Source organism: Zingiber officinale, chromosome 8A (assembly GCF_018446385.1).
Source record: "Zingiber officinale cultivar Zhangliang chromosome 8A, Zo_v1.1, whole genome shotgun sequence".
NCBI classification, from domain to species: Eukaryota; Viridiplantae; Streptophyta; class Magnoliopsida; order Zingiberales; family Zingiberaceae; genus Zingiber; species Zingiber officinale.
The window spans coordinates 28,301,397-28,373,485 of record NC_056000.1 but is presented as its reverse complement, the minus strand read 5'-3'; the positions used below and the strand labels follow the sequence as shown (position 1 = coordinate 28,373,485).

Sequence of the window (72,089 nt, the reverse complement as noted above, 5' to 3'; positions counted from 1 at the left end):
ACCCTGCTGATGATTAGATTTTGTTGAGGTATGTTTAACTATAACTTGATTTTTTTTAGATTTTTTTAGAAATTCATTAAGTCAAATATATTTATTGTATTGAGATATTATTAGAGGTTTATCTTAAAGTGTTTTACATTTTTCAGGAGTTTATACTGATACATTCACCATCACCACTAATATTGGTTATCCAAAATATAATCCAGGTATTTTTTTTACAAGTAAAATTAGTTATATATAACAATGTTTGAGTTATATTATATTTGCATCGATTTATTCTAATCATAATCTATTGTATTTGACTTTTACAGGATTATATTCGGATATATGTATAAGTGATGTATCATGGTATGTATTTTGGATATTTTGTATTTGTTGTTCACTTGTATATTTTTAGATATTTTTGATTGTGAGAACTTGATACTTAGATTTTATTATAGTTTGGAGATTTTCTATTTGTCGTTCAGTTATGTTTATATATTTGTTGTGTGTTGTATTTTGGAGATTGTGGATTGATTTATATTGTGATCTTGTTGTTGTATGTTGTGAATATATTGTGTGGATTGTGTTTGTCATACCATCGCCTGTGATGGTTTGTATTTGTATTAAATTTGTATATGGGAAACTAGCAAAACAGGGGCAGGATTATTTTACCGACGGAAACTAAAATTCCGTCGGTATATTATCGAAAAGTACAGTGGTTTTTTCGATATATTACCGACGGAATTATAGTTTCCGTCGGTAAACCCCGACGGAATTACGGATTCCGTCGGAGAACACCGACGGAAACAAGTATTCCGTCGGGGTATACCGACGGAATCTTTTATTCCGTCGGTGTTTGCCGACGGAATCCGTAATTCCGTCGGGAGTTTGCCGACGGAAACTATAATTCCGTCGGTAATCCCCGACGGAATAAAAGATTCCGTCGGTAAGTTCCGTTTAGCGCCGTTTGACTTTTTACCGACGGGTAAGAAAGTCAGTCGGTAATATACCGACTGAATAGATAATTCCGTCGGTAACTACCGACGGATTTACTTTTCCGTCGGTAAAGTGAATGCCGACCAAAATACTTCCAATATCATAAATTCCGTCGGTATTCCGTCGGTAATGTCATATACCGACGGAATACCGACGGAAAATTCAGTCGGTAATAATGGTATTTTTTGTAGTGTAGAATTGTAATTTCTTATTTATGGTCTTATCCATCTATAATGAAATAATGGGGTAGGTTTTAAAAAATTAATGGAATGAGACCTAAAAAATTTTCACGTGATGTATCAACACGTTGGAATTCAACATACCAATTATTATAAGATTTATTTCAATATAAAGAATTATTATGTTCATTTTTCACACAAAATACTAATACTAATATATATTTATTTTCACTACAATGGAATATTTGTAGTAGTATTTGTGAAATTTTAAAAGTATTTAATGATATAACCAACAACTTTCCCGTGTTTATTATCTCACTCCTCAATTAGTTCTAGAAAAATTTTCTAATATAGCATTAGTTTTAAATGAAGATATTAATAATGAATCTTTATCTCCCTGCATCTTAGCTAAATGGAAAAAATATTTTTATTTTATTCCTGAAATTTATTTAATTGCATTTGTTTTAGATCTTAGTTTTAAATTAAACGTTTTAATTTCAATTAAAGATGATTCTTTTCTTGATCCAGTTAATATTATATATAATGTTAGAATTTATTTATATGATATTTATAATCAATATTATGTAAAATATGGAATACAAATTAATGTTTCTGAAATACAACAAACTACTACTAGTAATTTAAAACTTATAAAAGCACAACTTTTATTAAAATAACCGACAAAACGTCCATGATGATCCTCAAGTTTTACACAGGAACTTGAAAATAATTTTATGACTTTTTTATTTTAATGAAGCAGATAGTGAAAATTTAGATATCTTAAAGTGGTGGTCACAGAAGGCTCAAAGATTTCCCGTCCTCTCCATGATCGCCAAAGAAACTTTAGCTTGTCTTGTGTCAACTGTTGCTGTGGAGTAGATGTTCGATGCCAGCGGTAATACATTAGATGAATGACAATCAACTTTATCTCCCGACTCATTGGAAGCCCAAGCATTACTGGATGATTAGACCAGAGTGGAGAAAAGAATCCAAGGAATGCAACTTTCAGATAATGAGGTTGAAGATTTTGATATTGAAGGAACGAATATGACAGGAACGAGAAATGGAAGTGAGTAACAATGTAAAGGATAAAAATATAAAAGAACTACGTGGGCTTTGATTCTCCTTTACCCTAAGAGGATACGTAGGCAACTTAAATAAGTACAAGCTCTTTTTTATAATAAATTTTAATTTTTAATTTTTTTTAACATAATAATCTTGAACTATGGCGAACCGTGAACCGGCGATTCCGAACCATGAACCGTAAACGTGTTGGGCAGTTAAGGTTAATGGTCGACCTGCCTAGAACCGTCGAATCGGTGGTTTCGAACCGTCGAACCATCAATTCCGAACCGTGGTCAAGTCTACTTCAGATGCAATCGCCATAAGCAAATAACTTTAATAATTTGATGTGTGGATGTAATAGTTTTTCCTATATATAAAGATAAATGAATATTTTATATAATTTTTGAAAGTGGATGATACATTTAGGTTAGAACTTTTTAATAAATTACAATATGTTTTAGATGTTAGGATACTCCAGCGAGTTAGAGGGGGAGGGGGTGATTAGCTCTAATTGCTTCGTCAATGATTTATTGTATCAAAAAGTTAGAAGCAAATGTTAACCCCCTTAATTTTACTTGGACTAACCTTGTTTTGCATATTATTGTCTGGACTAACTTTGTTTTGCAGAAAAAGAAGTTCACAAAAATGGTGGTCCGGACCCCCGGACTGGCTTCATCAACATGAAAGGTGCCTGGCCAGGCGCTCTCACGGTTCAAGCACCCAGAGGTGCTCCAAGCACTCAGACGACTTAAAATCAATTTGCACGACGAGCTAGAGCATGATGATTGGCGGACCTACATCATGGTCCAAGTACCCGGGGGTGGTCCGGGTGCCTAGAGGTGGATAAATTTTGTCGGATCGAGTTTTGATGAGAGCATGCCACATTAGCCCTATGGGGGCGCCCGAGAGAGGTTCTAAGCACTCGGAGGAGGCTATAAAAAGAGAATTCGACCAACACTTTAAACACAACATTCTGAATAAGTTTCTCTCCTACGCGTTGCTCCAGAAATGACTCGACGATGTCCAAACGCTGCTCCAACAATTGAAGTTAAGAATCTTCGGATCTGTAGTTGTCAGTAACTTTTAATATTTGCATCTATATTATAATTCAAATATTCTTGTAATATTTCAAACTGATAGTAGATTTCTCAATGAAAGCGATCAACGATCGCGGGCCTTAGAGTAGGAGTCATCACATGCTCCGAACTAAATAAAATCAACTGTGTCAACTATTTTTCTTTTACTCTTTCTTTCCGTTACATTTTACTTCGATTGATTTTAAATGAGCGTGAAAACCACGAGCGCTACTTACCCTCCTCTAGTGCAACGATCCTACAAGCCATTTGACTGTGTTATAAGCGAGTAAAGCCCTTGCGCCCAAGTGTCAAAGACTCATACGTCGCTCGGCCTTGATATAAGCAAGCTAGGCATTCACACTAAGTGCTCAAGAGGCATGAGCCGCTCGGCCAAGCTGCAATTTCATTCAACATACTACACTGACAAATATAAAGAGCCAAGTATACTATGTAAAGAATAAGCTAAGGGATCACAAGGCTCCATAACAAAGAACTTAAAAGCGCCAAATAGGAGCGCATGGATTCATACTTAGAAAGTTTTTTTACAAAGCGCGTTTTGTGGGTATAAAAAACTGCTGATAAACTTATAAAAAAAACTAAGCGAGGTAGTTGATGATATTGTCGGGGAGCAAATTGGAGATCTTCTGCCTTTTTAGAATCTTGCTCGGCGGATCGGGGGAAAGATAACCGTCATCCTTCAATTGTTGAAGGGCCCCATCGATACTTTGTCAAAAAGGCGGAGAGTCCGGTCGGTGAATATTTCGTTAAATTCAAGGGAGCGAAGGTACTTCACTATGAAAGATTCTTGCAAATTGGGTTCCTCCCCCTTGAACTTGTCATATGCAGCTTTTGACGCCTCTAACTCAGCCTTCAACGCAATCAAGTGGCGACTATAAACTCTTAAACAGTGAATATTACAGCCAATCAGCGGCTATAAACCCTTGAGTAGTAAGGTCACAACCGAGTGACGGCTATAAACCCTTGAGCATAGAAGCAAAGCCGAGTGACGGCTATAAACCCTTGTATTAGTGAGCATTACAGCCGAGCAATGACTATAAATAACCCTTGAACATAGAAGCAAAGCTGAGCGACAACTCTAAATCCTAGAACACCTGGTCGGGAAGAAATACTTCCAGCATACACTAACTGTCCAGTTAGTCAGACTTGCAGCCTCTATCGACTAGACTTGAGGGGAAGACTTGTAATGCGGTGATAAAGAGGGGCCCCACCAAAGATAGGTCAAAGTAAGGAAGGCCAGCTGATGTAGAGGTCAAATTCAAGGAAGGTAAAGGGACACTGCCCACAGATCAGGCAAAGTCGGTCGTTCGACCTAGTCATCACTGGACGAGCAGCATGTCCGAGCGAATGAGCAAGGCCAAATAGATAACTCAAGGTTAAGAGATACAGGCAGTGCATCCCTTGACTGTCGTCACCGCTGAGCGGGAGGCATGCCCGTCCGGATGAGAGGCATCCCTCCGACAATGGAAAACCTAAGTGAAGGGAGATTGTTCAGTGCAGCACAGCCGAGTGGGGCATGTCCCGACCGAGCAGCCACTGGTCGACCTACAGCGGGACCCACCCATGTATCTCATCATACTCTTTTGGAGGCTTGTGTCACTGACAACAGAGCATATTCCACAGGCAAATCGTACGATAGAAGCTTCCAGCCTGTTACATCAGAGGTATGTATATTCGCTTAAGGAAATGTGTCAGAGACACTTTTTGACTTCTCTTTTCAGATGATGTTTGGGAAAACATGCGCATGCTTTGAGATCCATGGGTAGACACTACAGTGATATTATAAAATGGGGTTCCCATCTATAGGAAGAAGCATGCACAACTTTGTTATTCTATATATACGCTATTTGCTACAACATTTGTGTTATTCTCTACATCACTGGAAACTAACTTGAGCGTTAGACGGCAAACACCGAAAATCCCTTCCCAGCTCGACATTGATGCTTTGTGTTACAGGACCACGTGGAGTCTTCGCCCTGTCAAACTTCGAGCCATATCCCCAGCGTATCATCTTCTCCACTTTCAGACAGGAACATACAACATTTATAAAAGTATAGGTATATTTTTAAAATAATAAAAATAGAAATTATAATAGACTAGAGAATTTTGATAATACTTAGAAAGGGAAAGTTACAATTTAAAAATACAATTAGCGCATAAGACCACTAAGAACATTATCATGGTCGCTTTTTTTGTTCTTGTTTTTTTTTTTGCCACATGCTAGGAAGTTGGCAGCGTTTGATGGTATTATCATCATGAAATCTAAAGGTTAAATCTCGGCTAATAGTCAGGTACTTTTTATTTTTCATGTGTTATTTAATTGCCTAAGGCTAGTAGCCACTCGTGATTTACCTCTTCTGTGTTGGCCTAGGACGGACTAACGATGATGCTGTGTGCGAGTGAATCATTTTTTACCACCATGGTAGTAGAAAATGGAAGTGCTTATCTATTTTAATGATATGATTTGAGCAACTAATCAATATGATCTATATTAAGGGAATAGTTTATTAGCATTATTATTAACAAACTCCTTTTTATGGTAAAAGGTTATATGCTTATCGTAAAAGGTTATATGCTTACCTCGGGCGTCTTGATTGATTCCATAATTATTTATAGAGAGATAAATCACATGTGATTATCTTTGAATAGTGACCATTATATGAGAGAACAAGAACCTGACAAATATTTTACTATTAAAAATTGACCTCTATATGTCTTAATAGCAACACTCATATAATAACCATTTGTCTACCCACTATCGGGTTATGCTTGATGTTGGTAAGTTTTCAAGATGGTACAATAATTTCTTCAACAATCATGCTAGTGGTGAAAGTGATGTTGATGTTTAGCCACTACACATGATATGTGGAAAAAGGAATACAAGAATAAGGCTTTCAAGTATTAACATGTATGGAAGATTATAATAAAGTGAGAGAAATGGGCTCCCTAATCACTTGATCGTCATGTTGACAAGAAGGATAGAACTTTCGAATCAGGGGCATATACTTCTTCAGCCAATCTGGATACTGATGGTGACTCTAAAATTCACTCACGTCCAAGAGGGTAATAGAAGGCTAAAAGAAAGACAGAAGACAGACTTCAACGTGAAATGGAAACAAATGCAACAATATAAAAAAGAAAAAGTAGTGCTTAAGGAACTCGTGCTAAAGCAAAAGGACTATGATATGGTTATGAAAGATATCAGTGGAATGACGGAGGCACAATTTCATTGGCATATGAAAATAGTTGAAGAAATTACAAAGAGACGTGACTTACAGTAGATTTGTCATTTGTGGACATTTATATTTTTTAATTTATGTTGGTCTTTGTCATTTGTTGAAGTTTATATATTTTTTTTCTAATTTACGTTGTCCTTTATGTTTCATTGATTTGTCAGTTTTTTTTTTTAATTTATGTTGGCCTTTATGAGTTTTTAAAATAAAAAAGTGTCTTTATGTTGTATTACCGATACAAACTGGCCGTTATAAAATAACCATTATAAAATAGCCGTTATAAAAATGTCCTTTGTAAAATAGTTGTAATAAAGTAGTCATTGTAAAATTACCGTTATAAATTAGTCGCTATAAAATAGTTATTATAAAATAGTCGTGATAAAAAATTACCGTTGTAAAATAGCTGTTATAAACTAGTTGTTGCAAATTAGTCTATATATATTGTGGAAGTTATGATTTTCAATTCCATTATATTTCTGATTTAAACTACTTAAAACTTTAATTATATTCAAAATGTCTTAACATTTCCATCGCTCTAGGAAAAATAACATTCATGAATTTTGGAGAAATGAGATGTGGGAAGATGCGAAAGATGATGCTGATCGAATGATGATTATGCTACTTGAGCGGGAAGAACAGAGACGTCAAGAAACTCAAAGTTCTTCAAGAGCTACAAATCGGAGATATGTGGACTGTGATCGTGAAAACGGGCATGTTTGCCTTGTCCGAGATTACTTCTCGAATATTCTAACATTTCAAGCTAAAGTCATTCGACGATGATTTCGAATGTGAAGAGATTTATTTGTTCGCATAGTCAATGCATTGACAGATCATTTAGAGTATTTTCAATGGAGAAGAGACGCAATTGGAAGGAAGGGTTTGTCGCCACTTCAAAAATACACGGCGACTATTCGTCAATTGGCATATGTAGCCTCCACTGACTCTCTGGATGAGTATGTACGGATGGGTGAGAGAATTGCCCTTGATTGCCTGATCAACTTTTGTCGATGTATGATTGATGTGTTTGGGGCATAATACTTGTGAAGACCCAATGTTGTTGATACTCAACGCTTGCTTCAAATGCATGAGCAAAGACACGACTTTCCTGGAATGTTGGGCAACCTTTATTGCATGCATTGGGAGTGTGGGAATTGCCTCATCGCTTGGACATGCCAGTTTACTAGAGGCGATTACGGCGTCCCAACAATAATTCTTGAAGCAGTCAAGTCTGCAGACTTGTGGATATGACATGCTTTTTTGGCATCGCATGGTCGCGTAATGATATAAATGTTCTTAATGAATCACTGTTATTCAACGCCATCTTACAAGGAAATGCTCTGGATGTTAATTTCACGGTAAATAGCACATCATATACAAAAGGATACTATCTGACATATGGTATATACCCGGAATGTGCTACATTAGTGAAGAGCTTTTCGTGTCCCGAGGATCCCAAGAGGAAAAAATTCAAGGAGAGACAAGATGCTGCAAGAAAGTATGTGGAGCGAGCATTTGGAGTGCTCCAAACTAGTTGGGCAATAGTTAGAGGTCCTGCGCGATCTTGGTACAAAAATGACTTAAGGGATATCATGTATACATGCATTATTTTGCATAATATGATTATTGAGGATGAAAGAGATGCATCAGTCAATTAGTTAGATGAAGACTCTTCTCCATCGGTACGAATAGTTATGAGTTCTATTCAAAAATTCCGATAGTACTTCCAGAATTATAGCGATCTACGTGATAGAAAAGTACATCATCAACTTTAAGTCAACGTGTTTGAATACGTCTGGACACTTTATGAATACGATTAGTAGGGAATAAGTTAATTATTAATTAATTCTATTTTAATTCTATTATATTTTATTTTATGACCTTAATACTTTATTTTTTAATATGGTAAATTAATAAATTTTAAATAATATTTTGATGAAATTATTGTTCTTATAAACAAATTTACATATGAAGTGAAAATTAAAATTAGAATTTATTATTATATGTTAATTATTAATTAATAATTTATTAATAAATTAATTAATATGTATGTTATAAATATATATTTATGATAATACACAAATAAAAAATATAGAGAATAATGTGATGGAATTTAATAGAAAATTGCTTTTAAAATTTACAATTGTGGGAAGTAATTTATAAAAATAGTGGGTTTTTTTTTTTTTACTTTTTTTGATGTGATACAGTAAATCCTATAACGAAGTTGAATTTATCAAAATTACGTTACCAACTCAAACCATAACAAAAGATCACGAAAATGATTTTAAAACAGAACGCATTTATAATTTTTCCCCCGAGATGGATTGAAAGATGTTATACATTAATAATTAATCTATTTTTTAGCCTCCGTTTTTTTGCTCCACTCGTGGATTACATCACAGAGCAAGCATTTGGGTCCTCGTCGCTGAAGATCTGAGGGGGATATCCCACGTATCCGCCGGAGGGGTACCTCGGGTAGCACTGGTAGAAATCGTTTCTCATCGGCTGTTCCATCGCCTTGGGAGGCTGCGGCGCCCCTTCCTCCGCCGCTCCGCCGCCTTCCTTCTTTTCCTTCTCGTCCCCGACTGATGCTCCGCCCCCACCACCGTCTTTCTCTTCTTTCTTCTCTGCATTGTCTCCCCCGGCATTGATTTCGGCCTTCTCCTCTTTGGTCGCGTCCTTACCGCCGCCGCCGCCGCCCTTTTCGCCTTCCGCTTTCTTCTCCTCCTCCTCCTCTTGCTGCGCCACCGCCACGTGCTTGCCGGTCCTCTTGCAGACGTACTCCACCAGCTTCGCCTGGTCGAACGCACCCTTCACGGTTACTTGGGAAGATTTCAGATTCGGCTCCACCATTTCTACCCCTGCTCCGTTCCACGAAACACGGAGAAAACGAACAAAAAGTTTGAATCTTTTGTCGTCACATCAACGAAAGGAGGGATCTGTGATCGCAATCTCATAGATAAAGAACATTAGAGGAGGCAGAGAAGCAGGAAACCTTTCATCCTAAGGATTCGCTTCTTGATCTCTTGCGCGCAGGCATCGCAATGCATGTGGACTTTGAGCACCACTTCGATCACTTGGGGCTGCCGGAGGAGGAAAGAAGTAGAATGAGGTAAAGATTCAAAGCATATGTTCAAGAAAAAGGATCGCATTGAGAGAGATTTGAAGAGAAAAGAGTAGACCTCTTCCTTCTTCTCCTCCGCCTTTGGCTTCTCCTCTTCCTTTTGTTCATCCTCTTTCTTCTCCGGCTTTGCCGGAGGCAGCGGCGTCAGCAGCTCCACCTTCCTCCCGGTCTTCTTCTGAACTCTCTGCACCACCTTCATGGGGTCCTCCGCCGCCTTCTTCCCCTTCACGACCACCTTGTGGGTTCTGCAGTCCGCCGTCACATCCTCCACGCCTGCAAGAACACAAAACCAAGGCCCTTTTTACTCAAATCTGGCACACAAAACAAGCAGAAGGCGAGGTTTTTGGCGGCCGGAATTACCGTCGAATCCCTTCAAGCTGCGCTTTACCTTCCTCGCGCACCCCTCGCAGTGCATGAATACGCGCATCTCGATCTCCTCCGGTGGCGGCGGCGGCGGCGCCGCCTCTGCCTTTTTTTCCTCCTTGCCTCCTTCCTTCTTCTCCCCCTCGCCACCACCTCCGTCCTTCTTCCCCTCGCGTTTATCTTCTTCCTCCTTCTTCTTCCCCTCGCCTTTCGCCTTTTCCTCCTTCGCCTTCGGCTTCTCCTCCTCCCCCGCTGCCGCCACCTTCGCCTGCTCCACCTTTTTCTCTTCCTGCCATCAAAGCAACCATCGTTAGGCCAAAAGCGTCCCCTAAATCACACCAACACAACAAAACAGAGCAAAAATATTCTTAAAAAACACACACAAAGAAAGAATCAACTTTCTACCTCTCCCATTCCTTCCTCCTTGCGCACTCGCCGCTCGGATCTCAACGCCAGCGATGGAAAGCGACCAAAGTTATTTATTTCTTCTCCACGGTGCGAATCCCAGCCTCCCTCCCTCCTCGTTCTATCACTCAACAGTGAGCCAGTGGCCCAGTGCGTATTAAGCGAGAAGCCGGCAGTGCAGCAGGCTGAGCAGCGAACGTGGCAATCACGGAGACGCGAAGGCACGGGAGACAGGGATTGTTAATGCCACGCATTGGTTCGGACGCACGTGCCGGAAGCTCTATGGACGGCGCTGGTATGACTATGAAGCCATTCATGTAAGAACGGGCTCTCTCTGACGAGACGTAAATTTTAGGAATAATTTTTAACGAGCTTAAAATATTTTGTTGGGTATTTAATCTTTTTCATAAAAACGTCACGAGTAAAAAAAATTCTCATAATATATTTATCTTTATCTCATGGTAAGACGGCTTAAAATGACCGAATACATCTTTTACTCTACTAAGAAAATGTAAGAACAAAATACATACAGACTAGTATTTTCCTAGAGCAAAACAGATTTTCTTTACAAATACAATCTACTACTCGGCAGAAATTAATACATAAGTAAATTACATATATCGTAATCGTTAATAAGATGATTTAATGTGATTTGAAACTCTTGTTCCTCTATAGCTTATGATTCATAATTGAGAACTTAAGAGAACAACAGAAAAGGTAAATAAATTACAATGCCCCCTTTATATAGCTTTTAAGTATTTTAAGCTTTTGTTATTTTGATAATTTATTATTGATGGATCGACTGGATCCACCATTAGTTAACTATGTCTTTCTAATTGCTTCAGCCTATAGTCTATCAAGGACTACTTGAGCCGATTAGATTTCATCATTAGTCGACACACTAAACTTTAGGTCAATAGTTGTGTGCATCTTTATAAGATTAACGACTTCTTTTAACTTTTCTCAACTGTCTAATCGATTCGACTATAAATTAGCTTATAATCCTGAAGTGACTCCTTAGTTGATTGGAATTAGCTATAATCAACTGAAATTATGATTATAATCTTCCTACTAGCCTAAATGGAGATTTATCCTCTCTTAAGAATATCCAACTAAGGCATGCAAGAACGCTATTAATTGGTGGAGCGGTTGTGTAAAGCGACACACAGTTCGATTACACAATTAACAAGCATACGCAGGATTATCACGAGCATTTCCGAATTTACTCAATAGATAAATAAGGGGAAGGGTTGTCTGTAGGATCGTAAATACGCTAGGAGTTAATAGAATAATAAAAAAGGAAGCTAGAATGAAGAAGACAAACACATACTAACATAAGTATTTTTTTTACTTGATTCGGAACCTTTAACGACTTTGATCCTACTCCAAGGTCCACACTCGTCGAGTGCTTTCGTTGGATAATCCACTAATAGTTCGAATGATTACAAAATTCAAGTACAAGAACTATAAAAAAATGTTACCGACAACAGAGAAACTAAATAGATCTTGATCGCCGGTTGTCAGAGGAATTTTATAGCATCGTAGGAGCTTTTTTGGAACACCGGACAGGAATGAAAGTCGGAGCAGATTGTGTTATGAAGATGCTGGTCGAAGACCCTTATATAAGCCTATGTCGGGCGCCTGGAACCCCTTCGGATGCTTGAACCGCTGCCGACGTGGCAATCTCTGGTTGAAACTTCATCCACAAAGTTTGTTCACTTTTGGGCGCCTAGACTGTTGACGTGGGCTTGTCTAGTCGACGCACTCTAACTCAGCTTTGGGATAATTTTTTTTGATTCGGATGCCTCGACCAACTCTAAGCACTCGGACCACTCGGGTGCCTACGGCACCCGCTAGGGTGACACTAGTCTGGGTGCTCAGACTAGCTCTGGGCACTTGGACTCCGGGCGCCTGGATCCCTTCTGGGCGCCCGGACTCCTCTTTGTTCAGCCTATGAATTCCTAAAAAAAAGAGTTAGTTCAGATAAATAAAAATATATTTATCCTGCAAAATAAATTTAGCACAACATTAATAAAATAATAATAATTAGATCTTGTCTTCCCGAGATCAGGATTTAATCAAGGTCTCAACTTAGATTTTCCAAATGGATCTAAGTTGGATCGACGCCTACAGTTCTTTTAATCGGGAACGCACCCTCACTGGTGTTGGTTGCTATGCGGAATATCATATCGGTTCCTCTATACAACAATTTTGTACAAGTTCTGAACATTTACTAACAACCTATTGTGTTATTTAGAAATTAAATTAGGAATCGCAAATGGAACTTAACATTATTGATTCCAAATTTAACTTATCTGTTCTTAGTGGTTTAGACTTGGATCGCAAACGATGCTTAACATTATTGATCCAAATCCACCCACGTTGTAAATTCAATTAACTATTAATTTCAGAAATCGACTTCCAGGTTAAACATGGCGAGACACTGGGTCTTCTTGGGTATGGGAGCATCCACCACTTCCTAGACAAAATTTTTTAATGAAATCTAATATTTAATTTCCTTATATAACCCTAGATTTAACCAAAAGGAACAATCGAATGACAAATTCGAAAAACAAAGAAAACACAAATTCGAAACAAATCCGAAACCTAGAATCACATGCCTCTTGTGTTTGGTATTTCAAAAACTATACAAAGAAAACTAGTACGATGCAGAAAACAATTACTAGTTATACCTTTCTTTGTATGCAACAACCTCTTGATCTTCTACCGTATTCCTCTTCTTATCTCGTACATCGTGTGGGCGACGATCTTCCAAGACGAAAACCACCCAAGCCCTTCTTCTTCCTTCTTCCAAGTTTCGGCCAAGCAACTTCTCCAAGAAATTGTAAGTCTCAGCCACCAACCAAGCTCCAAGGGATGTAAGAGCAAAGCCTCCTTTCTCTTCTTCTCCAAGCAAAATCTGGCCACTACAAAAGCTCCAAGAGATGTTGAGGTTCAGCCACAAGAAGAAGAAAAGAGAAAAGAATAGGTCCGGCCACACCAAGGAAGAAAACAGAGAGGAACCAATAGAATATGTGCTATGAGGTGAGACACCTCTACTCTCTCTTTTATAATACTTGGTCTTGGCAAATAAGGAAATTAAAATTCCCTTATGTTCCTTGCCATTGGCTAATAAGGAAATTTTAATTAAAAATTCCTTTTAACCCTTATCATGGCCGACCACCTCATGTGCTCCAAATAAGGCAAGTTTTAAACACAAAATTAAAATTTCCTTATTTGTTTCCAGAAATTTTTAAAATAAAAATTTCTCTAATAATTTTTCCCTTTATGGTTGGTTATAAAAGGAAATTTTATAAATTAAAATCTCTCTATTAAAACATGTGGATGATTTCCAAATAGAAAATTATCTTTAAAATTAAAATTTTCCTCACAATCTATAAATAAATAAAGATATTAAATCTTTATATTAAACTATAATAGGAAAGATTTAATTTTAAAACCCTCTTTTAAATCATTAACATGGTTACAAAAAATGAAAGTTTTATCAAAAATTAAAATCTTTCTTTTAACTACAAATAAGGAAAGATTTCAAACCTTTCTCTTAATCTTTTGTAGCAAGTTATAAAAGGAAAGATTTAAATTTTAAACTCTCTTTTAAAACCATGGCTTCCACATAAGAAAGATTTTAAAAAATAAAATCCTTTTATTATGATGTGGCCGGCCACCTAAGCTTGGGCTCCAAGCTAGGGCCGGCCACTACTTGAACCATCTAATGCTTAATGTGGTTGGCCCTTGCTTGGGCTCCAAGCTAAGCTTGGCCGGCCACCATAAGATGGGTAAGAAGGTGGGTATGAGTGGGTATAATACTTTATAAATAAGAGGTTGTGATAGGGACCGAGAGGAGGAATTGGTTTTGGTCTCCCAATGAAATTAAACTTCTCGTGTTCGCCCCGAACACCCAACTTAATTTCATCAATAATAATTCATACCACTAAAGAATTATTATTGAACTACCACACCAATCCCAAATTACATTTTGGGCTCCTTCTTATCATGAGTGTGTTAGTCTCCCTGTGTTTAAGATATAGAATGCCCACTAATTAAATGAGTTACTGACAACTCACTTAATTAATATCTAGCTCCAAGAGGAGTACCACTCAACCTTATCGTCATGTCGGACTAAGTCCACCTAAAGGGTTTACATGACAATCCTTATGAGCTCCTCTTGGGGACATCATCAACTTAGATTATTAGGACACAGTTTCCTTCTATAATCAACAACACACACTATAAATAATATCATTTCCCAACTTATCGGGCCTTTTGATTTATCGAACTAAATCACACCCTTTGATAAGTCAAAGAAATAAATACTAGATATATGTGTTTGTTATTATATCAGGATTAAGAGCACACACTTTCATAATAACAAAGGTCTTGTTCTTTTATTAAGTCAGTATAAAAAGAACTTACCTTAAATGGTCCTACTCAATACACTCATAGTGTACTAGTGTAATATATCAATCAAAATAAACTAATACCAAATTACACTATGACTATTCCAATAATTTGTTCCTTTCCATCTTAGTCGTGAGTAACTGTTTATAATTTATAAGGAATTGATAACATGATCTTCTGTGTGTAACACCACACACCATATTATCTACAATATAAATTAATTGAATAACTACACTTAGCATTTAAATGTAGACATTTGACCAATGTGATTCTTTATTTCAAAATAAAATATTTACAAAAGGCTAGACTTTCAGTATACACTCTAACAACTGGATCTCTCCTTCAATTGCTTATCTCCACTTACCAACTATAGTCGCTTGACTTGTCTTTGATCCAATAGGTATTCCCGCCAGTTGTCAAGTCACCCCAACTGGACTTCGACCGGTTGTCAGGTCCCGTGGACCCAACTAAACTTCCCGTCGGATATCGGGTCCTGCGGACATATTTGAACTTCCCACCAGCTATCGGGTCCCGCAGACCTAGCTAGATTTCAGTCTGATGTCAGGTCTTTCAGACCGTCAACTCCTGCACACTTGGTAAAGTAATTAGATCACAAAATACTCTAACTTTAATCCACTTATCATTCAGCAAAACTTAAATTAGATCATTAATGTAAATTATACCAACACTACCCACCTCCAAGAATAGTTTGATTTGTAAGGATCTGGATACCTATATTATAAAAAAAAAAATCAACCAACAATAGCTCAATAGAGGCTAATTTAAGGTTAATAGCTTATGAAGTACTCAAAACTTACTTTGATCGTCTCACTATTTACTTTATTATTTCAATTGATTATAAAGTTAATTTAAAACATTAAAGTTGATCTTATCCCTACCTTTATTAAACAAACTAGTCATAATTATGGTGTATGTTAGTAGTTGTATTTTACCTAAAGTGTATGTTGATGGATGCGCTTTTATCTTGAGTGTGTATTGAGAGTTGAACTTTATTTACTACATGTTTAGGGTCTAAAAAGTTTTAATTGTGGTGTGTGGCTAGTTATATTTTATCTTTAGTGTGTATTAAGAGTTCTCTTGTCTTGAAACTCTATTTGTTGCATGTTTTCCTATTCTTGGAGGAACGTTCCAAGTATAACACTTAGAGGGGCCAAATTTTGTAACATCTCTCAGGTTCTTATCTCATAGGAGAATTTCTTCAAGTGACGAGTTAAACTAAAGTTCTTAACTTAAAGGTAGTGGATTTGTTTCTATCATTCTGTTTCAAATTATTGGACCAATATCATCCAAAAAAAACTATATTTATCTTTTAGTTTCTTATCTTTTAGGAGGATTCCTTTAATTAGTGAGCTAAATCAGAACTCTCAACCTTTTCTCCTCATGAAATCTTGTGAGGTAGAGACTTTAGGAGCTAGAGAGACCTTTATAAAGCACTATAACAACAATAATCGAACAATAAAATAAACACAAGATGATAAACAAGACTGACAATCTTTTCATATGAACAAAAGGAAAAACGGAGTTGCTTAAAAACTTTAAGATAAGAATCGAAGGTTGAAACTTATCCAAACTCTTGGAATATCAGGAAATAAAACTCTGATGAGTGCTAAATGTTCTTCTAGAATACTTATAAACCATTATACAACATTCACTTGAAAAGTTATAAAGAACAAGTTGATTTCTAATCTGGTCAAGCCAATTGGGCATTCAAAATTTTAAATTTTGAATTCAATAGTAATATTGTTGCCAACTAAAAAGGGTTCCTGAATAACTAGAGTTATCTTTCAATCAATTAGCAAACTCATCCAAATGACTGAAGCTCAAAATATAATTTGTTATTCACTAAGTGGTCTGACAAACATATAACTTGATAAACTCATAATCAAGTGTCAGAAGGTGACATGATCTTTGACATTGCAGACTTGAGATTGGAAGAATAATCAAGCTTTTTCCAGCATTTTTGTATCATGCCACAAAGTGTTAGACCTGAGCACCAACTGCAGTCTGTAGTAGCACATGCCTGATGGACCATGAGCAGCAGAACAGAACAGACATGAGACATGAGACATGAGACATGAGACAAGTAATTGAAAAAGGAAAAAAGTTAAAACCTTTAGAAACGCCAACATCAATTTTTGCCCTACCCTATCACATGCACCAACTTCATTGCTTGTCCTATTTATTGTCTTCACTGCGCTCATTTGTTCATCTAATTTAATAAATTGTTTAAATCATTCATTTAATGGAAGTGGAACTCCCTGTTTTGGTTACTTCATTCATTCTGAGAGCTTTAACAAATTTAACTGCAAATCAAGTTTACTGCTGCACTTGTTAACGAGAGCAGTGAGCAGGGAGTCCAGACGCCATTGCCGTTGCTCTGGCCATCGCCTGGTCCAGTCAATTGCTTAGTAATTTGGACAGCTTTACCAGGTAAGAAATGCCAATGCTTCCGCTGACGCTCTCAGGCCTGCGCCGTCTACCATTTGTTTCTGCTCTTTCTCATTTTTTTATACTTTAAATTTTATCGAAACAAATTATTTTTTAAAACCAACTTGTGATCCCATTCGATTTGAGGGAAATGTGGAAAGGAAATACTTTTCAAAACAATATTTTTAAATGTTAATTACATTTATTTGACATAATTGACTATAGAGACTGCCTTTTTTTAATAAAACAAAATATGGAGAAATTATAAGGATTTCCTCATAGATGCCTACCAGAAGAAAAATAAGGAAAAGTGTGTTGATCCGGTAGTAAGAGCGCCCCCCCCTCCCTTTCTTGTAAAGTCAACGTCAAGTGAAAGTCACCGGAGCAGCCGCCCATCCGAGTAGAGTGTGGTCCGACCGGACGGACGACCGTAGACGGCCGGCCCGACCGGACTGCCGGCCGGCCGATGGAATCGAATACCCGGATGGGTCCGGCCGGCTCGCACTTATGGTTGGAGGACACCCTGTCAAATCGGGGTTCCGACGCTCAGTTAAAAAGGTCACGGACCGAGCTGACTTTTTGACCGGCCACAGTCATAAAGCGCCCCTGTTTATTAGTCTCCACAAAGCACAGGTAAACTACTGTGTATATCCGGTCGGATGTTGAGGGATCTGTCCGCTCGGACGACAAGTTTGGAGCAAGGAAAAAGACCCGAGGATTTCTCCTCTGACAACCGGTAGGTTTCACGTGTGTGTCATGCTCCAAATCTTGTGACAGGGGATTCTGCTGTCCCATCGAGGGCATGCTTTGACTGTAGCGATATGGGTCAGGTAAGTTTTCTGACAGCCACATACCTAGGAAAGGACAGGTGAGCTTTCTGACAGCCGCATACCTAGGAAAGGACAGAAGACACGTATGCACCTAGGTACGCGTGCCCAGACCCTTCATAGCTCTATATAAAGAACCTCAGGTTTCGCCGGTGAGGTACGTATTCTGAGATTTTAGAAGCCACTTTGTTCATCGTAGCTTACCTGACTTGAGCGTCGGAGGGCCGTCGCCGGGACACCCCTCCCGGCTCGGTTTTGCTGCAGGTTCACCGGAGCACTCGAGGATCCAGCAGGGAGCGCCGCATCCCCAGCGTTCGTTGACTCTTGGTTCGAACAGGATCAATTTGGCGCCGTCTGTGGGAACGCTCTTGCATTCGAACAAGAACAATGGACGAGGCTGGACGACAACACACGGTGGCGCTTTCAACAGAAGAACTCGACGCTCTGGTCGAGATGAGGGCCGCCAAACTTGTGGAGCAGAAACAGAAAGAGGCAGCCGAGCGGCAGGAGCAACAAGCAACATCTGCGTCAAGTGGCCGAGCGGAAGCACCTCAAGCCACCGTGGCGTTCCATCGGGCCTTATTTCGCACCCCTGAAACCGTACCAGCTCGGAAAGATAGAGGATCTTCTTCCGACAAAATGCCCAGGCGAGACGCCAGAAAGGGGAAAGCTCCCCGAGCAGATTCATCTCCCGAGCGGATCAATCGCCAATTCTTGGAGGTCATTCTACGAGACCCTTTGCCCAAGCATTACGTGCCTCCGACGATCGGAGAGTACAACGGAACAACGGACCCGGATGATCATCTGGGTAAGTTTGATAACACAGCTACACTCCACCAGTATACAGATGGAGTAAAGTGCCGCGTCTTCCTTACAACTCTCTCGGGATCGGCTCAACGGTGGTTTCGGAGGCTGCCGGACGGATCCATCACTAGCTTCAAGGACTTCCGAACGGCCTTCCTCCACCACTTCGCTAGCAGTCGGCGTTATCAGAAGACCAGTGTCAGCTTGTTTGCCATCAAGCAAGAGTCGAGAGAACCGCTTCGAGCCTACATCCAGCGATTCAACCAAGTGGCGATGGATATCCCAACGGCCACATCGGAGACGATGATGAATGCCTTCACGCAGGGCCTTGTGGATGGGGACATCTTCCGGTCGCTTATCCGAAAGCCGCCCCGAGATTATGATCATATGCTACATCGGGCTAACGAATACATAAACGTGGAAGAAGCACAAGCCGCCCGGAAAAAGGAAACTCCTACCGAGCGGGCACCTATTCATGCCGAGCGGAAACAACACGCCGCTCAGCAGCCACCTAGAGGACCGAGAGCTGAAGCAATCCGATCTCCCCACGCCAGGTCGCACGTACAAGAAGTGGCCGGCCGATGGAATCGAATACCCGGATGGGTCCGGCCGGCTCGCACTTATGGTTGGAGGACACCCTGTCAAATCGGGGTTCCGACGCTCAGTTAAAAAGGTCACGGACCGAGCTGACCTTTTGACCGGCCACAGTCATAAAGCGCCCCTGTTTATTAGTCTCCACAAAGCACAGGTAAACTACTGTGTATGTCCGGTCGGATGTTGAGGGATCTGTCCGCTCGGACGACAAGTTTGGAGCAAGGAAAAAGACCCGAGGATTTCTCCTCTGACAACCGGTAGGTTTCACGTGTGTGTCATGCTCCAAATCTTGTGACAGGGGATTCTGCTGTCCCATCGAGAGCATGCTTTGACTGTAGCGATATGGGTCAGGTAAGTTTTCTGACAGCCACATACCTAGGAAAGGACAGGTGAGTTTTCTGACAGCCGCATACCTAGGAAAGGACAGAAGACACGTATGCACCTAGGTACGCGTGCCCAGACCCTTCATAGCTCTATATAAAGAACCTCAGGTTTCGCCGGTGAGGTACGTATTCTGAGATTTTAGAAGCCACTTTGTTCATCGTAGCTTACCTGACTTGAGCGTCGGAGGGCCGTCGCCGGGACACCCCTCCCGGCTCGGTTTTGCTGCAGGTTCACCGGAGCACTCGAGGATCCAGCAGGGAGCGCCACATCTCCAGTGTTCGTTGACTCTTGGTTTGAACAGGATCATGTGTGTTATCTCATAAATGGAAATGTGAGAATTAGTGATGTAAGAGATGAGAGGACTTGTTAAAATTGAACCACACTGTTTTTTATAATTCAAATATCTAGGTTTTGGACTAAATTAGTCGTGACGGCAGACCACCTTTCCATGGTTCGTCTGTTAGGTAAATTTGGAAAATCAATGTCTTAGATTTTTTCTTATTGAAAGAAAATATTATGCGGTAGGTCGTAGTTTGTTGAATGCCGTGAACCAAACTTCCTATGCGGTTTCTCTATTGTCATAAATTTTACAAAGTCAATGAGCCAACCTTAGAAATGGTTGGCTTGTTTCTTTATCACTGTTGTTTCCTTCTCTGTTTTTTTTTTCATTAAAATTAGACAATATATGATACACAATAATCCACATGATTAGGTTGATAATCTGTCTCATTATAGTTAACATGCAGCCCCCACATAATTGATATCTACATAGTTGTTTATTTTAAGAAATTTTAAGGTTACTTTTCCGCTAATACAAAATATTTTATTGGGTGTCTGATGTTTTGATTCTTTTATATACAAAAATTACTGTGTTAGGATAAAATTACTCTAAAATTTATTTATCTATATCTTATTATAGGACCGATGATATTATAAGTGATATCACTAATAATTAACAACCTCCATTCTTCTACCATCCAATTAAGACCACTTGATCAAAATATTTGAATTTATAAATCTAAATCTGATTTCAAATAAGGACCCAAAATAGAAAAAACTACGACAAAAATTAAAAGACCTTTTTTCTATTGGTAGAGTTTGCATCATTTGTATTTATTATTAAAAGATATCCTATTTTACTAGGGTGAAACTGTTTTTTTTTTTATTTTGTTATTATATCAAATTCTTAGTTAATGTAGTATTATAGTTTAGGGTTTAGGATTCAGACGTAGGGTTCAGAGTTTAGTTCATAAATACTATAATATATGCTAGTTATGCTTTTCGATATATTTAGAGTAGTTGGTGAATTTTTTTTTTAAGATTGGATCGGTCCTCAAGATGAGTTGATACGAGCGAACTAAAAAAGTACTAATTAGTATTATATTATAGCAATGCTTTGAATTAACATTAATAAAATTTATTGTAACAATTACCATTCAAAATACCAAATCGAAATCACAAGTGTTATAATTGTATAGCAGGATCACTTTGAAAAATAAAATGTATAAAAATGAATGGACTGTTTCCTTTTGATTTATTATAAAAAAAATATTCTTTTCAGGAATCTAATAAAAAGAATAATAAAAAAAACCGTCGCATTCCGTTTGTAGTATCGTTGACCAATGATGATCAAAATCGTCCAGAAAATTTATACCAGTTTTGACTCTTGATCTCATAACGGCCGCCAACAAAAGAATCAACAACGTGTTTCATTCGCCAACGCCAACGTAGGGTGAGGACGACAACGACATCTGGCCCTACCCAGAGTTTTAAGCGAGCAAATCCCTACCTTCAATTTGGACATTCAAACGGCAGATCATACAAATTCCTATGGATTCCCATACAAGTATGGAAACACTTTTTTTTTTTCGACAGATGCCTTAATGGTAAAAAAAGACGTCGTTTACACGTAATAAGAGAACAAAGGAATCATAATCTCAAGCTAGCATGGATGCGGATCTTAACGATCCTAATCCGACCCCTTAAGCGATCGGCAAGGTGGCAAGTGGCAACTCTATAATTCTACCTTCAAAGCTAACATCCGAATAGAGGTGTAAATGAGTCAAGTCGCTCGTGAGCTATTTGAAGTTCGATTCGATAAAAGCATATTTGAACTCGTTTAATTAGGCTCGTTAAGATAAATAAATCAAGATCAAGCTTCACAATATTCGGCTCGTTAGCTCGTGAACATATTCGTTAAACTCATAAATCAATTTTTAAATAAAAAAATTAATAATTTTAATATTAAATTTATAGATTTTACATTCTACTTATGAAAAACATAGACAAATATATTAAATTTATTTATTATAATAAAATTATAAATTTTAACAAGAATATTAAAATTTTTTTAAAATATATAATTTAGTTTTTAATGAATATTTAAATTTATAATTTATATTTTTTAAGTTCGTATAGGCTCGATAAAAGTTCGAATAAGTTCGTGAGCCATGAATGTATTCGTTAAATAAAGCTCGAGCTCGACTCGATTATAAACGAGACAAACTCAAACATCCAAGAGTTCGACTCGACTCGGCTCGATTACACCCCTACATCCTCCTACATCCGAACCGTTAATAAAACTGAGGCAGAAGCGGTACGATTACCGTCGCGGAATAGAAGAGCGTCACGCCTTTCTTATTTCTATCGTCACGCATTTCTTTGCTAAATACGCGAGCGAAGCCATTCGAATCCACGTTTCCGTCTCCCTCGCCGCCTGCATGGAAGCTCGCCTGGTACGCCTCCGGGCCGAGGCCAACGCCGCACTTGCGCAGTACGAGCCACTTGCCCTCGTCGTCGTTCCGATCGTAACCTTATTCCTCGCCCGCGCCCTTCACGTGACCTTCCGCGCCCTGCGGGAAAAGGGGATCAAGGGCGCTGTCCTAGGGTTCATCATAACCTTCGTGAAGTGAGCTCTTATGTACTTGTGCGATAGTTGTATTTTCTTTGTTTGTTAATTTCTCTGTTTTGAACTGAAGTTGCTAGATTTGGTCCAGGTTAATTCCAGGCGTGAACTGGTATATCGAGTTCGAGAAGAAAAAGGTGAGATTTTTTTGCAATTTAGTCTTGAATTTAAATTTGGCGTTCCACTTATGTGGTCGAGAGATTTTGCAAGTTATGGAGTTGGAGAATGCTTCGGGATTGTCGTTACATTCGAGGTCTCATTTAGAGAGAATCTAAGCATTTATCTGAATCTTTTTCGATGCATTTGACTCCGAATTTCTTTGATTTGTTGCTAGTTTTTCAAATTGCATCGAAGATAACATGATTTTCTTACAAACCTATTTGGTAACAAGGACATAATTAATAAAAGCGTTTTCTAATTTGTCTTATGTTTCTTGAAACAAAATATTTTATGCTTGTATGTCAATAAAGTAGTAGAATTGGTACTTCAGGTCTGATTGCTAAATTTCAGATATCTTCCGCCAATTTATCCATACAGGCTTGCTTGTGACTCTACTTGATTTGGTTGAAAATTTTCTTTGGTTTCCCCTGTCACTATCTGAGCGAAGATGGCCTCTTATGCTTTTCAGTAATATCAGGTTGTGGATAAGTTACAATCAGGTAACAAATCTAAACGGGAAAGCTGGAGAACTGAGCTACCAAATGTTGGACTTAGCAGAGCTACAATACACGAACTAGAGGATGCTAGGAATAAGGATGTAGCATGGCAAGGCAAATGCTCTGGCACAGTGTATGTCTTCATCTAACTGTTAAAAATTGTAACTTAGAATGTCAATTTCGGTCCTTCAATTTGCTAACAAAAATTTATGCTTAATGTGGTATTGCAGATACATAGGAGGAAGCGAGTCTGAGAACCATTTTGCTTTAATAAATGAGGCACATGCAATGTTAGTATGATTTTTTGAGTATCTTTAATTTGTTGGAATCTTCCTGGTGCTTGATAAATATAGTGTCTTTATTTCCGGTATGAAGCCCTTTTCTACACAAAGTGATCTAGTTAAAATCAAATGCTGGCAATTCCCCCTACCTTTTAAGAGAACAAAAATGTGCATAAATAGGATCATATTGCATTATCTACATCTCGTGTTAAAGCCCTCTCAATCTACTTTAGACTCTATTAACATTGTCAGTATATAATAGAAGTCTAGAGGTGATTTTTGTTTTATATGTCACAATGTTATAATTAAAGCTCCTCTCAATAAAAGCCTTGAGGAGAGTCACAATGTTATAATAAAAGCCCTCTCAACAAAAAGTTTTCCCTGGAAAGAAACTCTTCTTTCCACTAGTAATATTATACTCCACCACCTTCAAGCGCTTTCCAAGGTATCTTCTAGGCTTCAGAACACTCCACTCTACTCTACTGAAGCATATCATTGTCCTGAAAAAATTTTCAAATGAAATACCCCCATAATATGTTGAAAATGTTAGTGATAGTCCATTAATCCCTAGAGACAATTGGACTATACTGAAAATTAATATATTGTAATTGCACAATATATAATGAAATTTCTCCTTTATTAATGATCTAATAATTCTCTATGTTACTAGTAGATTGTAATAAAATGTTCTATAATGCCTATATGCATGCATGTTAGTGTCTAACCACATACTATGCAAGCGGAATGGTAGGAAAAAAATCCACTAGAGATGACTCGCTATGAAAACTCATTTGGTATGACTGCATAGTGACTATGATGATCTTATGTAGGACATGTGCAACTAGTTTGAGAAATTTATGCATACTGAAAACCAATTGAAAAGGACTATAAATAGCTAGACTTGATGGCTTGATTAAGCCCAATAAAGATTTGTGCACATAAATAGATGAAGAGGGGTCTTCATGTGGAATCAAATAAGAAAATCATTTAGGTACATTGTTAATATCCCTAGGAGCCTACTGAGTCACACAAGTAAGGTTAGAACTCTTGACATAAAATGTATATATCTTGACAGAGCATAAAAAGCTAATTAAAAGTTTATACCTAATTAATTATCAAATAATTAAGAGTTTATTATGATTAATTAATGAAAATTTTAATTGGGATAAATTAAATGTTAATCAATTCAATTAAATTGGAAATATTTAATTGCAAAATTAAGAGTGAATTTATGTAATTAAATTAGAGGAACAAATTTAAATTAATTAAGAGATAATTGCATTTCAATTTGGAATTTTAAAAAACTCAAATTAATTTTTGAAGAGATGTAGAAATTAATTTGGGGAAGAAACAATTTTAAAAATTTACATAGTTGTAAAAATTTAAAGGTTTAGGCTCTTTTAAAAATCAATTAATTTCCAAATCAAAATTTGTGGTGATAAATTAGGAAGTGATTCCTAATTTATCTAGTGTTTGACAATCATCTTTATAACTAAGAAGGCTTAGATTAAGATTGATATGAGATCTTATAATCTACCTGGCCAACCTCTCTCTCCCTATTGTCACTGCAGATACCCTTGGGACATTAGTTGTCTCTCTCTCTTCAATGGACGCTAGCACCTTTGTGCTACGATGATAGACACAAGCCATGTGTACAAAATAGAGGTCGGACATATTTGTTTGTTACGCAACTTCCATGAAAGGATGCCTTCTAACTGAAAAGAGTTTTCACTTTGATCTAATCACAAATGATCAAATTTAAAAATACCATTGCTTCTACTGACGTAGTGCTTCTTGTAATATTTGGTGTTAGTTCTTTTTATCCACATACTGCTGAAGATATTATTTGAAACACCTATCTGCTTTGGCAATGCACCCAAAAAAAACATATTTTTAAGAATATGCTACTTTAAGATTTCTTGTGAAATTTGGACCTAGTGTAGCTAAGTACTAACTATTTGGGGTAGCTCTTGAGCTGTATCTCGGCTAGTTATGAGAAACGATTTGCAAGTCCAATTTCAGTGTTCACTTTACATCGAAGTCAAGAAAGCTATATGGTAGTCTGATATTAATTCTACATTACAAAGACAACTTTTGGTGAAATGGAATTGAACACTGATGACTATCTGCTAACAGGTTTTCACATACCAATCCGTTGCACCAGGATGTGTTTCAAAGTGTAGCAAGGTTTGAAGCAGAAGTGGTTGCTATGACTGCTGCTCTCCTTGGAAGTAAAGAAAAGATATCTGGAGGGCAAATCTGTGGTAACATGACATCAGGAGGAACGGAAAGTATACTATTAGCTGTTAAAACATCTCGTGATTACATGAAAGCCAAAAAGGGAATTACAGAACCTGAAATGTGAGTCACTATTAAGTTATTCTAGTAACATTTCATAATCATTTTATCATCTGAAGGACATATGTATACACCGTTGACTTAATTTTCTCCCTCTTAATTTTACAGGATAATCGCAGGATCTGCACATTCTGCATATGACAAAGCAGCACAATACTTCAAGATTAAGTTGTGGCGTGTTCCTGTCAATAAGGATTATGTAGCAGATAGTAAAAGAATTAGGCAATATATCAACAGGAACACCATAATGGTATGCAATTTTATTCCTACTTGGCTTTCATGATTGCCCAGGTGGGATTGGAGCTTACAATTATTAAACTTATTCTGACTTGCTTATTCTCCTATAAGTTTCAAAGTTATCCGTTGATTAGGGCAGATATAATCTTGATATACCTCTTCTGTGTAGCATCTAAATCTTTGCCAATCTTAATTTTCTATTGGGTTGTCTCATATCGGAGACCCTTCAATTCATTATGATTTATAATTACCTTTAACCAAGCATCTAGACCTATACCATCTATTGTTGATGGGTGGGATTAACCTGATGAGCATTTTCCAGTAACCATTCTCTTTTTAAAATGACAATGTTTTCTAGCTGTATTTTGTTTGAGGATTAATTGTGGACATGAGCCTAGGAATCTCATCCAATTTAGGGATTTTTTTTCTTTGTTAAAGCTTTACTAAGCTCTAGTTAACCAGAGAAAAATCCCATTGGCAGTTGATAATACAATTTCCAATTCGATGCCAATTCCTTGTGAAAATTTAGTCATTTGGTTCACATCCAACTAAAATATCTATTTGGTTATTCTGATACAGTAATTAATAAACAATCCATGGCAAGCATTAAAGATTATTCTCATTTGCCTACCATAGATTAGATTTCAGTTAAGTAAATCATGTTGTTGCTTGTAGTTGGCCAAATGCTTCCTCAAATGTTGTTAGCCTGTTTGATGATGTTTTGTTTTACCCAAGGATTGGTAAGTGGCTAACGCATAGCCTTTGTGATTATGGTAAATTGTGCTCCTCCATAGAAGGTAGGATGGATTACTTGTTCACTACTTCACTTTTTTCTGTTTTCTCCTAAATCTCTTATGTAGTAGGAATTTTCACTCTAGTGATGTGCATTTATTAGTCTGAGCAAAGGCTATGTAGATAAGACAAAAGGTAAAAGAATGCTGTTACATGTGTGACCAATGTTTGAAATGGCATCCTGGCCCATAGCCAGAGTGGCACAAGATCATATTGAACCATATTTTAGCACAAGAAGACTAGCAACTAGCTGTCTAAATCTCCCATCAGTCTGATTCAAACCTGTATAGTTGGAACTTATCAGTAAAAGAAATAACTATGTATCAGTTTTATGCCTAACTTAAGAACAACTAGTTAATCTTTATATATAGTTCAAGTGAACTTCACATTTAATTTGTCTCTTTGATTAGTATTAGAAACCAATTACTTGTTTATGATTGTGAAATTCTACTGTGAAAACGAAATTTGCTGAATCTGCACAGAAATAAATCATATTTTATAATTCAATCTGGTCCAGATCAAATTGCTTCGAGAAATGTTATTTTCTAACTCCTAGACTATTGAATTAAATCTCTTCCTGAACCAGTTCTGAGTCTTGAACAGTAGGGTTTAACACCCCTTTATGTATGGGTACTGGTTTTGGAGTGAACTGAGATGAACATCAAACAGCACTATAAGTCTTTTTCTAACCTCATTTTATTGCGGACTTGTTGCTTTGTATTTAATAAATCATGTGGCTGGTGGTATTGTGTATCTTCCTTATGCATTATGAGGAATATTTTTACTGAACGGATAAGTTTATGCTCGAATCATGGACCTAAAATGGCCCGTGGCGTTGTTACCATAAGAAAACACAAAGATGCCTGGAATTTTACATCCTTATGCTTTTATTTTAATAACTTATATTTTTCATGCATACAAGCTGTTTAGTAGGCTGCATTCCTCATATGTTCAACCTGATTCTCTTGTTCTTTCAGATTGTTGGTTCTGCACCAGGCTTCCCACATGGGGTTATCGATCCTATTGAAGTATGCTTAGTTGATTTCTTGCATTCTTCAGTGTTCATCTGCTTGACTCCATGGAAACTTTGATGTCCTTAATTTTTCATGTATTGGCCTGTGTAATTTATTGTTTGGGTATTTGTTTCCAGGAACTTGGAGAGTTGGCAACTAAATATGATATTTGCTTGCATGTTGACCTTTGCCTTGGTGGATTTGTTTTACCATTTGCTCGTAAGCTGGGGTATCTTCTGCAAAAAGCTATAATCTCTCTTGGTTGATTGGCATTTCTCTTTCAGTTTTCTTGTGCTAAATTTTCTTTTCTGGTTGAACAGTAGTTTCTGTTGTTGTTTTTAGGCTAAGGTCTTTGGTATCTTTTTTAGATGTGGCATTGCTGGGACTAAATGCTTAGTCTTAAGATGCTTTTAAAATACATCAATGCTGCATTTCTCACACACACACACACACACTCACACACACACAAAAGCAAAATAACAGTCTCAATTTCTAAGATTATTCAAGTGTGACCTTGCAATTTCTCTGGTCTCCATGTGCATGCCTTTGTATTCTCTCTCTATGTCCATCCTATTCGAGAAAGTACGATCATCTATAATATTTAGAACTTATTTTTTTTCTTCCAAATCCAGCTTTACTCTATTCCTATCTCCATATCTCAACTTTTCTGAGCTAGTCTTGCATTTCAACTAACAACGTTTAGTTTAGTTTAGTTTATCATTGTGCTGAGGGTGATAGGCATTTATTGAATTTGGATTTTTTATGAGCAAATCAGTTAGGTTCATTTTCTGATCACCTAAAATGTTATATGACAACATGGAATATACATAATGTGCTACTCCAACAATTTTGGTACTGCAGTTGACCTTTGTCATCATTCCATGAACTAGTGCATTAGGAACAATACTCTAGTTGGTAATCATATAATGGACTATTTGTCAATCATGTAATGACTTCTATTGTTATCCTATCTTGCTCTGATTTATATTTTCGAATGCAGGTACCCAATTCCACCTTTTGATTTTACTGTTAAAGGAGTCACATCAATTTCAACAGATGTGCACAAGTATGGATTGGGCCCTAAGGGAACGAGTGTTGTTTTATACAGAAATCGCGAAATAAGAAAGGTAGGAAGCTCTTTTTCCTGCTTCCTGCATGTGTTCTTACTTCTTAGTTTTGGTTTCAACTCTCAGGAATACTATTTGTTAACCTAGTTACCTGATTCCTGATTATGTTCGTAGTTTTAGGTGGTGTTTGGTTCTTTCCTAGGAATGATAATGAGAATGGATATCATACTATTGTGAAATGAGAATAACTTGATATTACTTTTAAAAATAATATTTGATTAGTTGAATATTTTCTATCGGAATGAACCTAAATTTTCTTTTTTACCCTTAGAGAAAAATAAGAGAAAAAATTAGATGTGAGAGAAAGTTGAATGTGAGAGAAAAATATGATGAGAGAGAATGATGAAAGAGAAAGTGTAATGAGAGAGAAAATGTGATGGAAAAGAATGAAAAGAGAGAAAGTGTAAAAAAAAAGGGCAGCCCGGTGCACGAAGCTCCCGCCATGCGGGGTCCCGGGGAAGGATCCATTGTACGTAACCTTATCCTGCTTTTTGCAAGAAGTTGTTTTTAGGATTCGAACCCGTGACCTTTTGGTCACATGACAACAACTTTACCGTTGCGCCAAGGATTCGAAAGTGTGATGAGATAAAATAAGGAAAGAGAGCGTGATGAGAGAGAAAATGATGAGAGCGAATGTGTAATGGGAGAAATTAAGGAGAGAGAAAGTATGATGAGAGAGAAAGTGTGATGAGAAAAAAGATTAAAGAAAGTGTGATCAGAGAAAGTATGATGAGAGAGGATGAAAAAAGAGAAAATGTGATGAGAGAGAGTGATGAGAGAGATTGAGGAGAGATAACGTATGATAAGAGAGAAAGCATGATGAGAGAGAAAGTGTGATAAGAAAAAAATGATGAAAGAGACTGTATGGGAGAGAAAGAGCATGACGAGAGAGGATGAGGAGAGAGAATGAAGAGAGAGAAAGCATGATGAGAGAAAATGAGAGAGAGTGTATGATGGGAGAGATTGATGAGAGAGAAAGTGTGGTGTTAGAATGAGGAGAGAGAAAGTATGATGAGAGAGAAAGTGTGGTAAGAAAAAATGATAAAAGAGAGTGTGACGGGAGAGAAAGAGCATGACGAGAGAGGATGAGGAGATAGAAAATATGATGAAAGAGAAAGTATGATGGAAGAAAATGAAGAGAGAAAGCATAATGAGAGAAAATGAGGAGAGAGAGTGTATGATGAGAAAGAACAAGGAGAGAAAAAGTGATATGAAAGAAAAATTGAACAAATATATTAAGGGTATTTTCGTCCAAAACTTAATTATCATTCTCATTCCCATCAAAACCCAAGGGAGGAGGTGAGTTTCATCAAAATTGATTTCATTTCAAAATTTTAATTTTATTCCCATCAACCAAAGACAAGGTTTGGGAATGAATCTATTCCCTTATTTCTAAACCCCTAAACCAAACGCCACCTTAGTTTCAAAAATATGGTCTAACATATTATCTCTGTGTTATCCCAATGGTCTCATGATATTTGTTTTTTTCAGCAAATTTTATCAAGTAGTTAAGAGTTGGCTATGCGATTTTTGAAACTTCTGTAGTTATTTCTCTATTTTGGTAACTTGATTGTGAATTAACTCACATGCTTTAATGCATATGTTTGTGAGCTTTATTCTCTCTGATTTACTAATTTCTGGTAACTCAAATTATATTTATGCCAGCTGTTTCTTTATTGTTTTTTTTATTTGTTCTTATCATCCCAATATTGTTGTAAAGTAGGTAAATGATGACCATATTTACCCATCCATATGTATATGGAACTGTTTTAGCTAGGATTCCTTTTCTTCTGTAGAACATGGGGTAGCATGTGTAAGATTTAGACATTATATTTTACACCTGACTTTAAGTTCTACAAATATACTTGTAACTATCTTTGACTGTCATCATATTCTAAGATTAGTTCTCCAAGTTGTGTAGCTTCATTATCACCTTTGTTCTTCTGAAACTATCATTTGGAGTTTTTGTTGTTTGTAAAAAATAAACCAATTGTTCAAAAGTCATTGGCTCAAAACATTTTCCTTCCCATGCCAAGCTTCCGATTCTCTACTATTTATTTGAATGTACCTATGCCTATATGCTTAGTCATGCTTTTTTTATGCCAGAAAACATCTATTGGTTTGATGTTTGAACACCATGCCCATGTAGAATAATAATTCAACTTCTGCTTGTAGTCTTTACTCTTGATGATTTTACTGATCTTTTGTTTCTGATGTGTCACTTCTCTCCCTATTTTTGGCTGATCTCTGAGTTCTCTGCAGCACCAATTTGTTGCTGGTAAGTTCATAATGGCCGCTTATGTCCTTTTTATTATTTAAATGCGAAGAATGCATGCTAATTTATTTGAGTTGGTAGTTTCAGTTTATTCTGCATTTTGTAAATTTTCCTGTTCATATTAAATGCTCCGTTAACTTGTTTTCCTTGGTTCTTTGTGATATGCTAACACATCCAACGTGGACACTTGTAAAGCAAACCAAGACCCATAGAAATAAAGATTATATCTTATTTCTTTTGTGCACAACCGACATGCTAGAATGAGATTTCCATGCAAATTCCATAAGATTCAGATAGGCAGACACTCATTTTCCGAAAAAAAAGTTTACAAATAGGACTTTTACTTGCAACTCTTATCATCTGAAACTATCAATACATGAATCATTAAAATCGTATCAAGTAGATCTAGGATGGCATTCATTATTTCCTTATTTTAGATTTGATTATGGTGATCAGAGACCTACGATTTAGAGAAGAATAAATGTGTGGATCAAAAATTGTTTTGACAATTACCGTTGGCAGGCTACATTGTTCATTGCCAATCACAATGCCTATTTGCTCCACGGAGCATGTCCCTTGCTAGAATGGCAGTGCTATTTGCTGCATTGAGTATTCTCAAGGATGTTAAGTGTCAACTTATGATAATAATTTTAGCCTGTTCTGGCAACTCAGAATATATCGTAGCCAAATGGGGATGGTGAGTTTACACCACAAAATGAGCAAGGAAAGAGTACACCATGATGCAACAGAATATTGTTACTAGACTATTTGAGCACTGCTGTTCTAAAATTAAAATGTTGAAATTCATGAGTAATGCAGTTATATAGCGCTTTAATTATTGGTTACTGTCTTTGATTCACTAGATTTGTTAAACTGGCTTTCCTGAAACATCATCACGTCCCTGGCATTTTGATTAGGTATTGCCTCTATTGAGAGCAATAGAGTTTGCGTTATTCAAGTGAAAATAGTTCCTTAACAAAATAATGAAAGACGTGATAATTGTGAAGTTGTTGACTAACTTTGACTATGCTACACTTTGGACTAAAGTTGATGAGTTGATCAAGTGCTTTTGAGGGGAGTAAAAACTTCTATTTTGCTTCCTCAGAAGTTGGAAGAGATGGATTTGATTTCTAGTATTTACTTTTGCTCATAAATGAGGGGAAAAAAATACTGATACTTGAAAGTCTTCCTCATTACTCCAAGAAATGAGGAAAAGATAACATCTACTCTAAAAGGAGCAATGTTGAGAAAACATAAGGAGAGACAAAATAGAAGTTTTGCATAAACTCCTAATCTAAAAGAGACGTTTGAAGAAAAAAAAGTACACAAATACATTAGAAGTGAATGAAGAAAATGGATGATGAAATAAAAAATGTAGCAGCAGTGACTGGAGAGGGAGAAAGACTTAGGTTCAGAGGAATAAAATTGTATTGTTCTAATAAAGAGAGATAAATTACACTTGGGAGTAGAACATAAATATCTGACATCACAATGCCAACAATGGCAATGTAGTTATTTTGCTCAATTAATGTGAAAGAGCGAATTCAAATTAGAATAAAAAAAAAGCACACATTGATGGTGTGTCAAAATAGAAAACTAGCTCTAATTTTTTAACATGCTACTCGCTGCAGTTACTGAGTGGTCAGGTGGTCTATATGTGTCCCCTACTATAGCTGGAAGCAGACCTGGTGGGCTGATAGCAGGGGCTTGGGCAGCTATGATGTCACTGGGACTGAATGGTGACCAATAACATTGCTCATTCATCTCTTCTTAATGCTCGTTGATTTAATTCCGATTCTCCTTTAACATATGTTAATCACATTTCAGGTTACTTGGAAAATACCAGACAGATAATGGAAGTATCTAAGAAGATAGAGAAAGGGTACTTGTTATATTTTCTTTTTCCATGTGATATCTGTAAACTTATAACTTTTTACTCATCTACAGGATAAAGGAGATCCCCGAGTTGTTTGTTGTAGGACATCCACAGATGACGGTTATTGCTTTTGGCTCAAATGATGTTAATATTTTTGAGGTTAATGATATCATGACCTTGAAAGGGTGGCACTTAAATGCTTTGCAGCGACCCAACAGGTGGAATTTCACAAAGCAGTTTTTCAATAGCAAACTATTCTGTCTAAGTTCAATCATGTCCATGCATGAAACTAAATGCATCTTCAAATCTCAAACAGTATTCACATCTGTGTCACCCTTCAACATCTTAATGTGCTCGAAGACTTCCTGCGAGATCTCAGGGAATCTGTAAAAACTGTAAGTCGACTATGAATTTTTGATGCTATCGAGATTGCTGCCTGAGCATTCCTCTCTTTGATACCTGTTCTTAGGTAAAGCAAAACCCAGGTCCAGTCGAAGGAGGGTTTGCTCCACTGTATGGTGCTGCAGGAAAGATGCCAGACAGAGGAATCGTACAGGACTTAATAGTCGAATTCATGGACAGCTCTTGCTAGCTGCAGCATGTACCCATCCAAATTCGCATTCAACTTATCAATGCAAAAGGTAAATTATTCGATAACAAGGACCCCATCCCAGATGTATGTTGTACAATATGTTATTGTCGTTTTGCTTCCAGACAATGCTCCTCCCGTCGTCACTCGCAACTGTAGTCAGTGTCCATCATGGACTATTATGAAAATGACTTGAGCATCACAACAAAAAGTATTTTTATCTTCATTCATCTTGAGGTGGTCATTTCAAGAATTTCTATATTTCATCTTGAGGTGGTTTGTCTAATCCTATGGAAATTTTCCATCGGTTGTTGAGTAAATTTGAGAAGCACAAATGGATCATAGGAGATGGCTTTCCTACATAAGGGTTCGAGTGTCATGCATTTATTTGTGGTAATCAAACTCTTATTGTTTGGAAAATTCGTCAGTTTATTTACCATCGCCCAAGCCCTAGGTGTAATTTTAGTGGGTGCTTGGTTCGCAGCTGAGAATGAGGATGATAGAAATTGGGAATGAGAATGAAGGGTTTTTATTCTCCCCATTTTACTAATTAATGGTTCATTCATTCTCATATTTAGGGATTGAATTCGTAGAACCCGCCGTCAATCTCTCAAATCAAACATTCATCAATCTCTCAAACCAAACATCAATCTCTCAAACCAAACATCAATGGAGCATAATAAAACTAGAAAATTGATAGAAAAAATTAAAAATTCTTGGCTAATATTTACTATATGAATAATAATAATGCATTTAGTGCATAGTAGCATTTATTAAGTGGGCAAGATCAAATCGATCTTGCAGTCTTGCTATTTAACTTGATCGCTGATGCGGAGGGGGAGCAGATTTCCGTTTCTCAAGTTGGTGGAGGTGGCGATGGCGATGGCGGAGGAAATGGGAAGGGCGGGAATGGGAAAGGAAAAGTTGGAGGTGGAGGAGATGGCGGAGGTGGAGGCGGTGGCATAACTCTCGGTGGGGTGGGAATAAATGGAGGGAATGGTGGAAACGGAAAAGGTAATGATGGAGGTGGCGGCGGAGGTGGAGGCAGTACTGTAGGTGGGGAGGGAGGAAAGGGTGGAAAAGGTGGGAAAGGGAAGAATGGGGGAGGCGGTACAGGTGGTGGCGCGACAGCCGGTGGAGTAAGAGGAGGGAACGGAAAGGGAAACGCCGGAGGCGATGGCGGTGGAGGCGAGGGTGGCGGAAACAACGGCGGGATGGGAGCAAATGGAGGAAAAGGGAACAAAGGGGCGGGCGGCGGCGGCGAAGGCGGAGCAAAGAACGGAGGAAACGGGGTGAAAGGAGGGAACGGGAAAGCCGGCGGAGGCGGCGTTGGGAAGAACGGAGGCACCGGCGGGAAGGGGAAAGGAAAGGTCGGCGGAGGCGGCGCGAACGGCCACGGCAACGAAGGCGATGGCGGCGCGAAGGGCCACGGGAATGACGGCGGCGGCGTGAACGGCCACGGAAGCGACGGCGGGCTCGGGAAGGGGAAGGGCCAAGGCGGGGCGAACGGCCACGGGAACCCGTAAGGGGGCCAAAAGAACAAAGAGGTGTTCCCGGAGCTCCCCTGCCGTCGCTCGCCGCCATCGTCATCTCCGCACAAGCTCGCATCTTTCTTCGGCGGCCGGTAAGTCAGGGCGTTCAGATTGTAAAGGCACGCATTCCCCGCGCCGGATCTGACAGCAAAGTGCTCGCCGGAGCTGCTCAAACCAGGGACATTGCAAACGAGCGACGGGCTCTCGAGCAGGCTCGCTCGGCAGGAGGACTCCAAATCCCGGCCTTCTCTGCACTCAAACCCATCCACCGCCGGGATTTCGAGCCTGTACACGCCAAATTTGTCTGTAATCCTCTCTCCGGTGAAGCTCATCTCCCCTGCGCTCGTCGAGTTCACCCTCAGCCTGCATCGCACTCTCACTCTAACACCTGGAAGAACAATTCACCCAAGAATCTAACCAACCATGCACCAATAACACACACACACTCAAAAACAGAAAAGTCGATCTTTTTTCATTTGCTGCACCTTCTAAGAAGTAACTGTGCTCGGAGAAATTGTTGCTGGCGCAGGCATCGCAGAAGACTGTGCCGATCACAGTGACATTCGAGATGGCGCTCGGATCGGATTCACGGCACAGAGACTTGGTGAAGAACAACGACAAGAGGATGACGAAGCTTCCTGGATTCATGGGGAAGAGAGCGCGGCGAGGAGATGCTTCCAGATGCAATTACTCGGCAGGTATAAATAAATTCTCTCAGAAACGCTCTCTTTCTGTGAACTGGGAATGAGATGGTCAAGCAGGGAAGGAGAGCATGTGAAGATTCTCATGGCATTTTCTGTGGCGAAGAGTATTTTATTAGCTTTAAGGCAGCAGAGAAGCTTGTATGGTTGTGATCACGGGTTGTGAAGACTTCAGCATGTCTATCTCTCTCTCGGCTACTGTTCTTAGCGACGAGCATGATTTGATACAAGAAGACAGCAAGTGGATGGAAGGTGTGTGATGTGTTCTTCAATAATTTGCAGAAGAGATGACTGATGCTTTTGATCACCTGCTTGTTTGCCTCTGCCATGGAAAAAATCTTGCATTGGATTAGTTTAGTTTTCTTCGGAAGAGCTACTTTATGAAATACGACTACAGTTTTTGAGGATCCAACTCACTTCTTATCTGAACACTCTTTGTTGACTCCAAGATGGGAGATGAGATCCTCTGTCCCCAAAATGCTGTGTTCCCATGTCCCAGAGACGATCGGACGGCCTAAATCACATCTCAAGAATGCAGTGTATATCATGAAAATATCATAGCCGTCCGATCGGCTCTGGGACATGGGGACACAGCATTTTGGGGACAGAGGATCTCATCTCGTCTTAGAAAGCGGACATCTGTATCTCTCAATTTATCCTGATGAGGGGCACCTGGCGTGAGGGTAATCATGTTTATTACATCAATATTTAAATAATATTAATTTTACATCTTGTGAGTCTTACAAAGTTCTTTCAATTTGTTTTGTAATTTAAAAGTATAGTATTATTATGGTTTTCACCCTCAATTCATCAAAAATAGCACATGGTCAATAACAAGTTATTGTAGCAACTAGCAAATTGCTGCTATACGTTGTAACATATACCTTTTAATTGCTATACAATGGTGATGTTCAGATCCTAAACTTTAAAATTTAGTTTAGAAATAAAGGATTTGTATCGGTCCGGTAATTTAAGGGTAATTTGAGTTGTTCCTATTTGATAGGGCATCCATTTGGTGATTTCTTTTTTCATGTAAAAAAGAGTATTCAACGATTTTGATTTTTTTTTTTCTATTTCAGTTTTTTTCTCCCAGAGAATTGATGAGATTAGTATTGCTTAGAAAAACTTTAAAATAGAGGTGTAAGGTGTTTCATATTCAATATGATGTATAAATTTCTTTTGGTAAAAATATTTTTTTTAAAAAAAAATAATGAATTTATTATTTTTTGTGTTTGTATATTACGATGTCATAACTTTAAGTTTATTACCCTTTAAGGTTGCTATTGTAAAAAGGAATACAAAAGTTCCTTTTTATCAATAAAACAGAACCAAAAACTAATCTTTCCTTAATTGGGCCCGGAAAAGAATTCATTGATTGTTTGTTTGTTGTTATTGTTTTTATTGGAGTTTGTTAATTTTAGCTAGAAGGTGAGACAAAAACTCTAGAGGCAATCCACACAATAATAAATGCATCTTATTATTAAGTGGCTCGACCTAGGCATTTATTATGAGACAGACTCACAGTTGCCGACAAAGGATGGTGGAATATGGCATTTGAAGAATCAAAATTTTTTATAGACCTGAGGAAGACTAGAAGATGAACAAATTAAGCCAACTCATCAAACTTAACAAGGCTTATTTAGTTTGATCTAGTCGAATCCAACTTCGATTGATCTTGATTTGCAACATTTCAAATCTACGAATTGGGTTCTTTTTAACCATAAACAAAAAGAATGGTTAAATCCAAAAACAATCTTAATATTAGAGGATCAAGAAAAACGCTAGAGGGGAGTGAATAACGCTCATAATTTTATTATATTTATGTAAAACTCAGACTAATAATCATAGCAGAATAATAAAAAAAAACTTGACAAGGTTAGTTTTATTTGATTTAGAACTTTTGACGACTCATATTTTAAGGTCCGTGATCGTCGATCACTTTCGTTAGGTAATTCACTGTCAATTCAGAAATGTACAAAATATGAAGATACAAAGTTTGCTTTTAAAGTAAATGTACCAACTAAAAGAAAGTTTCGGCATACAGCACAGTTGTCGGAGCATCGTTGCAGCATCTTTGAGCTTTTGAACTTGATTAGCATTGTTTTAAAAGTTGTGTTGAAGGTCTTGTTCGAGACCTTTTAAAGCTTCATCCAGACGTCTCTATTCCCATTGAGGCGCCTTTATTTAGAGCGATCTGATCCTGATCTATCATCGTCGTAGCTTATCCTGATCCAAGCGCCTCAATCCTAGGTGCCTAAATAGTTGACGTGGCACTGATCGGATGAGACTTTGCTCCCTGAGGTATTATCCTATCACAAGTACCTAGATCCCTTCCAGGTACCTCAGTTTTAGGTGTCTGGATCTCTTCCAGGCACCTGGACCATCTTAATCTAGAAATCTAATACCTGCATCACAAAGTTAGTATAACAAATATATGGAATGCAATAAGGTCAGTCCAGTTTGGACTGTCTGATCATGACTTTTTGGTTTCCTGTGAAACTCTAGGTCGAACCCCAAGACTGTTCCTTCAACAGGAAACACGCCCTCACCTACTTCTCTTAGGAAAATTTATCTTTTGTCAAACACTTGTTTGGACTTTTGATCATCTTTTTTTTTTTTGACCTCCAGGACTTTCACTAGATGTCCAATCCTCAACCCGCCTAGACTTTCGCCTGATGTCCGTGACCCCAAGATTTTCGCTCGATATCCTCGATCTGTCAAGTCTTCTCTCAGTTCCCTGGATTAATACTTCGTACCTAATCTCTTGACCAGAGCTTTGTACATAATCCCTTGATCAAAACTTCGTGCCCAATCCCTGTCCAAAACTTCTTTACCTAGTATAAACTAGGACTTACCTGCACCCTCAACTAAACTTGTTAGATTACAAATTAAACTTAAATTTGAATTATTTATTAATATTAAAACTCAGATTTAATACCTTGTACCAACAAAAGTTTGGAGCCAACAACCAATTTTTTACAAGACAAAAAGCAGGGCAAAAAAAAGGAAAAAGACACTGAACTCTACTTTCAGCAAGCACTTTGAATTATCTATTTATTAAAAAAAGATTAAACTAAATTGAAATTTAGATCACGAATTTTGGATATGATCCAATTCATTCAGTTTAATTCACATAGTACAAACTGTATTACTTTTGCAAGAGACAAAAACAAATAAAATACTAAAACTGATACAGTACTGGTGTTTCCATTACATGTATACTTGCATTATAAATGACTAATAACGAAAACATTAAACGGTGATCAGCCTCAATAGAATGAGCTATATGTTTTGACGAGATGACAACCAAAACTTATCTACAGCTTCAAGCAATCTTTTCTGTCATTGCGTATCACACATTATTTAAATGGCTAGTTTTTTTTTTCAGATGGTTTATTTGAGAATCTAGTTTGATTTCTGAATGAATAGGAGCCGGGAATGGACAGGCAATTTACACAAAATTGCAGGGGATACAGCAAAAACATTTTATCTTTTTTTCACGCAAGAAAATTGGACCGCCACCTTCATCCTGAAACCAAAATAAAGCTGAGTTGAGCTCTGGAAACTTAGCTATTCAATTTTATGTAGGACCGAAATTAAGATTCCTTCTTGAATGAAAATGGATGATAATGCAAAAGGAAATGAGCCTCTAAATATGTTCCAAAGTGATTTTTCATGTAACTATAAGGTTGTATACATGCTTATTATTTGGATATTCATTTTAAAATAACTAAATGAGAAAATGAATGAGAAGACAGAAAAAAAGAAGAAGCCTTCACTTACTGCATCTCTTAAAAATGCAGGAACTGGCTATGATGTTGTCAATACTGGAAGCATAGTCATTGAGGGTAAATGTGTTGGAGGTGGCGAAGTGATCTCCTCGATTCTGACTGGATTCTGAGGAATCTCCAACAACTTGGACATAGCAAATACTGGTATTCTTCGGCTATTAGAAGGATTTGAGAAACTGCGGCTCATTTCTCCAAGAGAATTTGGCAGTGGATGCACACTACTTGGACGAGATGACATCATATTATTTTTTGCTCTAGAGACCAAGGGACCCGAATAGCCGATAAAACTGGATGGCCCTGTTGCCTTCTCCGAACTAATTGGTGGCCTAGGAAGCTCGTGAAGCTCACTGATTTTAAGAGATGCTACAGGAGGCAAGGTTCTGGAAGCCACATTTGGGGATATAGATGATTTAGGTTTTGGCATCTGCTGAGATGCCGAAGAGACTGGATGAGGAAATTCTGTTGAGTGTCTATATTGAGGGGAAACAATGGGCTTGTTAGAGACTGGCTGGTTTGTTAAAGGGCCAGAGAAGAAGGCATGCCGGTTCAACTTATTAGCAGCATATGCTTCATGTCTATTAAATGGTGGGCCTGATGGCTTCTCTGAGAAATCAGATGGCATCCAGATGGGCCCACTATAAATTCTGTTCCCTGTAGTTGTTGCATTCCTTGATGACTTGGTTGTGCCCAAAAACTCACTTTTCTTAGGTGACTGACTAGCCTTTGTTTCTAGGGGAGTAGTATGAGGACTTGGATGGGCAGCAGTAGTCCGAGGACCTGGACTTCTATCATTTGGTGTAGGTGTTTCTAGAGAGGGAGCAGTATGAGGACTTGGATTTAGGTTCCTATCATTATGCGGCGTAGGCAAAACATAAGCGTGAAACTTCCTCACTGCGGGCAATGTTTCTATCTTCTCAGTTAAATCAAGCTTCTTATTAGCAAAAATGGGTGCTGATTGGCTGATATATGTCCTCAAATTGGATTTGTGCATGCCCGATTGGCTTTTGCAAGTCTTTTCCTGCATGGAATGAAATAAAAGAGAAAATAAAAAACATTAACTAACCAAGCATGATATAATATGAAATGATTCAGAAAGAAATATTTCAGATTTGTGAGGAACTAAAGAAAAGATGGAAGAAACATGCAATTACAGTACATATAAGAATCTAAAATCAACAGGTAAAGCTAACCTATCTGATTGTATTTATCTCCAAAGCCAGATGTAATTAAATATGATAATGATCAATATATCATTGAATGCTCCACCATGGCAAAATGGATGCATATTTGGTAGTGAAATTAACTATTACAAACTAATTTCTTATTTTCAAAATTTAAACATATTATTTTCAAATATCAGCACAGTTCAGATGGATTAGTTGGTTTCTAAATTATGAAATCATAGAAATAGAAAGGTATCCATGTTTCTGTCATGACAAGCATAACATGTCACTTAAATGGATAAAAGGGGTAAGGATCCCTGTGTTGCCTTTGTAAAGTGAACTGTACTGTATGAGGAACATGGATTGCTGGGCAGTTAGGAAGCTATGGTTATTAGTTAAAAGAACAAGATGGACAACAAATGCTTTTATTGGCAAATAAGGTGGTACAGACATATTTGGAAGACAAGAAATGTCTTACTAAATGTTGTGACTCAACTTGGATTAACAAAATGAGAAGAGGCAGAAGGAAACTTAAAATGATTTAACTGTAACAGCTAAAACCGAATCAAACTTTCTGATTAGGTCTAGGTATATTGCTCAGCTCCAAGTACTAGATCAAAGAAGCAATCCCTGAATAATTAGAGATTCCAGCTGACTATTGTTATCATGTGTCAAAACTTATATTTGACAATTATCCAAAATGGTTCTGAAATTTTTCTGCGAATCAATGTTGTTATCCAATCAGGCTAAGTACAGTCCGCTTCAATAGTGTGTGGGATGGATCTTCATCATTAAATTCAAGATTTCTCAAACTCTGCAAGTGAGTGTTTATTTCTATCAAGTACATGGTGTTTTGCTTAAACTCTTGATGTCAGTTTTCAGGACATGATACCATTAGATGTGAAATGAAAAATGTAAAAAGAGAGAAACAGTTGAGTCCATCTTGATTTACTTCTATATCGATTGTCTATTCTAACAGACAGTTAAAATCACAAGCAAGTTTGTAATTGTTCCACCATGTGATTTTATTGATTGGCAGTGATAAACTGCATCAAATCTTATTTCCATGGTAGCTGTTTTAGGCAACACTAGTTCACATCAACTTCATAGAAATCACTAATAAAACATATTGTTTGTAGATGCTCGTTTTGTATGATAATGTCTGTGAGTGCAGTTAAGTACAATATAAATTATGAAAAAAAAAAGATAATATATATGCACATTGTATTAAAATACCGTACCTCTATATAGTTTCCAGATATATAAACAACATTCTGTTCTTGGAAACTTCTTTGAAAATTAAAACTTAATCCCTCATCATCACTGCCATAAGTGTCATCATCATTGTCATCTTCAAGATCACTGACACTGTAATCAATATGATGTCGGTCAGCAACTGCTTTAACTTGTGATTCAACCATTTCAAGGGCCTTAAGTCCGTTCCTGAAGAAACTTATCTGAAATCCGAAAAGGGGAGAATTAAGGATAACATTTGATGAAGAAATAGCATATTCCTAATGCATGAATGAGAAGTCAATAGTACCTGTGCAGCATGATGGCGAGCGGCCTGAGTCAAAAGACTTTGAAATTGACCTCTCTTTAATGATTTTACCCGAAAGACAAACCGAGCTGCCTCGTCTTCATAATTAGCCTTAGCTTCAAGCAATTCCTTTGTTGAGGTTTTTTCTTGGAAATGACATGACCTCCCTTTTCCTCCACTTGCCACTTCTATGTTTCTATAAGTCTCTCTGAAGAACAAATCCAAATTAAGAACTAAATGTTTAACATGAATGGAAACAAAATCGTAAGTTTGAAACAATTTTATACCTTCTATCATCGCATAAGTGTTTCATTTCCTGCAGCAGAAAAGAATCTTATCAACTAAATAGTATAATTAAATTTTAAATTTGGAACTCATTTCTGGGGCAATATGAAATACCAACAAGAGAAGTTCTTAGCATCATCTCATATTAATTTATCATTCATTTGCTAAATTTACCATCTGGAGTTCTTATACCCAAATGATCTCCTTATCTCTAGATTCTATTGTTCATCTACCATTTTCAAAATTAATCACTCTTAACTATGATCCTTGATAAAGGGTTTTCAACAAGGAAATCACACATTCATATGACAATCACTGGTATGACAAATTAGAATGCAACATCAACAGGATTATAATTCATTGTTCAAGTGGTGACAACGTAACATCATACTATATGCAGAAAGTGTTTGGTCATCTTTAAACTGGTCGTTTTCACAAGGATTGTATTGGCAAAGTCCAATCTGGGTCACCCTAAGCAACATTGTATGATGTCTAGTGACCAATCCAGTCTCAGCCAAAGCACATATGAGATGTGGCCAATGGCCAGGAATTTCTGACTTGAAGATCATACACATGTTGATGTCTTCCAATTAAAAGAAAAGTAAAAGAGTAGCACACCTCTACATTTTCAATCTCACCAAGAAGGGACCTTGATGGCTTATCCATCGTATGCAAGATATGAGAGCGCTGCAAAACAAATAACATTATTCATCGCATTAACATCAAAGCATCCAGTAGTGAACGATTTTGATACATTTATATCACAGCATAGAAGACTCACATAAGAATCAAAATGTTTCTGCAGCTCAAACTGTGCTTTTCCCATCATCATCAAAGCCCTACCTGTAATCAAAGTGGATCTGGTAGTTCAAAAGCTTGAAACATACTTTAATTCATATATATTTGTATACCTAGTAGCTAATCCTTGTTCTGGAATAAAAAGAATGTTACAATGGTATCTAAATCAGGTTATTAACCTTCAGGTTGAATGCAATCCATTTTACACATAGCTCAGTTATAGAAGACTAAGCATATCCATTTTAAGCAAAGTAAGAATGGTAGAGTTGAATTTAGAAACATAAGAGTAAAGAATCCACAGTAAAGGCAATAAATTCAAGAAGAAATAACCAGGATCACATCATCTTCTGCTCAACTATCATAGTATCATAATACCAGTTCAACATATCATGCGCCTTCATTGATATTGCTTTAAGTCAGACCATTGACTTTTAAGATAGTGGCTATTGAAGTGATGTATGGGAAAAAGAAAAGATGGAACTGCTCACCACTGTCTTCATCATCATTCAGTGCAGTTTTCTGAAGTAAACATGTGCCCAGTTCCTCCAGTGCCTCAGAGAATTCTGAAATAAAACAGAACTTGTGTTATGACTAGGTCAATATGACAGTAAATTATATTCATCTTCTTAATACAAGAGTTCTCCTTCATGAATGCTACCATATACATACAGTAGTATAACACATGTATGGTTTTAATCTTTCAAAGAAACTTCTGCAGTTCTACAACAACAACCAGCCCATTCCTGCCCTTTTGTGTAAAAATCGCTATCTCATTGTTTTCTCCTCTCAAAACTTATTAGCTGGATTAGGACTACCATTTTCATCAAACGTTATGCTACTGTAGTCTTACTTAAACCTCAACTAGTAATTAATAGGGCAATAATCACACACATCCGCCTCAAACTATGATATGTTATAATCTTGTCCCAGAATCTAATTAGAACCAAATTGCAAATAAACAAGCATAGTTAAAATATATCATTCCACGGATCACAAACTAAATATCTGTTCTGAACCAGAAATAGACCATGGAGAAGTACCATGCGCATTATTTGCAGTTGTAGCTGCTGCAGACAGTAAACTATCATAGCAGCTTCGCATCTCATGCATATCCTGCCAACAGAGAACATCAGGTTACCAACTTTTACTGTTACAATCACATGGTAAAGAATGGGAGTTATTTCAGCTTATATTATTTTCTATTACAGTAATTTTTTGAGTTATTACAATTTGCAACATTGTAATCATCAACCTAATCATACTTTATATATCCTTTACTACAATTTCATCTACTTGCCCCGTCAAAAGTCTAGAATAAATTTCAAGGCAGAAAATTATGGTTTAATGACAATGTAATGCAGCCCAAGTTGTCGAGACTCAAAAGCCTGATGTTTTTATAGCACTAATACACCGTTATTCAAACGCTACTTGTAGGTGAAAATTCAAAGAACGCTGGAGTAGATATCAGGAATTAAGCCATCTACTATCAAAAGCAAATCCTTTAACCGAAAGCTGAAAATAAAATTCTGAATGTTTCTAGCCAAAAAAATAAAGGAAAAATTTGCAGAAAAAGGAACCTTTGCACGGAATCGAAGTGAAAAATCACAAATTTTCCCCGCTTAGCAAAAGGACAGCAAAAAAAAAAAAAAAAAAAAGACAAATCTTCAAAGCATATTCGGTCGAAACCCCAACGAAAAGGCCCGAACACTCACCTGCGTGGCACGGATCAGCTCGTCCGGTTTCGTTGAGGGCCGGCGCTGCTGCTTCACCTCCTTGCTCTCCACCTTGTTGACCTTCATCCCTCGAAACATCCTCAGCGGCGACTTCATCTTCCGCGCCCTCTCTCTCCTCCCAACCCCTCAAAACCAAGCGCAAATCCTAAAACTTTTCGATCGAAAACGGAAACTAGTCCCAGATTGCAGCTGGAACGACAAGAGGAAGATCCCTTATCGCAGCGAAAGAAGAAACCAAGCTCCTTCGCTATTCCAACGCGTCGGAAGTGGAAATTGGAATGGCAGATTGGAAGAGGGTTCAAAGACTCGACTGTTTATTTATTTTCTTGTTCATCAGGCGGCAGTCAAAACAAAAATGAGGTAGATGTATTTTTTTTTTATCATAAATAATTTTTAAATAGTATATATAAAAAAGTCTGCCATGAACCATATTAGCAAAAATGCCCAATAAATACAATATTTTTTCCGTTAGATGATTGTGGTTTTTTCTGTTTGGTCCTAACTATTTGTCATTATTATTTTTAACTCCAACTTCGATTATGGTTAAAAACACTGCCACGGGGTGAAAACAAACAGGTGTAAAGTAACAGCTTGAAAGTCAAATGTAGGAGTTCAAATGAGTGGAAAAAAAATCAATAGATTGAATTAATAATCTATTTTGTGGTGTAGGAAGGACCTTCAGGTCCATCATCTTTGTCTATTCTATTTGCAACTTTTGACTCGACAAATTAATCTTCAATTATTTCATGACGCCTTGGCTCATGGCATCAACTATAGATATATTAAACATGCCCGGGGCAAAGGTTCAGTGAGGTTTTCTCAAATATATGCATATCCTTTGGTAAATTCCCAAGGTGTCTTTTTAATTTTTGAGAATATTTTTTTTTCTTTTTTTATGTATAATCATTAGAAGAGATATTTTTAATTATAAATAAAATTTAAAATTATTTGCATTTCTATATTCAACCTTAGGTTTCATAAAGTGTCCTAAGATAAAATTAAATTGATACTCGGATGGTAGAATTGTCAAAGTTTGAATCTGATTCATTTCTTATGGAATAAATTTCCCTAGCTCACTTAAGAGACGGTTCAGTATTGTGAGAGACACATGGGATTAGTGTCATCATCTTTTACAACACATGAGGTTTCATAAATTAATTTTAAAATTTTTGTTAGGATCATAAGTGTATGATATTGGATATTACTCTAAAAGTACCTAATTGAACCCACAATCTTAAATTAAACACTTGTAAATCAAAATCTAGCTCCTAAGATGCCAAGTGCATAAAAATACTTGTAATTGAACCCACAATCTTAAATTAAACACTTGTAATTTTCCATAACCTTTAAGCATATTTAAGGTGTCTCTTAACTCTTAAGCTCTAAAATACATGTGAATAAAGTAAAAATTAAAAATAATCTAAAAATCACACTAAAATAATCATAAAAATAAAGTATTTAGCCAAAATGAGCCCATTGGATTGTGGATCTAGGTAGTTGGCATTGCCACGTGTAGCATGAAGAAACTCTTAGGATAAATTTACTTATCATGTTTAATTTCTAGGTATTCCGACTACCGGATTATTTCTTAAAGTACTTCATGCTGCTATTTACTATTGACTAGATTTTTTTTAATAATCAGATATTTAGCTAAACCAATTAAATACAATAGATTGAATTTTTAGTTTCATGGATTGGTGGTTTTCTTTGAATCACGAAAATTAATCTTTGACTGTGATTCATAGTTGAACAATTTAATGGGTGCAAATTTCTTTCTTCTTTGTTTTTTGGGAAAATTAGGTCTGATTAATAAAGGTTAATTTTACTGAATTAAGTGAGCTTAATTTAACACATTATATACTATAAATAAATAAATAAATTACAATTGGAATACTTAACTTAAGCTATCGTATATCTCGTCAATAAATAAATGTCAATTCAAATACAAAAGGTCTTCCGTTCTCTGGAGCAAGTTGGTATTCTTAAAAGTTTAAAGAGTCTTTTGCATAAGTGAGCAAGTGGAAGGATTTGATTGACATTTCTCGTCTCGTAACGGTGATCAACGTTCAACTGATGAGACCGGGAATTTAGACCGTTGACTGGAATCCAACTTCTTCTGGTCAAACAGACACGTGGTCGTCAAGGCAGCTCCGATACTAGTTCACTCGTGTTCGTTCACTCCGGTTACCGAATCCAATTTGATTAATGTTGGGTTATGGCCGTAATAATAGATTTGGTTACATCTGTCTAATTCGATTAAGTTAGCCCTTGGGGTGCGACCTGTTCAACTCGTATTGTCTAATTTGGCCCTTCAAGTTTGATCATCCCATTTGTGATAAGTTCTATAAAAAATTTTCATCCATCATCATAATAAATTTAAAAATATTTATATTATTAAATTTATCTTTCCATTAGAAAAAAATATCCTATAATACATCATAATTAAAACTTAAATCTTAGATATTTAATCAATCACATATTGATAAAATTTTGAGAGCAATTTGATGAGTTTAGTTGGATGGATTGAATGTATAATTTAAATGATATGAATAAATAAAAAAATAGAATTAAAAATATTTACTTTTCATACCATTCTTTAAAAAAAAATTACTAGAATGGAAAAATAGTCCATTGTCATTTTGAAGTTTTTGAAGATAGAAACTCTATCAGCCTTTTTGAAAAATCAAAAGTTTGGATCATCTTTATTTTAGCTATTTGAAAAATGTTTGTTTCTAATTTAGTTTTTTTAGTTTACAAGACAAATATTAATTTGAATATTTTTATATTAAATTTAAAATATATTTAAAAAATTACGAGAATGTGTTATTTTATCAATGGTGAAATGATGATAAACAAAATTAAAACATTTAGACCGATTTAAATTCATCTAGTGTTTACTTGAATGAAAATATAGGGAGAATAAAATAGAAAAACAGTGATTTTTTTCTCATAATAGCTATCTAAATCTTACAATCTGATTAATTCTAGATAGAAAATTCAATCCTATATTTCAGCCATCAAATAAATTCAGAAAATAAAATTTATGTGATGCTCGAGCGTCATTAGTTGTTCAAATATTGCATAGTTGTGTGAATTTTAATCTCTAATTGTTTAGTAAAAACACCTTGTCACTTATCACCATACCATATCCAAGATCTCATAACCAAGTTTCAATATTAGTACTCGAGAATTATAAGTAGAGTTGAGCATTTAGTTAAAATCAAATACCAAATAAATTGGAAATTGAACCAACTGAATTTTTTATGAACCAATCAAATTTTCCTTCAAAAAAACCAAACTGATTAAATATTAATTAATTTGATTTTCAACCGAATTAATCAAAATTTTAAAACTAAATTAATCAAATTTAAACTTTATTTAATTAATTATATTTTTAAATAAAAATAATTAAATTAATACCTTTATTCAATATAATCGAATTACAAATTTTAAAATTAAAAGTATATCAAATTAATCAAAAATCGAACTCAATTTAAAAAAATAAAATAAAATCTGAATTAACGAACTAAATTTTTAAATTCGATTGATTTCCGATTCAGTTAATTTAAAATAATTAGTTTATAATTACTATAATAATATTAAAATAAAAATATTTTTAGCATCAGAAATATAATTTCTTAACATTTGATTATTATCAAATTGCTCCCCAATTTTTTTTTATTGTCAAAATAGTCTTCTCTAACATCTGATATTAAAAAAAAAACACAAAATTATTTCTTCGCCCTCGTGCTCCATCCATGCACAAAGACTATCATTATCAGAAATGTACAAAGAACATAGTATTTGCACATATAATTGTTGATTAAACAAAACACTCAGGAATTACAATGCAATAAAAAAAAAAAGGAATAATACATGTTGGTATTTGACTGATTCCAGCGACATGCACAAATGTGCCAATTGTAGCTCCTATGGAGCATGTTTCTTTTTTAAAAAAAGAAATAAATACGCCGAGACAATCCTCTTTCCATCATCTAAATTGGAAAACTTTCAGGCTTTGGATATCATGATTATAAATCATCCCATTCGATAAGATCTTCCTATAATGTTAGGGAACTTCTTTCAGAAAATATTAAGGCAGCAATTAATTCGAATAGCCATCATGGTATCATCCTCTGTGCCAGTCTAAAGAAGTCTGAGATGTGCTGTGTCGTTAAGCCTCTTTATCTGCCATCCCGTTCTTAGAGAATGATGCAGAACTGTCACGGAAGAATCATCGATCGAGAGCTTTTGGGACACCATAGGACTGCATTCCAGAAGTCCAGTGAGAAGACATTTGATTGGGATTGCATGCGTGAAGATTCCGACAGAAGAAACGGTGTTCTTACTGCCATCTGAAAGGAGGTTCCCATGAGTGACTTCCCTAGGGGAGAACTCTTCCTCCGCCTCGTTATCTCCAGTAGTCACAAATTGAAGCCTGCTCTTACCAGATTTCTTCTTCTGGAAGGATGGCCGGTTCAGCCTGTAAAGCAGATCCCATTGAAGCCCATCTCGATCTTGAATTGAATTAGTTGAGCTGTTCCGTGAGAATTCCTTGGACTCATTTCGATGGATTGATATATCAGCCACTGCAAGTTTCTCAGATAATCTCAGGACCATCCTGTTAAGAAATTCAGTCATGCGAAATGCCACCTGCCGAAGTGATTCTCCTGAAGGAGCACAAAAATCAGGCTGGGTCCGCTCAATCAAATTAAGCATTTCTGCAGTGTAAACTTCTGACTGCAAGCAACCTTCCCATTGTCCCTGACTCATCTCAAACAGAGCATCAGATGATTGTATCAACTCCTCAGAGAAATCAAGCTCCTGCATGTACGACAAATTACAAGTAATTCAACAGCTTGAATGATTGAGCTTTTACTACATTTAGATTTTCAAAACATGAAAGATCAAGCACCACGGTTACCAAGTATAAAGTGTAGTAGAGATTGATGTCGATCCCAGCACATTCCAAAGTTTAGTATGGCAAATACAAAGTTACTTTATGAAAATGAAATGACTTCATGCTCTAACAATTAAACTTCATTATACACATTTAAATAACATAGTTCATTAGCATTCTTGATGTGGTATAATAGAATGCCTCATAGTTTCAAGATAGCAAGATGGCGAATGAAACATTTATTATTAGTGTCATCTATGTAAACTGAAAATTTTCTAATATTTTGTTGTAGAAGTGACAGCCTGGAAAAACTATCCAAGAATATTAAAACCAAATGATCTTAAAAGATTCCAGCGACTTCAGAAAGTTACAAGGCATCAGCCAAAGTTAGGCTTAACCATGTGTTGGCATTTCTACATCGTCATGCTATATCCTAATACCTTTCTGCCTCATACCTCCTGTTCATATATGGATGGGGCATGGGCATAGCTGAACAACTAAAACCTGAAGATAAAGGATAAATACATTTAAATCAAGAGATGACTATTGTAGAATCGTGTAAATTAAAGTATTCAAGAGTAATCAGATGTAAAACACTATAGATACTATATAAAATATTAAAATTTTCAAGTTTTATCTCAAATTTAATACTCAATCTGGATCCAAGTTCAAAATTTTTACTGCTAATGCCATCAGGCAGATCAATGAAACATTGGCACGCCGCATAGGTACAACAGAGATTCCCCCATTCACAAGGAGGCCAAGGAGTCGGTTTGATCTTTGAAATGTATGGGCACGTCACTAACATAAGACATTCTTAATTGGCTCAACCCACTTTTTGAAAGGACTACCTCCAAGAAACTGCAGATTGCATATGCAATGCCATCTCCACTCCACCTAGGTCTATATGCAGCTGCTGGGGCTGCTTTTCAAACATTAAAAGTTTAGAAGTTAATTGAAACATTACAGGTATATTACTCAACAAACCACATTGAAGTTGAATGGTACAAATAAAGACTATAACAAACCACATTGAGGTTGAATGGTACAAATAAAAACTAGAAGGTCCCAATACATTAAGAATTAAAACCGTTATGAAGGTGAAGCAAGAGTAGAAGACCACATAATACCAAGAAGTACAATCAAGAAGGTACCCAATTCCAGATAATCAACGACGAACCTACTGTACAAGTACAACCAGTAAGTATCACAATTATAAAGGTGAAGCAAGGGTACAAAACCACATAATACCAAGCAGTACAATCAATTTCTATCAGCCTACTCAAGAGATTAGTAGACAGATCACCCAATTCCAGGTTATTAACTACGAACCTACTGTACAAGTACAACCAGTAAGTATCACCGATTGGGTGGTATGTACCATGTACCCAGCTGGTATAGGGTAGCATACCACCTTTAACAACCTGGCATGGGCTATTGAGCTTTGGTTCAAAAAGGAAAAGAAGTATCATGTAATGAAGAAATTATATATATATAATAGAGATGGCAATGTTAAGATTGAACAAGTGGTGTTAACAATCAGTTTGTCCATGAGCAATTAGGGGTAGGTCCAATGCTAAAATGAGAGAAAGCATGCTGATTTAGTGAGAGAAAATACATTGAGATAGTAGGGATATGTTCAAAAGGCAAAAAGAGATCAGATTATATATTTAGACAAGTAGAATCTAGTTGTGTAAGAGTCATAAGAAATAGAAGGGGATAAAAAATTCTAGTTAATAAAACAAAAAAAGATTTGATTGATTTAATATTACAAGAGATATAGCTTTGTGTAAAGTTCAATGCGGAATAAGATTGATATATTGATTGATCGACTCCAAAAAGGACAAACTACACTTGACGATTATGACGTGGATATGCTATACAACAATGAAATGTGGTGCATTTTGTTGAGACCTTCCAATATAGATGTACACTTGACAAGAGTTATAACATTGATGTGAAGAAATTTAATTTCTGAATAATATTAGTTTAATTCGAAACATCATGTATGTGTAGGTCCAATAATCTACGAGCCAAGTGAACCAAGGTTTGCATTTAATAACTATCAAAAAGAAGAAAACACAAATGTCCTAAATGACTGAATTGTTGAGAACCATAAAATTTTGGAAAGTAATGGAATGAATGTGCAAAACTTAGACGACACTAACAAGAAAAATAAATCATACTACACATTTAGTACAAGATATGCTACAATAGAATTAGAGGTTGAGTGGAAAATACGTTCTGTTGGAATTATATGCTTAATATCCATCTACTCAATCCAAGATGGCAGAGTAATGAAGTAAGATGCTTGTACTAATTCTAGTGACACAATAAAATATCTCACAACTTTCACATGAAACACATGTTATTTGAGACATTTAACACTAGACCAACCTTTTGTTTGCGTATATATAACTTCAGTATCCATATTATGGTACATGATATGCTGGATCAATAGAACAGTGAGATAGATAATGAATTGTTATCTTAAACGCTTTACAATTCTGTGAGTGGTAAAAACAATATATTATTGACGATTTATTGCCACTAGGTTTTCTAAAACTCATGTGATATCATAACAAAGTCATGGAGATGTACAACTCTGCGTGATGGACATTGTCCCATTAACTTGATAGAGTTCATTAATCCAAAATGTGTGAATCTAAATTTACAGTAATTAACTCATGAAATCCTATAAATTTCCATAATTTAGCAATAATTCTATTGAAAGTAGGGTGTAACAATTACTCATCTTAAAGCTCGGCATCCTTTTTAAAACCCAAAATGGCTAGATTCATAACTTAGAATCATTTCCAACTAGAAGAGCAAGTCCAATGGTCCATACTTATTGATAATCCCTATTGAATCCCTCACAATGGTGACAGATGCATCCTTTCTTGTTAAACCCTTCATACAGGTTCCTATATGGTCAGATGGTAGCTCTACCACCAAACTAGCTATTAGTACCCCTCAACAAGCCTAGGGTTTAACTTCATAGGCATAAACCACTGAATCAAAATACTTAAGCCAAAAATTGATCAGCTTGGCAGTAAACTAGTTTGGCAGACTATCTATTCCCAAGGAAATCAACCAACTCTGCAAATAAGAGTAAAATTGAGTGTAATGGTCCACCAACGAGGCCATTACATCGACATATGCAAGGTACCATAATCGAACCTATGTTTTGATGTTGTCAAAAGTTCAAGTTAAATCTTGTTATTATCTGATGAATTAATCTAGTCAGGATCCTCAACTCGGAAAACCCTAGTAGATCAGCTGAACCGATACGAGGCAGGGAAAATTTCAGCAGATCCTAGAACCAGGAAGTCCAGATGGGTCAAGTAGACTTAACATCCAGTAGGTGGATTCGATAGATCTGGAGGACCCGATATCGAGTCAAGTGGAAGTCCTAGCAGCCGATCCAATGTTGAGCGGTTAAGTCCAAATAGATCTGAAGGACCCTATGTTTGACAAGTGAGTTGAGGTAAGCTACTGGAGGTAGTGCAGTGAGGTCGTGTCCCGGTAGAGACAAACCTTAGGTGTTGATCCAACTAAAGAAACCAACGAAGATTTCTAAGTTGAGATCAAAACAATCCTAACTGTCTTAATCATGCATACTATATTTATATTAATCCTGTTTTATAGGTTTATGCTCTAACTCTGTTTTATAGGATAAATTTTCTAATCTGTTTTTTGCAGGATCGTTCCGTTGACAGAAAGGAGTGTTCAGTCGACGGATCCCTGAAAAACCATAACAGCAAGATTCGATCCAAAATGCAAATGCAATTTTCGATTCCGTCGACGGAACAAATGTGTTCAATCGACGAATTGATGAAATATCAGAATAGTAAAATTCGAATCAGAATACAAAAGCAAAATGTTGTTCAGTCGACAAATAAAGACTTATCAATTGATGGAACAACGTGATCTCAGGGATTGGGCGGATCAGATCTGAGCAAATAGGAAAAGCAAAGTTCAGTCGGCGGAACAACGAGATTTCCACGATCAAACATATTGGATCACAACAAACAAGGAAGGATCAAAGGATTCGTCGACGGATAGAGTGGACGGATAGAGTGACCGGTCGACGGATCGGTTCAGTCGACAGAACCTCTTATCAGTCGACGGAACGATCCCTATAAAAGAAGCTCTCGAGCTTCAAGACAAGAATAACTTCTGCCTTTTAATTTTCTACTACGCTCATTCTCTGCTCGTGCAAGCTGCAACTACTACGACATCGAGAGGACTCTGACAACCTACGCATCTTGTTATATTCATTGTTGTCGGTATATTTATTCTTACTTGCACATTGTATTCGTAATTGTAATATTGTTTGATCATTTAATGGATTGCTCAATGAACGCGATCGACGATTGCAAGCCTTAGAATAAAACTCGTCAAAGACTCGAAACCAAGTAAAAATAGACTTGTCTTTTGTCTTTATTTGTTTTTATTTCCGCTGCTTAACTCTTTAGTTTTTACGAAAGAAAAGAAAAGTCTTTTAAAGCAACGAGATTCACTCCCCTCTCTCGTTCTTTCACGATCCAAAAATTGGTATCAAAGCAAGACTACTCTGAAAATACTTAACCGGCTTTCTAACAATTTTTTCCTTTCTTTTGACTAACTTTTTATTTGTTGTTATTCTTTATCCAGCACTACTAATCCCAAGACAAAATCTTGAAAATTTTAGTCATTTTTTTCTATACTAGAATAGCAAACTTTCACCAAGAAAGCTACAACACTATTCGTCCACCCCTCTTCAATGGAGAAGATTTTAGCTACACGAAGAGGATGGAATACTTTTTGAAGTCCGACATCGATATGTGATTTACCATCAAAAAGGGATACAAATCACCAAGCAAAAACGAAGAACCACTAGATCCAGAAGATTGAGATCAATAGATGAAGAAGGCTCAGATCAACTACAAAACAATGACACCCTCCAGTGTGGTTTGACAAAGAAAGGGCTAAATCGAGTCAACCCCTTCGAAAATACTAAAGAACTGTGGGATTGACTAATCAAGTTGCAGGAAGGAACCGACGACTCAAAGGTAACAAAAAGAGATTTTCTTTTAAATCAATTGTACAATATTAAAATGTTACATAGAGAAACTGCAACTCAACTACACGCAAGAATAAAAGACATAATCAACAAACTCCACCTCATCCGCCACCATCTAGAATACCGAGACGTGATAAGATATACACTAAACTCCTTCCCTCGAAACGCACTGTGGGCATCGATGGTAGATGCAAGTTTCGAAGGATTTATCCATTATAAAGTTAGATGAATTATTTTATGAATTGGAATTACATGAGTAAACTAACACTAGCAAAATAAGATCAAGGAGGCTAAGTCTAAATCAAAGTCAAAATAAGAATCTGAGAGCAAGTCAGATTCGGATTCAAACAACGAAGAAGAAATAGTAAACATGGTAAGAAGGATATTTACTAAAAAGAAGTTCAACAAAAAGAATATGAAGAAACAAAGTATTTCAACCATATCAAAATTGGAGATAGCCTGCTATGGGTGCAATAAGAGAGGTCACTACAAACATGAGTGCCCCGACATAAAGGAGGAGAAAACCAAGTCTACAAGAAAAAGGAAAGTACTTAAGGCCACGTGAGATGAAACTTCATCGAAGAAGTCGGATATGGTAGAGCCAAAGCAATCAAGTCATCTTGAACTTATGGCAATGAACGAAGGATCCGAGCCCAAGTCCAAGTCGAACCACAGATTCGTATCCATTTCAGAAGGAGCAAAAGAGGTAAATTTATTTTCAGAATTTCAAATGCGCAAAGTTATTAAATGTTTATTTAAGAAATTAACTAAATCCGAGGCTTAGAATGATTTGCTACTTAAGGAAGTCAACCACCTTAAGGAGCAAGTAAACTTGAATCCCTCAACTAACCATGTTCAAAAAGGAACTTCAACTCAAGGTGCAAAACGTGAGAAAGAAAATTCCAATTTGAAAAATCAAGTAGAGGGACTCAAGAAAACATTAGAAAAGTTCAACTTGAGCTCCAAGTAGTTGAATATGATGTTTGGATTTCAATGAACTGTGTACAACAAATCTGGACTTGGATATGAAGCTAACTCATACAACAAATCTTATATGTCTTTATTAAATCAAAATGTTAGAAACATAGTCCAAACATTGGATTCTGAAAGCTTCTCTAACAAAACAAGTAGGACCAAACCAATATTATATACCAAAAATTAATATTCATTACTTAAACATAAAACATAAGATATATGCTTCAGGGGAGGCGACAAACTAGTTGTCACCTCAATAACTTAACATACCCGTCTCGGTATTTAGGACCAGTAATATTAGGAAGAATTTTAACTTAGTTCCAAAAAAGATTGGGATGATAGTAAGTCAGAGAAGCTAAGTCGAAAGCATGTCTAAGAGAATCATATGTGTTCAACCTAGTGTAATAGGCTTAGAGAAACTAACTGAAACTACCCCTATCTAGTCTGAATTAGTTGAACCAAAATTTAGCATTAAGTTCTTTGGGCAAGACTATTTTGAAAAGTATTTAGAAAGTGATCAACCATGATACTCAAGAAGGTCATATGCCTCGCTATCGACTAAAAACTTATTCTTAAGAAGCTTGCTTGATGAACCCAAAACTAAGTCTAAAGCCAACATCAGTTAAAATTATCCCTTAAAAATTAACTTAAAACTAATTAAATTAAAACTAAAATTAAATTAAACTAATTAAACGTAAATTAAAATTAACCTAAGACTAATTAAATTAAAACTAATTAAATTAAAATTAAAATAAAACTAACTAAATGAAAATTAAATTAAATTAAATTTAAATTAATAAACTAAAATTAAACTTAATAAATTAAAATAAAACTTAAATTGAAATTAAATTAAACTAAAACTTTGATTAAATTAAGTCAAACCTCAACTTAAATTAATTAAACTTAACCTTAATTTTGATCTTAAATTAGCTAAACTTTAATAAAACTTAATTTTAAGATTAAAATTAAACTACGATTAATTAAACTTAAATTCAATTAAGTTAAACATCATTTTGTTAGGGATCATGTTACAAAAGGAAATATTGAACTTAACTACATAGAATTTAAGTCAAATTTAGCAGACATATTTACCAAACTTTTACCTAAATTAAAATTTAGTAAATTTAGTAGTCTAAGACGACAATTAGGTATGCGCTTTGTAGAATAGGTATTTATTTTTGTGTCATTTTTTAACTGATAGTTTTTAAAAGATTATTTTTCTTTTACACCCATGATTTACAAAACTTAGGCTTTCAAGATTATCAAGCTGGAATTAGCCAAGGTCATACGGAAGAAAGCATGATCCGATAGCTTTAGGAAGCCAGCATCTCACAAACACACTAGGATTCCTTGTTCGTGTACTATAAAACATAAAATAGGGTGAGATGTTTAAGCCTTAGCCTAGATTTCAAATGTTTTTATCAGTTTATCGACACAAATCCGGACTCTAAACATACATTGATCAAGTTGAGTAATCTTGTTTAGTCAAAACTAACTGGAATCCAAACACTCAACTTGACTAGCTTTAGTCAAATAAGTTGATATCTTGTAATAAACAGCTAAAAGCTAAAGTTGACATTTCAAAATAAGGACCTTTTCTAAATGTTTCACCAATACATGCTTAGATTTTAGGATATTTTTAATTTAGGGGGAGCATTACCATCGATCTTGGAAGAAACTTATTTTCATATTTTCAAACCTTATTTCAAAATTTATTTTAAAATTTTTTTTGAAAACTATTTTCTTTAGAAATTCCAAAATCTATTTAAAAATTCAAAACTCATTTTCAAATTTTTTTTTAGCAAACTTATTTTTGAAAACTATTTTTCCTTATAAATTTCAAAATCTATTTCAAGATTTTTCTTAAAAAATTTTAATTCTAATTTCAAAATTTATCTTTGAAAACTTTTTCACAAGCTCTTACTTTTTGAAAAATATTTCAAAATTTTCCTAGAAGATTTAAAACTTATCTTTGAAAACTATTTCTGAGCAATTTCAAAACTTATTAGAAATTTCAAAATCTATTTTAAAATTTTTATTAGAAATTTCAAAACTTATTTCCTTAGAAATTTTTAAAACTTATTAAAAATTTCAATATCTATTTCCAAATTTTTCTTACAAATTTCAAAACTTATTTCCTTAAAAATTTCAAAACTTAGAAAATTCAAAATCTATTTTCCTTAAAAATTTCAAACTTATTTCAAAATCTGTTTCAAAATTTTTCTTAAAAATTTCAATACAAACTTCAAAATTTATTTTAGAAATATTTTTTAAACAAAAAAAAATTGGTCCTAACTTTTGGAAAACTTCTTCAAGAAATTGATGCTTCTACTGTAACTTCAATTTTTTATGTGTGTCAAAGGAGGAGAAATATTAAATTCAAAGGGAGTTTAACTTAAGGGGGAGAAAGTTATGTTTTTAACTTTGAATATCATGTTTTTAACTTAACCTTGAACCAGATTGCTAAACATCAAAAAGGGGTAGCTTGTTGGTGCAGAGAGCACCATAATTGAACCTATATTTTGATGTTGTCAAACGTTCAACTTAAGACTTGTTATTATCTGATGAATTAATCCAGATGCTCAACTCGGAAAGCCCTAGTAGGTCAGTTGAATCCAATACTATGCAAGGAAAGTCTCAACAGATCGTGGAACTAGGTAGGAAGTCTAGATGGATCAAGTGGACTTGACATCTGACAAGTGGATTCGATAGGTCTGGAGGACACGATATCGAGTTAAGTGGAAGTCCTGACAGTCGATCCGATGTTGAGCGGTTAAGTCCAAATAGGTCTGTTGAGCGGGATATTTGGTAGGTGAGTTGAGGTAAGCTACTGGAGGTAGTGTAGTGAGGTCGTGTCCTGGTAGAGCAAACCTTAGGTGTTGATCCAATTGAAGAAACCAACAGAGGTTTCTAAGTTTAGATCAAGACAGTCCTAACTGTCTTAATCATGCATAATATATTTGTACTAATCATGTTTTGCAAGTTTATGCTCTAACTCTGTTTTTCAGGATAAATTTTCTAATCGGTTTTTTACAAGATCGTTCCGTGAAACCAGAACAGCAAGATTCAATCCAGAATGCAAATGGAATTTTTGGTTCTGTCGACGGAACAAATGTGTTCAGTCAATAGATCGATGAAATATCATAATACTAAAATTTGAATCAGAACACAAAAGGAAAAAGTTGTTGAGTTGATGGATAAAGACTTATCAGTTGACAAAACAACGTGATCTCAGGGATTGGGCGGATCAGATATGAGCAAACAGGGAAAGCAAGGTTCAGTTGATGGAAAGATCTTGATCTGTCGACGGAACAACGCGATTTCAATGATCAAATGGATCAAATCACAGCACACAAGGATCAGAGGACTTGTCGACGTGTATAGTGATCAGTCGACGGATCAATTTAGTCGACGGAGCCTCTTATCAGTCGACGGAATGAGCCATATAAAAGAAGTCCTCGAGCTTTGAGCCAAGAACAACTTCTAACTTCTAATTTTCTATTGCGCTCATTCTCTGCTCGAGCAAGCTGCAACTTCTATGACAATGAGAGGACTCCAACAACCTACGCATCTTGTTACATTCATTGTTATCGGTATATTTATTCTTACTTGCACATTGTATTCATAATTATAATATCATTTGATCATTTAATTGATTGTCTAACGAAAACGATCCACGATCACAGGCCTTGGCATAGGAGTCGTCAAAGGCTCCAAACAAGTAAAAATATACTTGTATTTTATCTTTATTTGTTTTTATTTCCGCTGCTTAACTTTCTAGTTTTTACGAAAGAAAAGATCCAACAATAACTAGCACACAATTCATGGTGTAGAACTGAACTAGGATGTCACTTGGATTTCAAGAGTTGCATGGATTTTATACCCTAGTGTTGGGAGTTTAGGTCAAACTCTTCTATTCCATCATCTCTTTTGAGAGAAAGTTATGTTGATATATCAGAGGTAAATCAATCCAGAATGATTTAATCTGAGACAGCCATTCAATGCCCATCCATTCAATGAACATGGGGAGGGCAGGCCATCCGTTCAAAGCCCATCCATCACAATTGAAACTGTAAAACTTCACAACCAAGGCATTTTGATCAACTGTGAACAAACTTTGGCAACACCACCTTTACTATTTTAGAGAGCTGACCACTTAGAGAACCTGGTTAATCTCTAATCCCTATACTTCTGTTCGTTTTAGATTTTGTTGTTCAAAAGAGTTCAGTATTTGAAGAAACAGGTTCACTAGCTTCCTATCCCAAACCAGAACTCAGAACTCATAGTGACCTGTTTACTTTGGCAGGTGAGACAATAGTCTTTTAAGACAAGTCAAAATTTTAAATTTGCTCCTTCCACAATGTGCATGTGAGACAAGGTGGCATTAGCAAGCATTGGATTGGCGAGCAACCATTAATGAGGTCGATTGGGTAAGCGTTGGCAAGTGACTGAGTGTCAAGTGTGCATCGAGTCGATGCAAGGTAGAGTCGTTAAGCAATATCATCTACATACTTTCTCTTCTCGTTAGGGTAAATGAAGAATGTAAACAAGGAGAAATGTGTTTTTTTTGTCCCTCTCTTCACCCTACTTTCACTCCTTCCACTGATATTTTTTTTCCTCCTAAACTAATTTGTTTGTTAAGATATGGAGGCAGTGACTCCATTTTCATTCAGTTATTTTCTGAAAAAAATATACATAAAAATTTACCATCAGTTTCTTCAAGAAGAACAGTAGCGGCTCGAAGATCTGAACCTGATTGAGGATTAATACCAAGAAGAGGAATATTCAACTGAAAAAAAATTGCGCCTTTCGGAGACAAAGGTGGTGTCTAAGAACAGAGATCTACGATTTGAGAAGCGATCTTTAAGTAGCTAAGAAAGAAGAAAAGTTACCCGGCAAACAAGAGCAGAAGTAGCCCTCGCCCTATCCAAAGGCGAGGTGTAGACTTCGTCGAACCTCACGCCCTGAGACTTGAGGAAGACGGCCAACGCTCTAGCCTGTCGTTCCCCGTTCGAGGTCAGCCTCGCGGCCTCCGTCCACCGACCGCCGACCAGATCCGTCCGAAGATTGGCAGCGCATTCGCCGTGGGCAATCAGAAGCACCTCCGTGATCCGATCCGCCGCCATGGCAGCGACGCCGCGAGGTAAGAGCGCCAGGGGAGGAGGCGGAGGGAGGAGGAGCACGTTACAAGGGTCCCATACCTTAATGGAAGGGCCGAGCAACCGAGGCGTTCCAGCAGCAGAAGGCTGAGGGGAGAGAGGGGAGGCAGCAGCACGGCAGGGGAGGATTTCTGGCTCCTGCTCGAGAACCTTCTCCTTGGAGGGGATGATGGGGTGGTTTCTGGACATCACACCTACCTCCTCTTCGTCATCGTCATCGTCGGATGCCTCGACGCCAGGTTGCGAGGACTGGGAAGAGCCCATGGTGAGAGAAGAAGGCGGTGGCGGCGGAGGGCAGGGGAGGCGGAAGGGCTACCGCATTGAGCGAGTTCAGCGGCGGAGGAGCCGAAGGAGCAAAGCAGCTTGAGGGTTATCTTCGCGATCCCGGCGGGCGATCTACTTTCCCACAATAATAAAGGAAGAGAAATAATGACGTCACTCGCCCTCAATTTCGAGAAAATTTCATCTCCACCCCCATGTTTACCTTCTTTTCTAAAACGCCCTCAAACTATTAAAATCATCAAAAAAAACTCTAGAATTTAAAGTATGTTATTATTTCAACTAATGTCCCAACCATTAACGCCAAATTACATCTAAGTATAGAATGATGTCTATCTATCTTGTAATTTATCTACAAATGCATATGAAATAAAATTATTATTTAGCGTCTAATGATAATCAAATAGATAATAAATCCATCTAAGTACGTTAACTAATTATGTCTGATCTAAGAATAACCTAAGTCTTGTTGCAATCGAGCTATCAAGTTGAGCCAAGTTAAGCTTCATTTAGTGTATAACTACATCTTAAAAAATTAAGAGAGCATCATTTTTATTATACTCTCAACAAGTTTTATTTTAATTTCAATGAAAAATATTTATATTTCTACTTATTGACACTAATAATACTATATTGCAACTACGATAAAATATTTTTAATCGGCATCCGCAACCCACTTTCCATTATAACATCTATCATTTCATCAAAAAATACTGAGTTATTATAACAACACATTTCTTTCATCCATATTTCTTTAATATTAATACTCATTATTTATCGATCTCATAGTTCATTCAATCATCTTAAAATTATATTATATTAAATCAATATATTTTAAAATATTTAAATAATAATTATTATTTTTAATATATTTTAAAATTTATAACTTTTTAATAAATAAATTAAAACAAATAAAAAATACACTCACGTGTTCAAAAAAGATAAACTCCGTGCATGACAAGTGAGATATCTTTTTTATAAACATCTTAATTTTTTATTATTATTTTTTTTTATAAAGAAGATAATTGAACATACATTGAAGTTTTTTTTATTATTTTTTATTTATAAAGAAGGCAATTGAAAATTGCTTGAACACGTTCAATGCCATATTGACATTAACATCGATCTACAGTACTTTAATATCAAAAACTGGTTATAACACTAGTTAAAAGTAATCATCGCAGAAACCTTAGTTAATACTGATCAATATTACGTTAGAATATATATAAAATAATGGTACAGTAGCTATGATTAATATATACGGTTATAATTCATAGCTAATAAGTTTTTTTTTTTAATTTAAGGTTGTGTAGTTATGACATGCTAAAGAAATAAAAAAATGGAAAAAAAATTAAGTTGAAATGCTCTTTTTAAAATAAATGCAAAAAATGCCTTTTAAATTTTTATTAAGTATTTAAGCTCATGTTTACTTAGATGGGAAGTGACGGGGATGAGAAAGACTTGTCATCCGGCAGTGGACAGATGAGTAACGAGCACGCAACACACTTGACGTCGCCTTAGGCAATTGTGAAGCCCCGCATGGGTCTGCAATCGCCCGGCTCGGCCCGGCCCGGTCCAATTGCAGTTGGAATTATATACATGGATTCGAGATGGCTCTGCAATTTTTCTGAACTCGTTGTGTCTCTCTCTCTACGTTTAGCTCAACATCTCTCTGAAAAATGTATGTTTGCAATTGCTGATATATAGAATATTACTAGATTTCATAGGAACTCATCGTCCACCTCAACAAAGGAAGGAATCATTGACAAAGTAGCATATAACTTTGTTTCTCTTGCAAATCAATCAAAATACGTCAGAGTATGAATTGTGATCCTCACGTTGTGATCCACTTTGCTCACTTGATGCATCAGCAGGAAACTGCAGTCTAATCCAATTATATATGGGTAATGGGCGGTAGTAGCAGAGACTAGAGAGAGTCACAGTGCTTATAGGTTGCTCACTTTTGATATTGAAGCTTCTGCTGCTACTTGTACTGTCACTGCTAGCTGGTTTAAAAAAACTTCGATAATGATAAACACAAACATCGATAGATTAATCTAGTTGCCACATGGATGCAGAATGACCCTTGCCTGCCACTAAGCCACAGAATAACTCAAGGGCCACCAAGCCATGATGGTGCCCACTGCCCAACAGCCCAGTGTTTGTTTATTTTGATCTCTACTGTAGTATCATCTTCGCCTTGCCTTGCTGCATTTATGAATCCTTTCATAAGTTTCATAGTGTTCTTCCTTCTATGAATTGAACTCCTGTTTTTTTATGGATATTCTTGATATTTATAAGTGGAGGTAGATGGGAGATCATATATTTAAATAAAACTTGTAACTACAAAAAAAAAAAAAAAAAAAGACCCTTGCTCAAGTATTGACTTAAGATAACATAATAGATGAGAGATTGTACTTGCATATTCCGTGAAAAGATGAAGTGTGTCGATTGTCTTGTACCATTAGGAGTGAGTAAATCAGAAAATTGAAATTAGTCATGGGAGGATAGTTCTCCAGTCTTTGTCAGGATTCAATCTTTACTCAATTTTATAAATCTATCATATATGATAACTAACTCGGTCATACCCTAAAGGTCATGCCCAAGAAAGATCACGTAAACAATTGTCTACTTAAGTTACCCAACTTGGAGTGACTTGCCTTAAGAGTGACTCAGTTCAAATTGACTTGGTTTGGAGTGACTTAGCCCAGAGTAACTAAACTTTGATTGACTCGGGAGGTTGGGCCTTTCTTTAGGTCTAGAACATGTGGTATAGAAGCCACGTAGGTATGGATTGCTAAGCTCAAGGGTATCATGATCCATATTTTTTAGTAACATATTAGAATTTGAATCCAGATAAATATACATAAGTCATTTAAATTTAGAATTTAATGAGTATATATCTCGGACACTTCAATTAGAAAAAAAAAAAGAAGATATTTTTCACTGAATTTGTGTTAACTAATTAGACTTGATTAGCGATTGTCTCCTTTAACAGATACCTAGAGAGCTCACCCTTTTGGCTTTTTTCCAAAATTTGAAACACCTTTTCCACTCTCCATTTCTTGCTGTCTGAGCAATTGGCAATTTGCAGAGAGGCCTCGTAGACCAGCTCCTTCTGAAGAGGCAATGTGGCAATTATACCAAAAAGACAGCACCCATCATAATCAACTCTTAGGATCAATTAATTCTTAAGTTAGGCCGATTCGGTTCCAAGGAAATATTTCATCGTTCATCAAAATAAATTTGGAAAGCACAAAAGGGTCATAGCGAACGACCCACATCATGAGTGATTCATATTTGATTGTAATGAATAGGGGAGGGGAGGGCAGGCCATCCATGACCATCACAAGGCATTTTGATCAGCTGTGAGGAAACTTTGGCAACATCATCCTTGCTCTCAGTGAGCTGACCTCTTATAGAACCTGGTTAAACTCAAACCAACCCTATACTTCTGTTCAAACCGACGATTGGGTGAGCGTTAGCCAGCCATGCGTGTCGAGCTCGCATCGGGTCGAGCAAGGTAGAGTCGTTAATTAGTAAATATCATCTACAAACTTTCTCTTCTCGTTAGGGTAAATGAAGAATGTAAACAAGGAGAGAGTTGAGTTTTGTTTTTTCCACTCTCCTCTCCTTTCCTCTCCTTCACTCTATCTTAAACAGGAGGGCCTCAAGCATGAACATGATGGCTGGACCCCAAATCTACAGAGCAAGATTTGAACGTTTTGTACTAGAGAAAAAAAGGAGACCATAATGATTTCAATTTTGGAATAGATAGCTAGCCAACTTTTGGATAGAATCAAACTAGTGGAATTCAAGCATACAAATCTTATCTTGCTGACAGAACTCATCAAGAATGAAGGAAGAACCCATTTAAGTTTATTTATCAAATTTAACTTCGACATTTTAGGATATAGATCAAAATGTCATAAAAAAATTTACAATGTAGCTGTTATAATTATAATGTGAATGTATTTTCTACACCGTGTTAAAGTAAATCGAATTACTAATTTTTTTAATTAAATTTAATCAAAATTATTATGCATGAAACATTTAAACATATTAAAATCACATTAACTAAATTAAAATCACATTAAACTTATTTTAATCAAACCTACACAGGCTCAGTCATTTGGACAATTTAACAAATCAAGATTAAATCCACCAAAGCAGATTAAATCCACCAAATCATGCAGCTATAAAAAAAAAAAAAGAGGCGCTCCATGTGATTTGTACTTGAAAAATTGGAGGAAGCAAGGACAACAAAATGGAGGAGTTGGTCCCCTGGCGACCGTCTAGATGGGGGAAGATGAATGACTTTGAAAAAATATGAATACCCTTTTTTGATCTTCGGATTAATTTGTTCATGTCAACACATCGAGCCATATTCAAAGCATATCCATCTGGAAATTTGATTTCTTTTAACCAACTACATAAATCTTATTTACCATTTTTATCCAATGTATAACAAGCTTTTGGAAACTTATTGGTTGTTTCATTCTGATGCAACTCTGGTCTGTTGACTAGTTCTTTTAACTCCTCACGTGATTTTACAGTGTCCTTAGTTCTTCCAGGTATATTCATCACAATATTGAAGATATTATCAAAGAAATTTTTCTCAACATGCATCACATCTATATTGTGTCGAATAAGTAGATACTTTCAATAAGGCAGCTTCCAGAATATGCTCCTTTTCTTCTAACCACACTTGCACATCCTAACAAGATATTTATTTATCTCATCAGAATTAGGCTAAGATACTGGGAGAAATCCATAACTGTTGTGCCCAAAGGATGTCCACATATCTCCACAATGACATGATATTATCTACTTTGGGCTTAGGCCCTCATGACTTTGCTCTTAGGCTCTACCTAAAAGGTCTCATGCCAATGGAGATATCTTGTATCCTTTTAACCCCATGATCTTTACCAAATATTTCCAATGTGAGACTTTGATTGAACCCCAACAATCCTCCCCTCAAACGAAGGACCACAATTACTCTCATGGTCTGGGCCTCCCCGCGAACATCTGGTCACTCTGACCTACTCTAAGCCTCCCCGCAAGCATCTGCACCCGGTCACCTTGACCTACTTCGGGTCTTCCCGTGAGCATTCGACCACCATGACTTGCTTCGGGCCTCACTGCGAGCATCCAGTCACCCTGACCTACTCGTCTCCCCACGAGTATCTGGTCACCTTGACCTGCTCTAGGCCTCCCGCAAGCATCCAATCATTCTGACCTGCTCCAAGCCTCCCCACGAGTATCCGATCACCCTGTCCTGCTTCGGGTCTCCCTACGAGCATCTGGTCACCCTGACCTACTTGCTTCCGCACAAGTATCCGATCACCCTGACCTACTTCAGGCCTCTCACGAACATCCGGTCACCCTGACCTACTCCGGGCCCACCCTCAACTTCATTCAAGGTCACCCCACATGATATCTGGTTCGAACCTGACACTGATACCATTTGTTGAGACCAAAGGATGTCCACATATCTCCACAATGGTATGATATTGTCCACTTTGGGCCTAGGCCCTCATGACTTTGCTCTTGGGCTCTACCCAAAAGGCCTCATACCAATGGAGATATCTTGCATCCTTTTAACCCCGTGATCTTTACCAAATCTTTCCAATGTGGGACATTGATTGAACCCCAACAATAACTATCTATTTGTTCAATGATTTCTTCACCTGAAGCATGGATTGCTGGGGGAGGTTTTTTGACTACAACATTGTTTAGAAAATTTTTCTTATTTCGCCTAAAAGGGTGATCCAGCGGTAGAAATTTACGATGATTATCAAACCAAGATACCTTTCCACTACAAGGCAATAAAAATACATCGGACTGCCATGCAATGTGGGCATGCTAATTTACTAGCCGTGCTCCATCCCGACAACATTGAGTATGCTGGAAAATCACTGATCGTCCATAATAAGGCAGCATGCAATGTAAAATTAGTTTTACTTGCAATATCATAAGTCACCGACCCTACATTCCATAATTCATTCAGCTCGACAATTAGAGGTTGCAAAAAAATATCTATCTTATCTTTTGGATTGGCTAGACAAGGAATAAGCACGGTAAGGAACATAAATTCATCTTTCATGCACATCCATGGCGATAAGTTATACGATGTTGATATAACTGGTCAGATGAATATTGTTGTCCCGACTGACCAAATGGTTGAAATCTATCTGCAGAAAGTCTCAATCTCACATTTTGTGGTTCCATTGTAAAGGAGGGAAACACAGTATCAAGTTGTTTCCATGCAGGAGAATAACAAGGATTACACATTATACCTCCTTCATGCTCATGCTCATGATGCCACAACATGTGGCTAGCTATAGCTACAGATGCATACAAACGTTGAAGTCTAGCAGTTAACGGAAAATAATGTATCACATTCCAAGCAATATTTTTCTTCTTCTTCCCTGGTATGCGTGTACGATGCTTAAAACGAGGGTGAGTACAGATTTTACATTCATTCAAATCACTATCTTCATTCCAAAATATCATGCAGTTGTTTCTACAATAATCAATCTTCTCTACAGGCAAACATAAACGTCTGATCAATTTCTTTGTTTCATAGATGTTATCAGTTATTATATTATTAGCAGAGAGTAACTCTGACATCAATTGACAAATGTCATCATAACATCTTTCTGAAAAATGATGTTCTGCTTTCATATTCAATAATCTTGCTGTAGCTGATAGTTGAGAATGACCCGAAGGAATGCCTTCCCATACTTCTCTTTCACTAGCCTTTAACATTTCATATAGTTGATGATATTCAAGGGTTGGTATTTCATCTATATTCAAATAATCAACTACATTTATCGCATCTTGAACCATTGATTGCATTGAAATATTAATATTATTTGATGCTTCAGGAGCGGTAACAGTAGTCCCAGAATATGAACCACCAGAAGGCCCAATTTGTTCATATAAATAAGGCTCTCCATGATAGTACCAATTGTAGTAATTTGACACAAAACTATTTCTACATATGTGCACTTTTACAGTATCCTCATCACGAAATGCTCTATTTTGACATTTTTATGATTGTACGGACACCGTAACTCAGCACCATTTATACATTCTGGATGACTTTTAGCAAAGTTCACAAACTATTCAACTTCAGTAATAAAATCATCTCTGATAAAATCATTGTCTAATCGATTGTACATCCAAACTTTGTTCATATACATTGTTATCTAATAAGAATATAATTTGAAACATTATTAAACTTGTATCACTTGAAATAAGCTTAAATAAGGCATTATGTGCACAATTTCATCTCACGATCATCGTATCATATTATCGAAAATCTCCTCTGCACTAATAGAAATGTGAACATGCTAAGCTATAACAATGAATTCATAAAACCACAATGTAAGCATTTTAACCTAATCTAATCTAGGTGCATTCCAACCAAATAACCATCATCACTCACTCACACTCAGCAAAACAGCTCATAACAAGACTTTAACGTAAAGAAATTGCAAGAATTTGAACCAATGTAAGGAACATTTCATCAAACACAATGTCATTATAAATCAGCTAAGCCCAAGTGAATGCAATCCTAACAAGGGAATGATAATTCTAGAACAAGAATTAGACGTCGACACTCCGCGAATAACAATCAACGACCAACAAAAATCATCAAGCATCAAAACACATGAAAAATTAACTAAACACAAGGAACTCTTGCTGTAGATGAATAGAGGTTGCTCTGAATGCTGCCAATTCGCTGATCGGAGATGAATGAAGGCTATGGACGCTGCAGGCTTGCGACGGTCGGCCAGCGTCGCCAGCGGCGGCCCGCTGGCCGCGAGCAAGCTGCGGCGGGTGCCATTCGTGTGAAAACGAACAAATGAGAGAGGAGAGGAGCATACTTGAGTCGTTGGTTGTGGATCGCGGTGAGCGGGAGAGGGCACGAGGCTGCTGGACGTAGAGGAGATCGCCAAATCGCCGAAAAAATCGTCAAGAGAGGAAAAACGTGCACGGATCGCGCGAAGAGGAAAGGGTTCATTGCCCTAATTCTAATTTTCATTACCGACGGAATTCAGTTCCGTCGGTATTTATCGACGGACCCTTAATTCCGTCGGGCAATACCGACGGAATCCATAATTCCGTCGGTAAGTAACTCCGCTTAACGGGCACACGTTAATCGGTTTTAACCTAACAGGTGTGGGCGGAAAGATTACCGACAGATTTAATTTTTCGTCGGTGTAGACCGACGGATTCTACTTTCCGTCGGTAAAGTTTCCGCCCGCACCCGTTAACCGGAGGTATTTATCGACGAAATTATGGATTTCGTCGGTAATATGGTAAATCCGCTAACCCTGGTCGCGCGATTTTGCGACTGAATTACATTCAGTCGAGAATGACTGACAGATTTAATGAATCAATCGGGATCTGCTGACAGAATTACTAATTCTACCGGTAGTTTACGACGAAATAATATTCCGTCGGTAATGCCCGACTGAAGTTATTTCAGTCAGTAAGTGTCGATGGAATAAACTTTCGTCGGTAATCTCGTTGTTAATTGCCAACATTTTTGTAGTGGTATGCAATCAGAGGATTGCTAATCCTAGACAAATGGAGCTCACTAAACTCTCCTTTAGGCGGAGTAGTCGTTTTAAACATTGACAGCTCACAAAAGTAGTAGAATAAAAAGAGAATTTATTTACAAGTGTTGTTCTTCAACCATTGAAATCAGGGTTATATTTATAACATTAATCCAAGCACCTGGAAGGGTTTCAGACTCTTGGGGGTGGATAAAATTTTATCCACGACGCAATGGATCGTGACAGCTCGCGTTTCGAAAAGTTTTCTAATATGGGAGCTTGAACCAGGTTTGGGCGCCCGGACCGGGCTGAACCAGCTCGACTAGGGAGCGAGCCTGGGGCGCCCTAGCTAGCCCCGAGGGTCCGAGCTCTCGTTTTGGCTCCGCTCGCTAGGTGATTTCGGTCATCCAGAGTAGAGCTCACCTAAACTTATTTTCTAACCTTCTCGAGCAATCTTCCACTTCTACTTCTCGTCCCTCTGAAACGCCGTGGCGCCGTGCGCTTCCTTCTCGTCCACTAGCGTATTCTTCTGTAACACCTCGTCCTTCAGACACACCAAACCCGTCGACTCTCTCCCATGCCGTCCTTCTCGCTAGCTGCTTCTTTTGTTCAACTTTCTATACTCCTAACTCCCTGCACACTTAGACACAAAGTATCAAAAGATAATATGACCTAACTTGACTTGGTTTATCACATTAAAACCTCCATAGGGTATTTACAGGAGGTCCTAATGCACACCTTTTTTCTCACAAATTACTTCCCCTAGAGGTGTTCTAACATCAGCGAAAGAGTTTGCCCACAACTCTATTTTTTTTTATATAATATAATTTTTTGATTCTTACTACCTGATTAATATTCTGAAAGTAACTGATTTTGTCCCATGAAAATTTTCTACCAGCTATCAAGCTAAAATCAAAAGTGTAAATAACTCCTAACGTGTCTTCTTAACATCACAAGGAGTTCGGACATCATAAATGTGTTAGGACACTCCGAGAGGTGGGGGGGGGGGGGTGATTAGCTCAAATTGCTTCGTTGATGATTTGTTACAGTGGAAAACTCGAAACTGTTGGTGTAATTGACCTCTAGGGTTTCGATGTTTGACAATATGACTAAGGGTTGACCCAAACAGGACTTGATGTTTGGGAGAGAGAAGTCTAGTCAGGACTAGATGACTAGCAAAGGTAAGTCCTAACCAAAGGTTAGGCAAAGTGGAAGTCCCGGTGAGTGAAGTCGAGCCCTAGTGGGTGAATCTAAGCGGTGGAAGTCCCAGTGAGTGAAGCCGAGCCCTAGTGAGTGAAGCTAGGTGGTGGAAGTCTCGGTGAGTGAAGCCGGACCCTAGTGAGTGAGGCTAGGTGGAGGAAGTCCTGGTGAGTGAAGTCAGGCAATGGAAGTCCTAGTGAGTGAAGCTAGACAACCTAGGTTATACTTGAATTCTGTTAATACTGTGCCAACTCAGTATTACAGGGAAGTTCGGTTAGGTTGATGGGCTGACCAGGTAGCTGACACGAAGTCTAGACGAGTTGAAGGGCTGACCAGACGTATGACAGGTAAGTGAAGGTAAGTCACTGGAGGAGA

At 36.9% G+C, this 72,089-nt stretch overlaps 5 protein-coding genes across 5 annotated transcripts; 1 reads left to right on the top strand and 4 right to left on the bottom strand.

The window, feature by feature from the left end:
- Positions 1-8,825: 8,825 nt before the first annotated feature.
- Positions 8,826-10,664, bottom strand: LOC122011417 (heavy metal-associated isoprenylated plant protein 7-like). Its single transcript, XM_042567806.1, has 5 exons — positions 10,439-10,664; positions 10,031-10,322; positions 9,729-9,943; positions 9,542-9,629; positions 8,826-9,407 (listed from the first exon to the last, which is right to left on the bottom strand). The coding sequence occupies exons 1-5, from the start codon at positions 10,445-10,447 to the stop codon at positions 8,938-8,940; spliced, it is 1,074 nt and encodes a 357-aa protein (XP_042423740.1). The 5' UTR covers positions 10,448-10,664; the 3' UTR covers positions 8,826-8,937.
- Positions 10,665-22,550: 11,886 nt separating this feature from the next.
- LOC122008198 (sphingosine-1-phosphate lyase-like) lies at positions 22,551-34,273 on the top strand. The gene is made up of 15 exons (XM_042563827.1): positions 22,551-22,822; positions 22,911-22,956; positions 23,457-23,608; positions 23,706-23,765; positions 25,893-26,117; positions 26,223-26,364; positions 28,121-28,171; positions 28,294-28,385; positions 29,157-29,283; positions 31,546-31,561; positions 33,190-33,297; positions 33,386-33,440; positions 33,506-33,652; positions 33,751-33,829; positions 33,904-34,273. The coding sequence occupies exons 1-15, from the start codon at positions 22,635-22,637 to the stop codon at positions 34,024-34,026; spliced, it is 1,611 nt and encodes a 536-aa protein (XP_042419761.1). The 5' UTR covers positions 22,551-22,634; the 3' UTR covers positions 34,027-34,273.
- A 404-nt stretch (positions 34,274-34,677) lies between these two features.
- Positions 34,678-36,490, bottom strand: LOC122008199 (vegetative cell wall protein gp1-like). Its single transcript, XM_042563828.1, has 2 exons — positions 36,041-36,490; positions 34,678-35,943 (listed from the first exon to the last, which is right to left on the bottom strand). The coding sequence occupies exons 1-2, from the start codon at positions 36,201-36,203 to the stop codon at positions 34,880-34,882; spliced, it is 1,227 nt and encodes a 408-aa protein (XP_042419762.1). The 5' UTR covers positions 36,204-36,490; the 3' UTR covers positions 34,678-34,879.
- Positions 36,491-39,353: 2,863 nt separating this feature from the next.
- LOC122008197 (uncharacterized protein At2g33490-like) lies at positions 39,354-45,911 on the bottom strand. The gene is made up of 10 exons (XM_042563826.1): positions 45,546-45,911; positions 44,874-44,946; positions 44,322-44,396; positions 43,817-43,878; positions 43,654-43,722; positions 43,038-43,066; positions 42,754-42,958; positions 42,452-42,667; positions 40,040-41,065; positions 39,354-39,785 (listed from the first exon to the last, which is right to left on the bottom strand). The coding sequence occupies exons 1-9, from the start codon at positions 45,660-45,662 to the stop codon at positions 40,067-40,069; spliced, it is 1,845 nt and encodes a 614-aa protein (XP_042419760.1). The 5' UTR covers positions 45,663-45,911; the 3' UTR covers positions 39,354-39,785; positions 40,040-40,066.
- A 3,442-nt stretch (positions 45,912-49,353) lies between these two features.
- Positions 49,354-62,065, bottom strand: LOC122008195. Its single transcript, XM_042563825.1, has 2 exons — positions 61,399-62,065; positions 49,354-50,390 (listed from the first exon to the last, which is right to left on the bottom strand). Exons 1-2 carry the CDS (start codon positions 61,927-61,929, stop codon positions 49,713-49,715), a joined length of 1,209 nt encoding a protein of 402 aa, XP_042419759.1. The 5' UTR covers positions 61,930-62,065; the 3' UTR covers positions 49,354-49,712.
- Between the last annotated feature and the right edge of the window lie 10,024 nt (positions 62,066-72,089).

Coding starts and splice junctions, on each gene's coding strand:
- LOC122011417 (XM_042567806.1), bottom strand. Junction 9,630..9,728: donor CGGAGGAGAAGAAGGAAGAG/GTCTACTCTTTT, acceptor CTCCTCCGGCAG/CCCCAAGTGATCGAAGTGGT. Junction 9,408..9,541: donor GCGAATCCTTAGGATGAAAG/GTTTCCTGCTTC, acceptor GGAACGGAGCAG/GGGTAGAAATGGTGGAGCCG.
- LOC122008198 (XM_042563827.1), top strand. CDS start 22,635: ATGGAAGCTCGCCTGGTACGCCTCCGGGCCGAGGCCAACGCCGCACTT. Junction 28,172..28,293: donor GGGTTATCGATCCTATTGAA/GTATGCTTAGTT, acceptor ATTTGTTTCCAG/GAACTTGGAGAGTTGGCAAC. Junction 33,298..33,385: donor GATGTCACTGGGACTGAATG/GTGACCAATAAC, acceptor ATCACATTTCAG/GTTACTTGGAAAATACCAGA.
- LOC122008199 (XM_042563828.1), bottom strand. CDS start 36,203: ATGAATCCAGGAAGCTTCGTCATCCTCTTGTCGTTGTTCTTCACCAAG. Junction 35,944..36,040: donor GCACAGTTACTTCTTAGAAG/GTGCAGCAAATG, acceptor TTGTTCTTCCAG/GTGTTAGAGTGAGAGTGCGA.
- LOC122008197 (XM_042563826.1), bottom strand. CDS start 45,662: ATGAAGTCGCCGCTGAGGATGTTTCGAGGGATGAAGGTCAACAAGGTG. Junction 44,947..45,545: donor AGCTGATCCGTGCCACGCAG/GTGAGTGTTCGG, acceptor CTCTGTTGGCAG/GATATGCATGAGATGCGAAG. Junction 42,668..42,753: donor CTCGCCATCATGCTGCACAG/GTACTATTGACT, acceptor TTCGGATTTCAG/ATAAGTTTCTTCAGGAACGG.
- LOC122008195 (XM_042563825.1), bottom strand. CDS start 61,929: ATGGGCTCTTCCCAGTCCTCGCAACCTGGCGTCGAGGCATCCGACGAT. Junction 50,391..61,398: donor CTTCTGCTCTTGTTTGCCGG/GTAACTTTTCTT, acceptor TCGTACATGCAG/GAGCTTGATTTCTCTGAGGA.